The sequence below is a fragment of the Cladophialophora bantiana genome, assembly GCF_000835475.1.
Source record: "Cladophialophora bantiana CBS 173.52 unplaced genomic scaffold supercont1.15, whole genome shotgun sequence".
Classification (NCBI taxonomy): domain Eukaryota; kingdom Fungi; phylum Ascomycota; class Eurotiomycetes; order Chaetothyriales; family Herpotrichiellaceae; genus Cladophialophora; species Cladophialophora bantiana.
The window spans coordinates 78,443-130,294 of NW_015971589.1; the positions used below are offsets into that span (position 1 = coordinate 78,443).

General features: G+C 44.6%; 10 protein-coding genes across 10 annotated transcripts; 5 read left to right on the forward strand and 5 right to left on the reverse strand.

The window, feature by feature from the left end:
* Window positions 1-12,345: 12,345 nt before the first annotated feature.
* Z519_09237 (uncharacterized protein) lies at window positions 12,346-13,236 on the reverse strand (the record flags this gene model as incomplete). Its single annotated transcript, XM_016766961.1, has 1 exon — window positions 12,346-13,236. The coding sequence occupies one exon, from the start codon at window positions 13,234-13,236 to the stop codon at window positions 12,346-12,348; it is 891 nt and encodes a 296-aa protein (XP_016616477.1).
* A 929-nt stretch (window positions 13,237-14,165) lies between these two features.
* On the forward strand, window positions 14,166-16,362 carry Z519_09238 (uncharacterized protein; the record flags this gene model as incomplete). The annotated part of the gene is made up of 4 exons (XM_016766962.1): window positions 14,166-14,566; window positions 14,613-15,066; window positions 15,123-15,202; window positions 15,255-16,362. 4 exons carry the CDS (start codon window positions 14,166-14,168, stop codon window positions 16,360-16,362), a joined length of 2,043 nt encoding a protein of 680 aa, XP_016616478.1.
* Window positions 16,363-17,760: 1,398 nt separating this feature from the next.
* On the forward strand, window positions 17,761-18,228 carry Z519_09239 (uncharacterized protein; the record flags this gene model as incomplete). Its single annotated transcript, XM_016766963.1, has 2 exons — window positions 17,761-17,811; window positions 18,037-18,228. 2 exons carry the CDS (start codon window positions 17,761-17,763, stop codon window positions 18,226-18,228), a joined length of 243 nt encoding a protein of 80 aa, XP_016616479.1.
* Window positions 18,229-23,366: 5,138 nt separating this feature from the next.
* On the forward strand, window positions 23,367-23,762 carry Z519_09240 (uncharacterized protein; the record flags this gene model as incomplete). The annotated part of the gene is made up of 3 exons (XM_016766964.1): window positions 23,367-23,487; window positions 23,543-23,655; window positions 23,715-23,762. 3 exons carry the CDS (start codon window positions 23,367-23,369, stop codon window positions 23,760-23,762), a joined length of 282 nt encoding a protein of 93 aa, XP_016616480.1.
* Window positions 23,763-26,967: 3,205 nt separating this feature from the next.
* Z519_09241 (uncharacterized protein) lies at window positions 26,968-27,333 on the reverse strand (the record flags this gene model as incomplete). Its single annotated transcript, XM_016766965.1, has 2 exons — window positions 26,968-27,230; window positions 27,288-27,333. The coding sequence occupies 2 exons, from the start codon at window positions 27,331-27,333 to the stop codon at window positions 26,968-26,970; spliced, it is 309 nt and encodes a 102-aa protein (XP_016616481.1).
* A 5,070-nt stretch (window positions 27,334-32,403) lies between these two features.
* Window positions 32,404-33,001, reverse strand: Z519_09242 (uncharacterized protein; the record flags this gene model as incomplete). Its single annotated transcript, XM_016766966.1, has 5 exons — window positions 32,404-32,450; window positions 32,499-32,585; window positions 32,635-32,718; window positions 32,767-32,777; window positions 32,850-33,001. 5 exons carry the CDS (start codon window positions 32,999-33,001, stop codon window positions 32,404-32,406), a joined length of 381 nt encoding a protein of 126 aa, XP_016616482.1.
* Window positions 33,002-41,076: 8,075 nt separating this feature from the next.
* On the reverse strand, window positions 41,077-41,842 carry Z519_09243 (uncharacterized protein; the record flags this gene model as incomplete). Its single annotated transcript, XM_016766967.1, has 2 exons — window positions 41,077-41,300; window positions 41,467-41,842. 2 exons carry the CDS (start codon window positions 41,840-41,842, stop codon window positions 41,077-41,079), a joined length of 600 nt encoding a protein of 199 aa, XP_016616483.1.
* Window positions 41,843-42,494: 652 nt separating this feature from the next.
* On the reverse strand, window positions 42,495-43,263 carry Z519_09244 (uncharacterized protein; the record flags this gene model as incomplete). Its single annotated transcript, XM_016766968.1, has 2 exons — window positions 42,495-43,081; window positions 43,134-43,263. 2 exons carry the CDS (start codon window positions 43,261-43,263, stop codon window positions 42,495-42,497), a joined length of 717 nt encoding a protein of 238 aa, XP_016616484.1.
* Window positions 43,264-48,104: 4,841 nt separating this feature from the next.
* Z519_09245 (uncharacterized protein) lies at window positions 48,105-49,916 on the forward strand (the record flags this gene model as incomplete). The annotated part of the gene is made up of 4 exons (XM_016766969.1): window positions 48,105-48,147; window positions 48,211-48,370; window positions 48,433-48,713; window positions 48,811-49,916. 4 exons carry the CDS (start codon window positions 48,105-48,107, stop codon window positions 49,914-49,916), a joined length of 1,590 nt encoding a protein of 529 aa, XP_016616485.1.
* A 15-nt stretch (window positions 49,917-49,931) lies between these two features.
* Window positions 49,932-50,300, forward strand: Z519_09246 (uncharacterized protein; the record flags this gene model as incomplete). Its single annotated transcript, XM_016766970.1, has 2 exons — window positions 49,932-50,061; window positions 50,098-50,300. The coding sequence occupies 2 exons, from the start codon at window positions 49,932-49,934 to the stop codon at window positions 50,298-50,300; spliced, it is 333 nt and encodes a 110-aa protein (XP_016616486.1).
* Between the last annotated feature and the right edge of the window lie 1,552 nt (window positions 50,301-51,852).

The window sequence follows — 51,852 nt, forward strand, 5'->3', positions numbered from 1 at the left end:
CTAAAAATCGAATCCTTAAAGGGGTGTCATAACCTACATACCATTACGAATATATCGCGTCTACGCAAAGTTCACAGCCGTTCCCCACCGAATCAACCCCCTACGCTGAGTCCGATGGACGCGTTGATCGACAACAACCAAGGCTCATCCGTAGCTCTCGAAGCATCTAGGTCTCGACTGAAGGCCTCCAAACGCGCCACACGTCCTACTCCATTATAGAGAATCGAGCAACTCACCGGGGAGAAGACAGCACTACAAAAAGAGCTCGCGAAATATTAGAGGTAGGAGAGCGCTAATCGGGCCTTTAAAGAAGAAATGAGACGGGTTTTAGACTGACTTTAGCAGACGATATTCGAGTGAAGAAGAGCCTAGAAGGAGATTGGTGACGATTTCGACACGACTTTAGAGCAACGCGCGGATACGGTTAGTATTAAGGTTAGCTTCTAGAGCCGTGACGTTTAACCTTGGATAATGGTTAATACTTACTATGAAGATAAAAATTTACTTAGCGCGGAGTAGCTCTTAGTCTCTAAAGATTCCTTAATTAATTCCCATTATAGGGCCTACTATCTATCTAGCGGTCTTATTCTGTCTTTCTCGTAAAGGTATCTTAACTTACGTCCATTTAAGACTCCTCTTCTACTGTAACGCAGTAAAACATAATTTATTTTCCTTCGCAGCATGATAGATTATAGTACATAGTGAATGCGTAAAACGTTGAAATCCTTGAAGGGAGGATGCCATCGGCATCATCAGGCCCACAAAGTACACCGGCAGCACCCGCGGAGACCCTCAGGCAATCCATTCGGGCTGCAAACACTGCGGGAAAAAGCATAAAGGCTTCGTGATCGTTCAGGAGCCAAGTGGGTGTCGAGTAGTCCCACACTCTCAACCGATGTGTGGTCGCGGTTGCATCGTCCCTCCCATCAAGGGAGCCGAACTTAGATCTCGCGTCGAAAGTTATGGCACCCCAGGACCATTTTCGGCTCATGGACTGAAGGGGGCGGCCAACAAGTCCCCAAACTATGTGTAAATGAGCAACAGCCGAGACGTGCTAGAGAAGCCTAATTCGAACACTTCCAAGGCTGCATTCTATATAGTATCCCTGCCTAGGGACTTACACTTCTAAATGTCTTTTTAGACGTCGGTCCGTCCAGAGTCTCAAATATCAGCGTTCGAGTGGTACACGGCGAATCGGTCCTAATTCGTTTTCTCTTAGAGACATCTGCGTTTATACAATCCCAGTCGTGGCCTAAGTTTATATCAAAACATGGCGACAGCGAACGACTCTCCCTCTAAGCCTATGGTTAGTGACAAGAATCCCGCGGCGGAATAAGCCCATGGCCTACCAACGCTAGAATCGACCCCGGAGCCCGACGCTACCCGGTTAAAGAAAGACGAGAAGAGACGATAGGCCAACCTTTAACCTACTGTGAAAGATAACACAGCGAGCCCGAAGTCTTCCGAAGAAGAGGGGAATAATGAGGTGACCCAGGAGTAGATTAATGCCGTAGAGATAGTGATGAAATGCCCGGGTATCGATTATCGATAGATTCTAGGCCTCGGAGACGAAAAGTTAGATAGAGAAGAGGAGTCGAGAGAGGTAATGGCGGCCTTCACGAAGCTTAAGTGCTTAATCCATAAAAAATATAATAAGGCGAATTAAGCTGCGGAGGTATTTCTTAGTAAGTATAAACTCTTAAATCTCGGGGACGTAGAAAACTGTAAACTGACAATAGTATACCTACCTAGGATGTAGGAGTTAACGATGCGGCAAAGTATCTCGGGATTAACGAAGCTACTATAGCGACGATGAGAGATTAGGATGGCGTAGAGAGCAATCTCATCCTATCAGCAAATGATATAAGCTACGTGAGCTCCGGCGAGGTGTACTCGACCGGACAAAACACGGACATAAAAGACTCTAACCAGCCCACGATCCCACCACTGACCGATGATCACCGCAAAGCGTTTACTGTCGCGGGGGGACTGCTATAAGTCCTCTCGGATAGTCCCGATGACGAGAGAGCGATCAACGGCCTATAAGAGATGAACCGAAAGATAGTGGAGATTAACACGGTCAATGGCTTTCCTAACTTAACTCGATTCGTAGTCGATTTCGAAGTCTATTAAGGGGTGTCTAAGAAGGCGCGCCCTCTCTTAGCTTAATGGAAGTAAAACTCTAATAAAAAAGCTAAGGAGGAGCTCGAAGCGATGAACCAGTGGCTTAATAACTTTATTTAGGAGCGCGGTTACCCTTTAGATTAGAAGATCGACATACTATAGCCGTCTACGCACTTCATTCTACGAAGGCCTAGGCAGTTAACTACCTTAACTATAGCCCGTCCAACTACCCTAATAGTAGCCCACTAAACTACTTCAATAGAAGCTTAAGCTCGATTAGGGAAGTTATCGAAGTCCCTAGCTTTTAATGAAAGAGATAAATACGTCCTCGAAGAAGGGGCCGAGAAGGAATTATACGGTTATATAAGGGCGAAATATAGTCATCGAGTCTTACTTCGACGAGACGGTCGCAACGGGTACGATATCTTCGAGTTCGTCCGGGCTAGTAAATTCGGAAAGAGCTTTATTAAGAGGAACCAGCATATATTAAGTAGGAGAGATATCGCGGCCGGGAATAAGGCTAAATTACGGGGAATGAGCTAAAATAAAGTGGAGATTTTTGGCGTCGCTCCCGTTAGAACCGACTTCGATAATGAGGCGATGTTAATGACTTAGGTGACATTTCCTAAGACGGAATCGACCTAGTACTAACGGTCGTATCTAGGGGAAGAATTTAGAATAGATACGGTGAACGAAAAACTAAATACCTTTAGGAGGAAGGCAGAGTAGCTCCCTCGAGCCGTCATCGCGGAGAATAAAGCGGAAGAAAGTGAGACTAATAAGGAAGGAGAAGACTAAGAAGCCCGATTACAATATCTGAGGAAGGAAATGAAAAGGTTGGAATAGAGAATAGAGCGAAGCCGACGTTCGTCGAACGCGAAAAGATTAAAATCGCGGCGAAGAGCCCGATAGGGAGGACGAAGGAAGGAAAGCTTAGACGAACCTAAAGAATCTATGAAAATGGACCACCTTCATCGAAATTTCGACTGGCGGATGGCCACTTCCAATCCCCGGGCCACCTAGAGAGTGAGTGATGGTTTGTCACACTAAGCGTCGACGATCACATCGCTCTTTTCACCGCCAATACGTCTTCTAGATAATTCATCTTCCGATTATCTATTTTTTAGCTTACTTATCAGTGCCCGGCGGACATCGACGACTATGGGTAGGGCCAACGATAATAGGCTCTAATTCGTAAGTACGCGCTCTTTTAGTCTATAGTTGAATTCACTCTCTTAATGAGTCCCTTTATTAAAGACAGCTAATATTTATTATTCTTTCGCCTTCATAGACTTCTAATAGTTATAGATAGTGATGAATAGATTCCGTTCGCTCCGAGTCGTTTACGCGTACATTAAACGTAAAAAGACGGTTACGATAGGGCTTAGTGGGCGGATCTACCGCACGAAATTAAGATCTTAGGTAGTATCGTAGTTATAGGCCGGTAGAGAAGAAAATTTCGACGGCGGAATCTTAAAGCCCCTACTAGAGCGATAGGCTAAAAGCACTCACTTAGTGAACAGAATATAGCGAGTAAATATTAAAGTGAGCACGGCTTGCTCTTCGCACGGGGGGGCTGTGCGCTGGGGCTGCCCACGCCCTTACATGGCTCATCAGCCGCCCGGGTAACGAAAAAGAAATAGTGCCGGCGGCGTAGAAAACCCCCGTGGTTGGGCTCATGCAATGCATAACTCAACATCGACCTTCGTTAACTCTTAGCGATCGATCGCTTCTACTCTCGCGCTCAGTGCGGTATAGCACCAAAATGAGATCCTAATTATACTATAAATAGTAGATCCTAGAAGGGCCATTTCGGAATAAGACCTCACTAAGGGTCGGGTTTAGAGGGGGCCCGTTGTGGAAGCCTTCCCTTTATACATTAACTTCATCGAAGTTAATAAGGCCGGTTCGCAGTCATACGCTATTCGGGGAATAATGAAGGCCCCAACCCTGCGCTGCGTTCTTTATCGCTCTCTTCTATTGTGCGAGTAGACGCCTCACTTCGGTCTCATCGCGGCCGAGCCGAAACCGCCTCTCTGCTGATCTACGAGGCGAACGAAGTCGCTTATACGCCGTGAACGCCGCGTTGTCTCCTAACTCCACGACCCTTAAGCTAGTTAACGTTCTAGAGTTTAATAGCCCTAAAAATCTAAATCGGCTCTCTACCGTAGGCTAACCACCCTTAGTTAGATCTATTCTTTAGCCTTAATGATGTAAGTCTACTTATCGCTATATTAGTCCTTTACGCTAACCCGTAGATATTAACTAGTTCCATTCATACCTTCGCCTATGGATGGAATCTAACCCCGGCCATCATAATGCGATACTATCCGTGCTATAAAGTGTGCTCACCTAAGATAAGGCCCCTAATGACGGCTACGATTAACTACGGAATGACGACGCGGATGAACATTTCAGCACTGAACCTCACGGTTAATTCGCCCATGGACTTCCCACCTCTCTAACGAGCGTGCGAGCGCTACGACTAGAGAGTTCGGGGGTGATAGAGTTGACGGCTATCGAAGGCGGTAGTAAAATTAGTGAAGTAAACGAATGTAAGATAGTGCCGAAAGAGGCCCAGCGACGGTTAGATTAAGATCATCTACCGGTACTTTTAAGCTGGGGATCACCGACGGATATAATGGCTATAGGCTCGAACTTTAAACGCCCGGGGAAAATATCGTTCCAGAAAACGTCGCACCCGCGTTAAGGAGCTAAAATCGAGATAAGTGGCGAGATACGACGGCCTTCTCACTGCCGCTATACTATAGACTATCGACCGTATAGGGGAAGTGCAGGCGCTAGAAGAGCTAAGGGGCACGATCGCCGAGCTAGAAGCTCGGGCGTGGCAGGATAGAGATACCTTCAACGAACGTAGTGGTTAAATCATCCCGAAATATCTAACGGATTAATCTAACTCGATGCGGAAATTATGGCTCCTAAAAGAAGAACTTATTCTCACCGAGGCGAACGAGTAAATATATCGACTCCGGAAAAGATTAACTTTGGCGGAGTTCTCTTATATTTACGACGCGTGCGCCTTACGATATATAGACATAGAGGGCAGCGCTCAGCGCCCGCGGTCGAGACTAGAGCAACGGGTACCTAAGACAGTAATTGGTCGCGAAGCTCGCAATTCGCAATATAAACGAGCGGCCATAGATTATTTCATAAACCTTCTATTCCCCGGCGTATTACTAACTAGTAAGACGAAGAGAACGGCGCGGAAAGTAGAGACGGTGACTAGATACGCCGTCGCTAGAAAGATTTAAAACTAGAGGGCGGTAGGATAGCCGTGGGTAAACATCATTACGCGCTTTAGTAAAGAAATGCTACTATTAATATTAGACGAAGTGTCGGACGTATAGTAAGTTCTCTCGCTTAAAGATAACCCCTCTTAATTAGGCGTACTATACTAACGTAAAACGAATAGTATACGAACTATGTTAAAAGCTACTCTATTAGCTTTTCTAGATCGTATCGAGCGGCGAGTAGCGGGCTAGGAAAACTAGTTGCCGATATTAACGCCTTTAGTCGACTCCATTTACATTAATTATGCCCTACCTCGTAACTAGCTCTCGGAAGAATGCCCTTCGTAGCTTAACGAGGGTGGAAGGACCGATACACAAGTATAGAAGACCGATCTAGATTCGCCGTCCGCTCTTAGCGAGGGAGGCACGGCACCTTAGAGTTCTCTAAGATAATTAGGCGGTATTGACCAGTAATGAACTGAACCTAGGTTAGTTTTCGACCCCCCCATGGATGCGAATGAGTTAGGCCTATACATGGCTAAGTTATCCTCGTAATTCGCTCTAGCTCCCTATGAAATCGTTTAGGAGGCCCCTTACACCACCTTCCTAGTATGTTTTGCCGAAGAGATAAATTTAGCTCCTAACCTCTATTCGGCCTTTACATCCATGCATGATGGCTTCCCGCTACCACCGAATGAAGTGACGGACGGTCTGGGCGTTGACATCGACGCGTTCCTGGCGAAATCTCCCATATTACCATCCCCGACCGTAGATACACCCCGTAATGACGCATTAGATTAAGTATTCACGTCGGTGCATCGTTCATATTGCGACTATTACGATAGCCCCGCGACCTACGCTAATATGGAGTCCCGTAATGTTAACTACGAGGACGAGTTTTTCTTTTTTAACTTTCCAGAGGATAGCGAGTGAGTCCCCTTTTATAAAATTTCTAGTCTAAAGGTGGGACATTTCGGTATAAACGGAATCCAGTATTCTAGTTCAAAGAGATGAGAATGATTATTTATTTTTCTAAGCCTTCCTTCTAACTTATTACTTTTTAGAATATACTCTCTTACTTAGAAAAGTCTATTTAAAGCTTTTTTAATAGCTCTAATATATCTTACGGTCCTCGTTAAGATTCTTCGAGAATATTACTTAGCTACTAAATATCTATCATTCACCGATATCTCCGCGACTTACTACTCGCTTAATGAGTCTTTCAATGCCTTCTACGTATCTACATTTTAGCTAGAGTTTAATGTACGGAATGTGTAACCGTAATACTCCACTTTAACTTAGCGTATGAATAAATATAACTACCTTCAGAGACATAGTACACCCGAGTCGACTTAAACGAGTCTAAAAGAACTACTAAATCTTAGGTAGTAGATTCGGGAAAGACGAAAGTAAGGGGAGCTTAAATGAGTCTCACGATTCGAGGAAGTCTATATTCATCGAATATAAGTTTATAGCGCTCGGGCTGCACCTAGCTACTTATATACTTACTATGCGACTATACCTCGACGCTGGAAAAATCTATCTAAGTGGTAAAAGTAGAATAAGTATATTCGGTCTAGTTATAGAAAATCATCTTACTCCTACTATAGGTCGACGAGAGATATGGCCAGATGGTATAACGAGACCGTTAATATCTAGTCACATCTATCTACAGCTATTATCTTCTTATGGTTACTCATCCGATTCCTTACCTAATCTGGAGCTTTGACTCTGAATGTGGTGGTAGTCGTTATATTCTTTCTTAGGGCCATTGTTAGCTTTGCTCTATTATTCGTTCATCACCTCCTCTTTAATTACAGCCGAAAAGTTATGATTTAAACATAGTAACTAGATCGCGTCGGCACGGTGATTTTCATCTAGAGCACAATGGTTTCCTTTCTCTATTTCGTCTTCTATTGCGACCGTCAATTACAGGCATACCACTTCGATATTGTAACGGTAGTAGCCCTGGTCACGGCGTTATGTGTATCTCAGCCAATATTCAGGGGTCCTGAAAGCCATCACACGCGCACATTAACCTTCCTCGCGCTCGGGCTCTCGGTAACTCTACCGACGATGTCGCTTAATGTTCGTTCCTAGGAAAGGAGTGCCTATCACCCCGTCCTCCTGGCATCCTATAGGAATCTAATCATTCTAAATATCATTAGAGACTTTTTTTTCTATATACGAATTTTAGAAAGGTTCTGCTAGAATGCTTTTAATATCGTGGGCTCTAGCCACTAGATTATATATATAATGGTCGTGGCGGGGGCACTACTATATCGGGTAGAATTACTCTCTACCGGACGAGCCTAGTAAGGAGAGGGTGCCACTGGATTACTATATCCTACGGGGTGATAATTTAGCGTTTTAAGGAACGTAGTTCACTCTGTTTCTAATAGATGGCAATATAGTCTAGGTAAATGTAGCTTATAATCGTTAATTATACTGGGTGATATAATCGGATGGTAACTCTACCTCCTATCTTAAATAGGTGTAAAAGGGGTATAATGGCTTTCCGTCGAGCTTAGGGTACGGTAGCTTAGGGGACGGTAGGGAAGGTAACTATAATTAAGCGTCTATGTTTTCTATGCCTATTAAGACCTTATAGTCGAATAAATCTTAATCTAATAAGGGCTGTAGATGACCGAGTAGCTAATTAGAGGCCTCCTTTTACGGAGCCTCGTTCGAGCCAGTATAGCCATATTTATTGCCCTATTTTTAGCTACTCCTTTTACTAGCTACTTTGCGCCACTAATATAATCATTAGACCCGTATTCTAAGAGTCTCTACGGATACTTTGTTCTCTTAATTTATTCTATTCTTATTGAAGTATATATCCGGTTTAGCACTTTATATCTAAAGAGAAAGCTAGAATAGAGGAGGACTCCCTCTATCACTTCTCACTACGCTAATTTTGAGCCGGAACTCGACTTTTTTCTCTATCTTCTTTGAAAGTAATGATAATATACTTCGTAGCGACCTTTCTTCTTAATTATTAGTATACTACACTAGACCTCACCACTATTCTTAGAATTATCTAAAGCTATAAGAGATGTAAGATAAGAATAGCATCTAGGGAATAAGAATTAGTCTCTTCGGAACTAAGGATCGCACTTATTTAACCTAACACCATTTAATTTATATTTTATGAAGCTCGGAAGCTGGAAGGATGTGATTAATCTTAATATCTTAAGTAATTTATAATTTTCGACATTAAAGAGCGGTTATATCGTTATCTCCGCGTTCCATAATTTTCTACTTCGTTCTACTCGTCTTAATAAGAATGGCGACTACGGTAGCCGCACCACTCTATTTAGACACTATAAACACGGTAGGAGGCGGGATTCCAGATAGTAATGAGCCTTTCATGGTGTCAGCGGAAGCGATTAAAGAATTTTAACTAACTCTCTTTCTCGAAAATCTAGAATTATTCTATCTTTAAAGCGAACTTTAAAATATTTCTATCTAGGGAATAGTGGGCTACCTAAATGATACGACCGACGTTCTTAGTATAATCGCGGCGATAAGTTAATCATCTCGGTTCTATGTTAGTCTAATATTTTATACCTTCTATAGTAGGAGAAAGTATACGTTGTAATAATTACGAATCTACTTAACGGCTATCGAGCCCCGGTAATTACTCCTTATTAGTATTTCTTCCCGGTGGCGTTCATTAATGAGTTCATCGCCCTTAGTAACATCATCATCTTAGTGGGCATTAGCGCACTTATCGGGCTGATCGATCGAGTCTCGTACACTGACCCTAGAATTATTAATACGGCGTCGTCGATCGTAATAGTCGAGTCCCGCTATAACGTCTTCTTCCGCTATATGGGTGGTAGGGTTTCTAATCTAGCTCCATTTAACACCGGGATTAGTAGTATTGTAATGGGAGAAGTTGGAAGTGGTGGACAGAGTTATGATTGGCTGGGGCGCCGACCCTAGACTATGGTTCTTCTTATATAGTTCTGGGGGACTATCTTTCATAGACAACACAAGCAACCAAGTTACCAATAGAGAGGACTTCCTCTAGTTGAGCGTACGCGTTGAGAAGAGACCATACCCACCGCCGTACGAGTTGATGCCCATGGCTAGTAGCCTCGCCCCAGTTCAGTATCTAAGTATATAATTTAGCTCTTTCATTTATCGTACCTAGATCGTGTCTAACCGAACTCTCACTATTAATTCTGCCTACGTTAACGGTGTTAGCCCCGATCACGGCTAACAATAGATTCTCAGCGGCCACGGAAATAGCGTCGAGCATAGCACTATATTAAAATATCACTACGAGCCTCACTACCGCTGCGAATACCACCGTGGTTCCGTTAGAAATGATATTCTCGTAGGATCCGATGTAGATGCCATTCGTTTTCGAAGAGGGAAAATAGTTATTTATTGGCTGGACTAATTAGCTAAATGTGCCGGTGTATACGGTATTATCGATCATTGGTCAAGGCAAGGGGGTTGCGGATGTACTACAAGGACTTAGTGGAGCGGTTTTTGCAGCGGTCATAAGTTAATTGCCTAACAATGACTATGACCTAGCCCTTGCAACCTTAGCGGGGCCCGTTGCATTGTCCCTCTCATAGCTTCCTATTAAGTGATTAATCATGGATATTATAGATATATAGATAATGGGGGATTTCTACTAGTTTTCTTTCCACTAGATACGAATATAGATTATAAGCATAGATACCGTAATTTTCGAAGGCCGCTTCCATTTTGTAGATGTGTTCTAATCTCCTGGGCGCCTAAGATTTGACAGCCATTTTAGGCTCCGTTGTCGATGACCCGTTAGAAGTGGTCGCGCATTTATAGAAGGGAGAGAGGACACTAACACCGTATCTAGAAGAGGCTGGACTTCTGGCGGATAGAGTAGGAAGGAAGTACTGTAGAAGGCCATTCGCCCGAGTTTTTAGAGGTTCCTTACATAGTCGAACTAAGAGAACCCTCACCATCTACACTATATGTGTACTTAAGTGCGACCTTTTGTGATGCGGTGTATAAATGGAATTTACGACTCGAGAAGAAAAAAGAATCTAAGTACGCGCGAATTGCAGAAAGTGAAACTCTAAAAATGCTAAGTAGGAGCCTCTTTAGGCTGCCTTCTTCACCATCTAATTAGGGAGCCAATTCCTATACCTGCCCATTTAGGTCTTAGGATGCCCTTTTGGGCTACCAATGCGCTCACTTAGGCCCTAAGAGACACGTAGACTTTGGAGGATGGGACTGACAGTCGCTGTGCACTGTGCATTCTCTGCAGCAACGGTTGAGCGCCTCGATCGGTATGCTGAGCTCACTTGCACGACATTGTTCTCATTCTCGGACCAGATGGTTTAGCTACGTTTTTAGCACCGAAAGTTAATAAAGACGTATTTATTACCATTTATCTATGTCTTTTCACCTAGGCTATCCCGTGTATGATAAATCCTCCTCAACCCCCGGTCTTGACGTCTGTACCTAATAGGAAAAGAGATCCCCTAACGCCGAGAACTCTGGGTTAACTTCTGGGAGAACTTAGATAATAAAAATGAAGTATAAAGAGTGTGATGAAACTTTTCTAGAAATGCTGCTGAATATTTCGAAGTGAGCTAATTGCGCGAGTCGATAGTTAGAATTGGTCTATCTGGAGACTGCATCTCGTATTAAAATGCCGGCAGATAGACTTAGAAGTAGAAGAACTTAAACTGTACATCCTTTTAAAGAAGCTAATATCAGTAACCGTACTTAAATTCTCGTCCATAGTCGGTTAAAAATAAATAAGACTTACCGCACTCTGGACGCATGCGCTACCAGCAGGGCAGCAGATAAATGTGTCGTCATTACCGTTCGGAACGCAAACATTGTCTCCTTCAACATTGGGTGAATTTATGGCACAGCTTTGAGTAGGCTCCCCAGAGAAAAAGCCATCTCCTGCTGCTGGGGTGCTTTGTCCCTATGGGTGTGGAAACGCGAACGCGAGTGCTGCACTTGCAATGGCGAAGAATAATGTATTAGAGTATATTATCGATTCTGGGAAAAGAATGAGAGGTTAAAATAGAGGGTAAGTGAGTAGTATTCGTCGGTGAAAAGATCGAATGGAGATAGATAAGCAAAGGAAGATGTTTCGGTGGAACTTAATATAGTGACAGTAGTAGAGAAGTGACCATGATGAAGGAAGGTGTTACAGTATAGATTTTGTATTTAATCGAGCTAGAATGTAACAGATCGACATTTTAGGGACCAATTTTGGACCCCGCTGGGATCCCAAAAGAGACCCCAAGGAGCCAGAAAGAGAGGGATGCCATTATTGACTGGGTGGATAGTGTGGCTGTGGTGAAGTTACCATTTACAAGTTTTGCACTTTCAACCCAAAGCTGCATACAGTGGTTCCCGAAACCGCCCTCCCCTTTACGGACACATTACAACTATTTCTTACTGACGCTAAGGAATAAGCGGGTTGCGCTGTACTTAATATGTGATAGCGCACTCTAAAATACTGTCTAATTATTGACTTGCGAATTTCCCCGTTGTATTTTTAATACGGTATAGCTTCATGTCAGTCAAGGACTTGTTTATTGGTACGTTCATTAAGTTACAAGGCTTTAGTAGTATTGTCATTAGGCAGCCATCATGACGTCGCGACACTGACGTCATACCGCAGAAGGCAGGCCGAGTTAAGGGACCAATTTGGCATACTTGCACAGAGCATGTCATGGGTGTACATTATATCCCTCCCGTACAGAAGCTTGCAGTTCCTTTCATAGTTAACTCCACTACCAGATATCGATTTCAAGATTCTATGACAATTATTTACTATCGTCTCGATGACTCTCTATCACCCCGCACGGCCACCCCCCGTGGTGCTTTGCGCTCTATATTACCCATACAGGATTAAAGTTCGACTACAATTGATTCTTCATCGGAGCGATTGATGAACTGGGCACTTTACATTGTTGGATTATTGAGTCAAATTGTGCTTAGAGACCTAGAATTGGATAATACTGCCTAGATGCTCATAAGCTTGTCTAACTGACATTGAATAGTCAGGCCTTAGATCTTCGCCACCTATCATAAAGCTTGTTATCCCAGCCAGTCCAAATATTTTATCCCTTGGATCGGTTGACGAGCGATGTCGCATATCATACGCGATGTCAAGAATATCAGGGGCACGACGATTTGTGCTTCCCCAAGATTTATCAAGTTGTTGCCCGATTTGCAGATCCAGAAGCTCCAGCAGAGGTCGGAAATCAATTTTCTCAAGGCCAGCTTCCTCCCAATCAGGAGATAGTTCCGCATATTTAATCATTCTTGCAAATCGGCGAACAAGGATGCAATCATGTGAAGTCCAGGAGAAAGAGTATGGACCACAAACGATGGTCGCGATTCGAGAAAGGGCTGCTTCCTGCACAACCCAGATTCGCCGGAACCAGTCCCTGTTCATTATATTCTCGAGTCCTCTGTACACCAGTTGCGGAGGTTCAGTCATCCACGGCGGGCTTTCAGATGGCTCTTGACTTGATGCAAAGTATTTGAGTATTTGGATCCCGACCACACTATCATGGGTTGCCTCACCCAGCCAGATCACGACATTGCTCGCTTTTTCGTAGATCAAAGGCATCAGCTGAACTTGACTATTCTTTTCCAAAATGTCGGCTTGATTGATGCAAATCGAGTCAATCCATATAACTCTAGGCGCATCTGCTAAGCGCAGATGGCGCAGGGCTTTTGCAAGTGATGGTGTGACACTGACTATCATATCCTTGACTGATATTGTCTCCCGCTCGGTCATGCTGCCCCATACATAAGACAACGCCTCGTATTTTGTATTGTCGCAGACTTTGGCGGTCACCAATTGGCCTTGGATAACATCGGACATTTTTCCAGGTGAAAGGACAAACAGTCGAATATCGTGGCCCTCCAAAGGTGAATACACCATGCGGCGCTCTCTATGCTCTATCAAGCTGGTAGATGTGATTTCGTCTGCCGAGAGACGAATCCAGAAGCCGAATGACAGTTTATGCCATTTTGCAATCGGAAATATCCAATTCATCCCGCAAGACGGTAAGCAGACCGTGAAACATTTTTGGTACAATTTCCAATAGTTTGTTAAATTCATTTTTAAGAGGCAAATTAGGAGCGAAGTTTTCAAAACGGTGTAGAAATACAGGCACTACAGGGCTAAATACATAGCAGGTGATGAGGCTCTAGAGGGGGTCAAAGGTTTGTCAAAGGTCGCCAAGATGAGGAATATTCGCGTGCGCCCCACCCCGCTTCCGGTGTACTGTAGGGTGATGCCGCTCTTGATCGATCACGTCTCACCAGTTGTGGGGGCCAAAAGGTCTCGCCTTGGCACGGATGATGGGACCGCTGACAACGGCGATAATTGGCTCTAAGTCTACCCACCGTGGTGACCCTCCAAGGCCCTGGGCTTTTCCAAAAACAGTGTCGCTGAGTCTAATTTACGCTTTCAGGGCTGGCGAGGCGCAATTCTCCCATTCAAGAGGGAGGGGTCAGCAGCGATGAAACTCTCTCGCTGCCTTCGCCCTGCAGAGCCTGATGGGCCTCAGCCACTACATCGCGACCATGCCTCACGCAAGTTGCTGCAAGCTGCTCAGCCTCGCTGCATGGCCACGCTGAACAGCAAAAACTGTGTTGCCTAAAGCTGCCTTGTGCTCAGCCTAATATCGACAATACTCCCCTTATCATGATGATTGTTCCCATGCGACCCGTTCGAGCGGTGATCTTACCATCTATTATCAATCTTACCATCTAGGATCGTCTTCTACACTATTGCTTTGGTCATCCATGGCTGAGACTCTCGGGGTTATTGCAGCGGCTCTGGAGTTGGGCAAGGTCGCCTTGGAACTAAAGCAGGTCTGCTCATCGGTGAAACATGCTCCAGAGAATGTGCAGCAACTCCTGGAAGAGCTGGAGGCCCTTGAAGAGGTGTTACAAGCCATCGCCGAACAAGAAGCTATCGCCTCCACGTATACTTCTACGGCCGTGACCCAAAAATGCCGACGGCGATGCGAGAAGGCACTGAAGAACCTCATACCCGTCTGCAAAAATCTGTTAAACAATATCAAACAGTCTAAAATCCGAGGTTCAATCAAGTCGGTCTTTCAGAAAGATTTTCTGGAGAGAGCCAAACAGGATATCGAGGGGGCCAAAACCAACCTCTTACTCGCCCAGCTGAATTTAATGAAGTACGTTATTAGGCTGTATAACGCTCCCAATACTAAATCTGTATAGCGTCGTCAATTCCTTGAACATTCAACAGCACTCCAGCACTCAGACCTTGATAGTCTCCACCTCGGCGCACGTATCTTCGCTCCTGGAGGATATCCGCCAATCACCTCAATCGCAGTCAGCCCAGGCGTTATTAATAACTGGTATGGACACGTCTACCGGGCTTAACCCTATTATTCCTGCTGCCCGCCGAAATACAAAGCACCGGGTCCCTAAGGAATATACCCGACGCTTATTACTCCTTCACAGCCGATTACTCGGGAAACGTATTGAACTTCTCTACCAGCAGGCCTATAGCGGGTGGAATTTACTATTCAGAACGTATAATATTCGGCCAGATTCCTGGTTAGCTTTCCAATATGTAAAGGGCGGCGATGTCGCTTCCCTCCGGCAATTGTTCGACTCAAGGCAGGCTTCGATCTTTGACCGAGGCACAGACGGGCAGACTTTGCTACATGTCCGTTCACCTCATGTTGGCTATAATAGAAGACTATTCGCTAATTATCTAGACAGTACGCGATGTCATCCCATCAGGGAGCAATGATCGAGTTCCTCAAGCGGGAAGGTGCTGATCCGGATGAACGGGATTTCATGTATGTGTCCCCTGGCGTGGCATCTTCGACAGATCTACTAACATGAGTGCAGAGGGTTCTCCTCTCTAATGATGTTGCTGGCATCTTCTAGGCAGGATCCGGTCGTCCAAGAGGACGCTTTGAGCAAGTTCACGGTAGACTTCTTGCCCAGCGACTGTTACGAAAATCCTGAGTTTCCCATGGGCTTAGCATTATTTAACTCGGTGAGCATATTACGCAGGATTATGCACATGATATCTCCCCCCTGGAACACTTTCGACTTTGAAAGTCGTCGTAACCTCGCCTTCTACACATGCTTGCAACCTGTTGAAGCACAGCAATTCTGGCTTTGCCTATCTCAAACTCAACTTGACTCTGTTTGTCTAGTCATGAGAACGGAGAATTTGGAGAGACATGAAAGTCTTGTAGGGCGCTTGTCTTATCAGATGTCGCAATTCTGGGATAATAATAACACAGATTCGCGGGATTTCTCGGGGTGGTGCTCGATATTACACGCTGCTGTTCGTGCAGGAGGCTTACGTACCGCTTTCGAACACGGATGCAGGTCGCCAATGCTCGTCTACCTTGGAGGAGATATCTACGATCACTTTGGATACTACCGTGCTTCGAGATCACGGGCTAGTCTCAATTCTCAGCGCTTAACGTACAAGCTCCGTCACTGGGCGCAGGAGGTACTCAATGCTGGTCAAGATCTAACAGAATATGGTCGCTGGGAGTCCCAATATCTCTTGAGTGGAGAACCATTCGCATTGAGGGAGGGTTCTCTCAGCATCCATATTGTCAACTTTGTCTACGGCAAGAGGCCGGAAGACTGGCAAATATGGATTTCTACATCGGCGGATGAGTATACAGCAGAATTCTGGGAGTCCCTAAATGCTCTTGACGAAGAACCCGTACTCGAACTTCCCGGGGCCTGGCCTGCGATTGAAGAAAGCGCACGAGATATCAGGCGGTACTGGGAGGGACGCAATCGACATGAATATTCCAGGAGGAAGAGACGCCGATGGCTGCGATACATGAATTTGACTATGAAGGACGAAGAAGACGAGTTTGTAGAAGGTTGGAGGATGAGAATTGCGGAAACCATGGAGAGAGGAAAGCGCGGCAAAGCGCGGAGAGCACAATTCTTCAAGGAGGCCGGGATCACATCACCGTACTGAGAGGACAATCGCGGAGGACGGTCATTATCAAGTTCCCTCGGGCAAACCTACAAGCCAGGATGAAATGAATATGTTTATCTCGGCCACGAACTTCGTCGGCCTCTCTGTGTGCTCCTCTCTGGTAGCCGTTGGCTTCGGCGTGAGCAAGCAGCAGTTCGTCCGCCGAGAGCTCCTGCTGGGCCATGGTGGTGGTGGGAGTGACAGGACGCCAGGAGATTGTCGTCGAAGGGTCGTAATTGTTGCACTCTCTGCCAAGGCTGGTCACCTGCGTACGTCCACCACGCACCTTTTCTGCAGTTGCATAACGCGCTCTTTCATAGTTCCAACCCAATCAACCAAAATTCAACAAATGACTCCCCAGTTGGTTCTACAGTAATGATGGTAATGGTAGGATGACCGTTCACGGAGGGTCGTATTCTAGAGGAGGAGGAGGGCTCGCAGCCCGAGAGGGCAGGAAGGGGACTTTTGTACTTCATTGGCAGAAGGGAGGGTCTGTCCGAACGAGGGACAGAAAAGTGGTCGAAAACCGAAAAGGCGTCAAAGACGGAACGGGTTGGCACGCTGCCGATTTTGGGCTCTCGTTGGCGCCACACGCGGTGGAGCAGGTCAGGATCGAATGGCGAGTGCCAAAGGTGAGCAGGGTGAGGGCGAGGGTGAGTGGTTATAAAAGCGGCACGGCCGGGGTGACTCGCACATGAGCTCCGAGTAGTTTTTACTCATCTTTCCGCGCCAAAGGAGAACATCGCAGTAGGCTGTAATATACACTATGTAATAAAACGTAGACGCGGTTGTATCCAGAAATGCTCATAAAATGGTATAAAGCTATACCGTATTAAAAATACAACGGGGAAATTCGCAAGTCAATAATTGGACAGTATTTTAGAGTGCGCTATCACATATTAAGTACAGCGCAACCCGCTTATTCCTTAGCGTCAGTAAGAAATAGTTGTAATGTGTCCGTAAAGGGGAGGGCGGTTTCGGGAACCACTGTATATCCCGAAGTCTATTGTAGAGAGTGTTATTTCAGCAACCCAGAAGCGGCGATAGTTTTGTCATTTCCTTGCCCGTATATTACAGCCTCTTGCGTGAGTTGCTTCCGCTGTATATATACAACAACACGCCATCGTTGGGCAAAGGGGATGTGGAATATTAGTCAATGCCGGCTTCTAACGACCATTCTGCTCCTTGCGAGCATATTTATTCCCGTCGAAGAAGCTCAATCGCCCTCCTCGCCGACTTAAAAACTCCAGGCATTCGACTCTTCCAGTACTTCAATCAACAACTGAGTTCGCAACCAAATCCTTCAGATCACAAAATAATTTGCTCACGGTATCGGGCCGGAGTTCTCATCGGCGTCTTCATAATTGTCTTCTTCGGCGTGATACCAAAATTTTCACCATGGCGCGCGGCGGTGATAGTATTCAATTCACCCTCGAGACTGACCCTAAGGTAGGCTTCCGCAAATACGACTCTTAGAGTGAGTTACCTCTTTAAATGACTTCGAATTAACCTTTTCGGGGGTGATATATATACTTTCGTATTCATCGTTATTTCTAACTCTTATATCTCTAGTTTCAGAAGTTATTAGTTCTTTTAATAGGACCGAGCTAACGTACTCGAGGACTCAAAGCCGCCGCCGACCTCACAGGGCTAGAATTTACCATCCTACCCTAGCCGCATAATCCTGAAAACCTAATTAAGGCTTTCGAAGAAATCGGCGTAGATACGGACGCAACGACACCGGTACATGGCTCAGCCACGGCATGGTTTGCTCATCTCGACCTACTTAAATACGTCATTACCTTAAACCTAGAAACCGCATTTATTGTGGAAGACGACGTTAACTGGGATATGAGAATTAAATAGCAGACTAAATTAATTTCCGATAATATCCGCAGCTATACCAACGTTCCAGCTATCGACCGGACGCCCTATGGAACTAATTGAGATATTCTATGGCTAGGCCATTGCGGTTCGGCTATTGAAGACGACATACCTACACCCAGAATTTTTACCGATGACACACGTTGTAAAACAGACCTATATTCAGGGTGGTCGAAACATTTTCTCAGAGACAAACTGGTAGAAGACTTTCGCGCAGTGTAGGTCTCGACGATAACGGTATGCACCTTCGGCTATGGCGTCACGAAATAAAGTGCGCAAAAGGTATTAAATGCCATAGCTAGTGGCGCGGATGAAGTATTTAATGTGTCACTATTAAATGCCTGTCGTTCGGAAGCACTAAGGTATCTCGTCGTGAACCCTTAAGTGATGAACCACTACGAGCCACCTAAAGAATATGAATACCTAAGTTCGGTACGTATTAGAGACGAATAGGGCGACGAAGGCAGAGAGTCCGAATTTAAGTCCATTAAAGGAACTATAGGCAACATCATAAAGAGCGCTCGGTGTTAAGCATTGTTCAACGATATATGTATACGACCCCCGTTAGAAATTTAAAAGAAGGAATGTGATCGTATGTTCCTACCCGAAGAAACTGTATAGGCATCGCCGAATGCATATAGATTTCGAAATACACCGAGGAGGTATTTCTAGGCGACGATATGCGTAAGAAAGAGGACTCAGTCAATTAAAGACGAGCAAAATTTCACAATAAATAGCGAGTTTTAGCACGAAAAGATGGAGAAGAAGAAGAAGAGAAAAGGACCATTCACACACAAAAAAGGCGAAGCCCTAAAGTGACTTATGGCAACTTTATTACCAGCAAGTTCGACGATATCGACGTTACCTAACAATACTAAGAGCTACGTCGTCCGCTTAAATTATTTGGAGACCTCGATATGACTAAGTAGGTTTATAGAACTGCTTGTTATTTTTTATATATGGCCTTAAGGAAACCGAACTATACTTCGAGTACCAGTAGGCTGCTAGAATTAAAAGTAAAGCGGCTTTTCTCCCTTTCGCTCGTTGCGTCTTAGCGTAGGTAGATCTATGTCCTAATAATGTATCGCCTTCTATACTCTATCTAATAATACCTACCTTACCACCTAATTATATCATCTAAGTTCCATAATCGTAGTGTATGATATGGCGTCGAGAACGCTAACCTTAACCGAAGCCTAGGGAAATTAGCGACTTTGCGTCGCGCGAAATTAGCCGAAGACGTGTACAAATGTCGTCATTACCGTTATCAGTAAAGCCGAAAAGAGAGTGCCCCAGCAATAGCCGCCGATAGGGCTATGATCAGCCTTAATATCGGAAGAGAGTTCTTTCGACTTCGAGTAGAGAAGGTAAAGAACGACCGTTGGGAGAAGATAATAGATGTAATAAAAGAGCCTAAGTATTAATCTCGGCATTAACAGTAATGTTAGTCCCTACAAGAGAGCCTCAGCGCTAAATAGCTAGCTAAACATAGAGGTAAAAAAGACGATAGTAACCACTAACGTAGTCGCCATACCGATAATAAAAGGATCCCGGATTCATCTAGGGGTAGCTTTTGCTAAGACGCTGCGTAGGTGATCTAAATCTCCCGTCTCGTTACTTAGAATGTTTGAAATAAGCTGGGGTACGATGCTCGAAATGTTCACCGGTAATGGCTAATATTCAATATAATTACTGAACTCTACGCAGTATTGTTTTATATCGATGGAAAGATTTTAGGAGATCTCCGTGCTCTCCCTATTAATAGTTGTCGCGGCGGCGCTGGCGATACTATTGGCTTAGCTAATAGCCTCGGAGGCGGCTATTACCGCATCGCTTACGACGCTCCTAACCTCGCTCACGGCCGTCGGGATAAGGCCCCTTACGAGGAGTGATAGCTGTGCGCGGGTTGTCCTAAACTATGGAAGAATATATTAGCGATCTACTTTACCTAAAATATTGAACAGTGAAACGCCCTTATAGTAAACGTAATGATACTAGCCTTTATATCGTCCTTATTGTAAAGCACTTCAAAGCTCAAAACCGTGCAGTAGATTAATGTAGCCGCGAATGCGAGCGACACACCTACTTTAAGCTAAAGCTTTTCTTTGAGTATAGTGATGTAAGTATAAATAATTTAACCTATGAGACGATGGACACTTTCCCACCGGGGGGCTGCGGATATCATTTAATGAAGCTACGTACCTCTCCATCGAGCTCTGCAGTATTCTTGAGTGACAACGCTATTCATCATTCGGATCCAGAACGGGCCTCATTCCGTTGAGCGTAGCATGAAGACTGAATTAGGCCCCGAGGACCAAAATGAGCCTGGGGAGGAAAGCGTGCGATTGCTGCACATACCGACTCTGGCCGCTTCGTTCCTCACCTACTTCGTAGTCTAGATCGAACGTCATCTCCCGTCTCTTAGGATTAACCACTACCCCTGCCTCAATTTCACACACCTTACTTAAGAGATTATACCGTTTACTCTGGTCTTCTCTTTAGTCATTTATATTGTTAAGATGTCATCCTAATCTTTAAATCGCCGGACACGCATCGACTTTAATGTAATTAGAGGGTTTAGAGGGGCTTCTTAGAGCGTGACCCGCTAGGATGATCACCTCACGGATGGTGAAACTCTCAGTCGCCGCAGGACTAGATTTAATTCGGTAGCAGGATTCCCGAGGGCCCTCTCGTCCGGAACCTATCGTACTACCTCAGTAACTAGTTCGAAGCCCCTAAACCCCCCAGCAGCACTCGGACATAGGACGGAGAATACCTTGATCGTAAAGCACTAATCCCCGTGGGAAAAGTATAGAAAAAGCCATTGCATACGGCTTAGCGAGGAAGACGACGACATGATAGATGTGGCCGATGTTAGACGCCCGTAGTTCGCCGACTTTATTATCCCTCCTCAAAAGGAGGGTCCGACGCCGTACGTCGTCGCTGTAAGGAGTTTCTCTATATATAACGGTGAAGAAAAATATCGTATATTGCAGCAGGTTAAACATAAGAATATCGTGTCCGTGAGAGATATCTTTCTCTATGACGAGTTATTCTACGTTACCTTCGAGTATATATCGATATCTCTAAGTCTATTCACTAGGTTTCCGAAATATCTCGACGAGGATTAACTAACGTTCATTTTAGAATAGGGGGGTTTTAAATTTCACCTCTTTTAAGTGAACCGACTAACTATAATAGATCCTTAATGGGCTTATGTACCTCGCGAAAAAAGAACTAGAACACGGCTCTCTAATTACCTTAAGTATTCTTATTAATATCGCTAACGAGGTAAAGATAGGTACGTAATTACTTTATAAACTTCTACGTTAAGCTAATATTTTAGATTATAGTACATTAGGAACTCTATCGACTATGTCTTCTAAGTAATCCTAGATTAAGAGATCTTAAGGCTCTAAGCTTTATTATAATGGAGCTAATATAAAAGTATACTAAAGCTAATGGTACTATCGGAGTAGATGACCTACGCCGGTGGCCCTCCGATTCTCTAACGGTCGAATTCCTTTCTAAGACGATATCTATAACTTCGGTAGAGAAGTTATTAAAGGTAAGTAACGGATCTTAGATTTCCTTCTTAGTTTAATTCTAATCTAGCTAGAATTCATTATTTAGTAGGCCCTAGGGAACGAGAAATCTCTAAGGGCTAATAGATATAACTTCGATTACTTCTTTCAGGGGCTATAGATTGTCGCTAAGTTAGAGGAGAATAGATTTAGTCGGGTAGAGGATCTCATTCTGGCTTTAATTACTTTATTCTAAAGTTAGCCGTAACTACTTAGAGACTTATTCTATTCTCGGCTTCCTCTCTAAGGGTTTAGCGTCTTAATACTATACTATAGTTCATTATATTTTAACTTCACTCTCTTTTTCTATTTAGCGAGCTTCTTAACGCCTATAAAACTACCTTTCTATTCGTGGGTTATTATTATTTTATTTCCATCGTTTCTAATCTTTAATATGGATATTACACTAGCCTACGTTATTAGTTTAGGCGGCTTATTATTTCTTCTTATTCTTATAAACTTTCGCTAGTGACTTCTACTTAGTTAGAAGAAGATCGTTCCTCTCTTCCTTAAATATTTCGTATATTCATAGATTCGTTACCGATTAACTAGGGCGTAGTACCCGGCTAATATCATTATAGGGCTTCTATATAGTGAGGTTAACGTCTTTTATATCTACTTTAAAGTGCGCTCTATCTAGGTGGCCGATCTACGGGCGGCTAATCTCTCGCTCATTAATCTAATCTCTCTTATAGCGGGTTCTCATCTAAGCTTTTTAGCTAATCTCTTAGACGTTATATTATGTATCTACCGGCGATTTCATCGCTCCTTAGAGCTTATATTATCGGTTCTATTAGGTTTCTACGTTCTCGCTATACTCGTAGAGAAGAAACTATTTTCTCTATAGATCTCGGAAAACCTCTTTAGACTAATCGTATACTTTCTAAAAGGTTTCTATAGCCGGTTAATAGAATTAATAAAGATTAGGGAATAATATTATTAGATATTCTTGTGTCTCTCTTACACCCATTACTTCGCCGTCCGTTCTACGAGTTCTTCCTTCGCCTATATTAGACTTTAGCTATTACGGCGACCGATAGTATATAGAGCCACTTAAAGAAGAGTTATTCTCTTTCATAGAAGTATATTTACGTTATCATTAATATATTCTTACTAGCCGTTCTCGTTCAATGTGAACTCATCGTATACTAAACCGAAGTAGTCGGGAACGGGTTCGCTAGAGTTAAGATCACTAATATTAAAGAAATACTAAATAGAGAGTATATCATTATATAGCAGGAAGTAATGACGCTTTAAGTACGCCTCACCTCGTTAGTTCTAGTGAAGTCGGGGCAATACATCTACCTATGAATTCCCTAGTTTGGCCTTCTATAGAGCCATTCTTTCGTAATAACATCCTGGTCGGATGAAAGTCTAGAATTTATGGACATTTTCGTAGAACTACGTGATGACCTAACTAGAAAGCTTTTACGATATTCGGACTCTAGTCGCGGGAGCGGCACTTTACATAAAGCCTTATTCAGTGGGTCTCACGGTACTACTATCCTAGCTAGAACTTATGAGACGGTCTTAATGATGGCGGATGGCTTTGAGATCGTCTCGCACCTTTCTTACCTAAAGCAGCTCATTCATAGATATAATGCCTATAAGATTCGTACTCGTCGAATCCATTTGGTGTGGCAGTTAGAGACCAAAGGTACGTAGACCATCGAATTGCCCGTCTTTTCACGCAGGACAACGCTTAACTATAGTAGATTTAGGATATATCGCCGTAGACTTGTTGAATGATGCGCTCGTCGGTGACACACTTAGTGTCGATAACGGTACTAACGATATAAGCGACGAAAAGTCGGCTAAGGGGAAGGTAAGTTACACGAAACTATATCATGAAGCGTCGGTTTAACTTAGCGTATAGATTCTCAGTATTTCGGTCTACATCCGCTGGGCAAGCTAGGATCGAGTGCCATTTGATAGTGGTAGGCGCGCGATCGCGTACAGTGGCCTAGCTGATGTAGAAGCGATTTTTAGAGAGGAGGCGGTAGGAAAATACATTAAAAGGGTGCAGGAGGAATTAGGCGAGAGAGGAGAAATGTTAGTGATGAGTAAGCTTACCTAACTCACTTCGGATCTCTACTAATTAATTTAGTGTCTGGAAGTAACGACCTTCGAGATCGGTTACGACGACTAGTCCGTCCCTTAGTAGATAAGAAAGTTAGGCTGGAGAAACTAGAATATTAGCCCGGTGACTAGACGGTTAACGACTTTCATTTGAGATTATGCCTATATATGGGAGGCCGCGTTGCTTATCGGTCGCCTATACCTACCTCGTCGGTTAGACTATTCTTCGTAATCTTCTTTATCGAAGATATTTAATAAATAGAACTATCATCCTAGGTATTAACAAGATTTATTTAGTGAGGAATGAGTCGAAAAATGAAGATGAGCTAGAGACTAATGTTAGAATTACGTTTCTATATACTTAAGATCGAATTCTTTTATCGGTAGGAGAATTAGAATAAAGATGAGTGTCGATAATCCCTTCTCGAGTTATATATAAGGTGCTGTTTCCGTCTTTAATGATGTCTTTAAACTTCGTTAATGAGGTTATTATATAGAACCCGGCAAACACATTCTACGGATTTTCGGTGTCCTTTCTGGTGTATTTCCTTAAGAATCGTATAAAGTCTACCGGCTTAGAGGGATTAACGTCGTGTGAGGATAGACTTTTCTAGTCCTCACCACTAAGCCTTCCGTCGGAGATCTTTAGATAGATTCGAATCTTCTAAGGACCGGGTCTTTCCGTGGTTAATTTCCGAGGATCTACTAGTTATTAATTAGTCGTCGCGATAATATTAGAATTAAGTACGATAACTTCGGCTAGTCCGTCCCCGGTGTTCTTTTTTGTGATTGGGCGCCGACTGGTGCTCTCTTTAGGCTTGGGTTGCCCATGAATAGCGTCTCCGAGCCTTCTAAAGTCGATCTATGTGGTTCGTTTTCGGCGTATGCCTTCGTCTTTCTTTACTTACCTCTCTTATTGATCTCTTACTCGCTCTCTAGTCATCTTTTGCTTCGACATTAACTCGGGTTTCTTATTCTTAAGTTGACGTACTCTCTCTTATCTTCGCCTCTTAACTTCTTTTATCGCCGCCTTCTTCCGCGCTCTCGCGGTCGTTTCTTCATTTTCCCGCTCCCGTAGCCGGTCGTCGATAATCCGTTCGGTGTTCTTCACTACTACTCGGTTAGCCTCGCTAGGGAGCGGCTCGTACCGCGCTTGGCCATCGCCTCTTAACTCTTCCTATACGTCGGGAACAATCTTATCTTCTCGAGCTATGAGTTCTCCCTTATCGCGAACTTCATCCCGATTATATTCGGGAGATAACATTTCGTGCGCTCGCTTTAGGCTCTCCAATTTCTCTAGTCTACTAAAGTTGATCTAAGTGACACGTTTTCGGTTCGGCTCTCGTATTTTAGGTGGGGACTTTAGATCCTATAACTAGCTAGAGCCTTTAATAGCTAGGCCTAAATTTAGATTCAGTATCTTTCGTTTTCTCTACTTTAGTTCGATCTCGTCGTAATGTTTCTAGTCCTGGCTCATACGTTCACCTAGCTCTTCGAGCTTCTTCTGCCCTCTCCTAAGTATCTCGGATTGTGGAAGGGTTGGAATCGCTTCCCGTTCTGCCGAGTTCTTTATTTCGGCCGTGGAGATGTGTTCTACCTCCTCTATTACGGCGTTTACCTATTGGGCCGGCGAGAGCTTATGCTACTGATCTATAATTAACATTGGTGAAGTCCCTTCGATACCGTTCACCGACCCATTTATCTCTTGCTGTGGCGCCGTTTCGATTCTTCTTTGTGGCGCTGTCTCTACGTTCGTCGATTCATCCATTGACGACATTGATTCGGGACTAAATAGAGACTCTTCTCGATCGCGCCTTATCTAATTATCGATTAATTTCTATTCCGCTTCATCTAAAAGGACCTGATCTCTAGGGGATGAATCCTCGGTCTAGGCGATCTCTCGCGGCGAGGTTATCTACGCCTCATTAATTCTCTTCTATATAGCATATTGTTCTCGCTCTCTCTCAGTGATCTTCTACTTTCCTTAGTTGACTTACTACTCTTCGTTTCCATCTTTTCTATCTTAGGTTCTTTCCGTCATCTGTCGCTCATCTAGTTCCCCGTCGATTTACTTCACTATTTATTACTCTTACGCTTCGCGACGACCCTCTACTTCTACTAGAGACACCTCTCTATTAAGGGTTAGAATCTCTGATGTCGCGACTTCGTGAACAACGCTCTCTATCACTATATCTTGATCCTCGTCTTGTGGCTATGTCGCTGTGAACTAGTTCATCTCTAAGATTTTCTCTAGAGAATTAATCTAGCTGGCGGTCGGGGCTTAAACTTAGATCGGCGCTTAAGTATTCGTTTCTTCTACTTTATCTAGGTTTATCTAAGTGACTCGCTTTTATCTTATTTATTCGTCCTAATTCGTCTATCTATCTAGAGTGCTGTTCTATTCTTCGCTCATTAGTTCTGTACTTACTTTAAGAAGCAGCTCGTATCTTCGTTGTGTACTTCTATTTTCGCTCTTTCTTATAGTCTTATTTTATTCCCTCTTCCGTCGTCTCTTTATCTTTTACGCTAATTTCTTTCTTAAAGACTCTCGCTTTATTCGGTCTAGGACCGCTAGCTCTTCTCCGTTAAGTATCTCCTAATTAGATTTCTAATCTATATTAGCTTCCTTCATCGTAATCTCTTCTCGGCCGAAGCTATCTCTAAGAGAGATTCTTATGTCTTCTATTTAGTTTAACTATCCCGAGTTTAGTGAGGAAGGATCTATAATCGGCTAAGTATTAGGATGATGTTGAGATTTTTTCTATTCTAGTCGTGGTGGCACCAGTGATAAAGATCTCTCCTAGTTATTTTCTGCGACCGGTGCTTAGTTCTGTCTCTATTCGACCCTTGCAGTACTATGCCGAGCCTCGCTCTTGCGCCTTTCTATAATAATTTGCGACTGTGGGACCTCATGTATTGTACTGACATTTGCACTAATCGATGTGGGTTTTCCGAAAAACGTAAAGTACACCGACCGACGCACGAAAAAAGACGTTATCTCCTAGTTGTTTTTCACGGAGTCTTCGTGGAGGTAACGCAGAAATAGTTACTACTTAGCTTAATTATACTCTTGCTTTCGCGGGATCTCACATCTTTTAACAGGCTTATCGGAATCATTAGCTACGAGGGCTCTCCTAGGCGGCTCGTCTATTACCGGACGCGCGGAGTCGAACATCTTTAACATTTGTTCTACGTAACCCTCGAATGTCGCCTTATCATATCGGTACTGGTCGGGCTTCCGGACTTTCAACAAAGCGTCGCGAGTAATCTCCCTTTTAGGAGACCGCTGCGTTAGGCGTCGAATCTCCTTCGTGTTGAAACCTAACCGCGAAGTAAGGGACGTAAATCTATATAGAACTACCTCATTAGCTTTCTTACGTCCTGGCTTCGCTAATGAGTTCGCTTTCTTAGGGCCTATAGACATCTCGAGGTAATCTCGTATAGCTGCTATCTATATTTACCGAATTCCTAGGTGAATACGGTCCGTCGAGGATCCTAGTGCGATAGTAAATATGAACTCGGTCATCTGGATTATATATTAATCTGCCACCTACCTCGCGTTAGAGAAGGAGTTCTTAAAGATAGAGAAAATAGTATCCCGAGGGGAAAGGTGAAGAAGGTGCTTTACGCTATTAGCTAGGTTCTATAGATATTTAAGATCCTTAAAAAGAGTGAAGAGTGAAGGAATTAGCCGATCTCGGAAGTAGAATAATACTTCTTTTTAAATCGACTCACGCTCTAGCTCGCTGAAAGCCCCGAAAATACGTCCGCTCTTAAACTGACTATATAAAGTTTTAGTATCTCTCGTATAGGCACCCGGCGCGGTAAGCTCGAGTGCTTTTACTATCGCCTAGTCAACTTTCCTAATCGATACTATATCTTTTCGAAGAATTTTATACTAAGTCTCCTTAATATACTTTAGATACTAAAGGATTTCCTTATTTAACGTAGTTAGTAAACGGACTTAGTCGTAAATACGGAACTTACCTTATCACAGTGTATCGCGATCATTTTGTAAAGTGTGCCTATTCTCATCTCACCCTATAACCCCGGAATATCTAATAGAGCGTTAAATACTAAGATAAAATCATTATGGCGGAAGAGCTATTCGAGGCGCTCTCTTCGGAGGGAGAATATTCTGAAGAGGCGAGCTCATCAGCGTTTCTTAAAGTACGAATTTCCTTCTAATTGGTGTCCGCGAATTTTTCGATAGATTTCTCCATCGTGAGGTCTCATCTCTTCGGAATATTTCTCGATTAGCACGGTCTTTAGATTCGGTGTTAGATCTGCTAATAATACGTTAGCGAGACGCGCCTTAGCGAGTAGAAAGGCGAGTTATCCTGCCTATAAGATATAAATTTACCGTCTAACGTCTCTCCCCTAATGGTAGGACCTATGCTACAGTCTAAATCTAAGATTATCTATGTAGGTATTCTAGTTAATAACCGGTTAGTAAATCGAGCTACGGATAGTTATTCGCTAATAGTAGTGCCGGCGATATCCTAGACATAGTGATTACGGTATCTAGTTAGGATTGGCTAATTATGCCTAGAATGTGATCTTAAAGCTTTATACATTAGTAATCTTTATCTTAGAAAACATAGTTTTCAATCTGTTTACGTTGCTTTCGTGGTTATCATTCTCATTCTTATTATATATAAATCGTAATACGTCGACCCTTATGCTAGCCGTTCCTCTATACTTAAGACTTAGTTCTGTCGTAAGCCTTCGCTCTTAATCTAGAGGTAAGGCCTGCATTTCGACTTAATTGGAAGGAATTATATCTATAACTTTGGGGAACTCGTATTTATGCTTATAGCTTCTTAAATTAACTATATCTACGGTAGGGGTGTGCCTAAACTGGTCTCTATAATAAAGGGATCCGTTTTTAGCTCTCTGTAAAACCTAACTAGTCTTCTAAAGACTGCTGTAGGACTACTTCCTAAACTGGTTCCTTGGTCTATAGGAAGAGAAATATAGGTAAGGATATATGGGTACGAGAACGTAGGTGGGAGGACCTGGGTAAGTTTCATAGGGGCGTTTACTGGCCTCTAGGGAGCCGGAAATTTCATATATCTAGGTTCGCCTATCTATATTTCTCTTTCTATAAGTTTCGACCTAAGTCACCCGAAGCTACACTTTTAGACTCCTAAGCCGATTTAGGCCCTCGGTAATACGGAATGTACCCAGGTTTACCTATCTATATTCGCTTACCTAGATATACTTATCTATACTTCTCTTTCCATAGGTCTTAACCTAAGTAACTCGAAAGGCCCCACTCTATAAAATTATCTTCGAGCTCTAGAGTCGATTTAAGCTCTCGGCATTACTTTAGTTACGTGGAAATATACCTAGGTCTGCCTATCTATATCTCCGTATTTATATATCCTTATCTGTATAATATCTCGAAGCTTTTTCGGCTTTAATAGTGAACTCTCTATAGAATCTACCCAGGTCTTCCTATCTATATTCGCTTACCTAAGTGCCCTTACCTATATTTCTCTTTCCATAAGCCTTAACATAAGTAATTCGAGTATGGCCGAGAGCCTAAATCGAATTAGGAGCCCAAAAGTGCCTAGACGACGGGAGGGCTTATATGGGACGCTATCTAGTCTAATAGAGAAAGGAATATAAAACGCATAGGAGTTTAGTATTACAGTATTGTATAATAGATTATGTCTCTTACTAGTACTCTAACCCATAAAACGGTCCTGATTAGGATATTAAGAGACAATGGACGGAGCGAATATTGAGATCGAAATATTATATTTTCGATCTAATAAGTTAGGGGATTCTGCTCACGAGAGTAACGTGGAAAGACTAGTCACAATATTCCGTAATAAAGGCTGCTAGATTACGAAGCTCCAGAATTATATCTCTATATATATTAATTAACGACTACTTAATAGAGCACTGTAGAACTCTAGGATTCCCGCCGAGTGGCTAGTTATAGATACGCTCGGTAACTATCCGAAGCTAGAGTTTCCTTCTGGTTCTCGCTTAGAATGTCTACATAGCTAAGTAAGGGTGCGTACCGTTATAGAAGTCTTATCTCTAGGAGAGAGACGTTAGACGATGGACTTCTATATTATTAATATACTTTAGTTCTTATAACTCTTTATATAAATAACTTCTTAGGATTATAAAATCTAGGTCCGGGGCTAGTGGCGACATTAGTCGAGAAGTACGCTAATAACGAGTGGCATCCTGGTGAGATCTATTATAGAATGCGGCGGTGTCATCGGTAAAAGAACTAAGGTATCGATAACTTATGATTCGAGAAGCGGTGGCGGGCGCACCTATTCTACTACGAGCAACGAAATGTCGTAGCGCTCTTACACTATAACGATATTATGTCTACGTACGACGATCTTCTAGACGCCCCTAGACTTCGGAAAGATTAGAGGTTAACCACGTAATATAAAATACTTTCTATAAGAATCGAAGAGGTAAGCTATACTCTCGATCGTACGCTTATTCTAATTAGTTAAAGTATATTCTTAATTATCTTATCTCTATAAAGAATTTCTAGTATGAAATTATCTAGGGAGATAGCGAGGCTCTATAGAAAGTAGACGAAGCCACCGTTAAAGCCTTAGAGCTCATGGCTTCTAGGGCTTATAGAGCGGATACTCGGACTCTACGCTATTAACTAAATAGTGGTTAGATTTTCGGCGCATTTAATGGCCGTGAGCGCGAGGAGATCTAGGTTAGAGTGCTGAATTTTATATCTAATCGCTTAGTCCCTACTTTCTTAAGCTTCTTTGAGGATTTAAACTAGTTCGAATATTCTATCGACTGCGTTAAGCGGTTGATATATTTAGAGCGTCGCGAGACCATCGTTTCCGCCCTAGGACGAATGTTTTCCGATCTAAACTAATAAGCCGGCTACTACGTTATTTAGAGATCTGAACATACGTTTATTTCAGCGCTAGAGAATTAAGCTAACCGACTAGACTGGGGGATTAGATAGATCTTCATTTCTATAATACGTAACTACCCCGACATAGCTTTACGCCCGAAGAAGAGAGATTTACTGGTAAAACCGAAAATAAAAGAAGTAGATACGACCGGTTTATTTAAGTTTACGGTTCTTATTCATCGGCTAAACTTTAAGTCTCCCGAGATTCATGAGCTAATGGATTCCCTACCTCCTCTATCGGTATTAAAGAAGTACGTCACTTTTATCGACGATATTAATTCTAACACTAAGATAAAGAGATATGGAACTCTATATAGTAAATATCATTAGAAAGATAGATCTTTACTCTTTCTAGAAAACCTACACGACGTAAGCATTTAAGAACTGGGAGAGATGTCGTTTTGGTTCGTACGTCGTTCCTCGTATCTTACCTTTTTCGGTAAGCTAGCTAGAATCCTTCCGCTTAGAGTTATAACTGGAATAGCGAACTCTAAGTAGACTAGAGAGATAGTTCAGAAAGAGGATCGGAGATAAGCAGTATTATTAGAGAGAGAGAGACTTAAACAACATCGTACTATTCGCAAGACTAGGAAATCTCGACCGTCGGCTCCGAGTAAATCTTACTCGTCAAATCTTACTTAGAATTTTAGATATCTCGAGCTAAATTTAATTCGGAAGTGTATGCGGCGGCTAAAGAGAATTAAATCCCTCGTTAGGAGGTGCTCTAAGAAGTGGAATAAGAGGACGCCTTACCGGGTAAGGAAGAGAGAAATGCCCAAATTAAATACTATAGTATAAGGGAAAGAGCGGCGTCTTAAGGAGAAAAGATAGCTTATCGAGAAGATAGAAATCGAGGCGGAGAGGAGGAAGTAGAAGTAGAACCACTATTACGGCCACGGTTATCATAGTTAAATAACTTCGAATTATAAGGTTGACGTCCTCTCGTAGATTAGAACACCCAACTCCGGCCCTATTTATTGCGTAATCTTAGATGTACTGCGATTCCTATCTCGTTCAAGATTATAAAGAATCATTTTTAGTAATAAGGCTGAACAATCTAAACTCCTTTCATCGATATCTAGAGAATTGTTTAAGACCGTACTTTAATTTAACCGGCGTAGAACGAATATGTAATGATCGCCGCCCTCCCTACACGATTTATAATGTATAGCTTAGCGACGACTATTATCGTTCTTCCTCTTAATTATCTTAGTATACTTATAACCCTCATCTAGGTTCTTTAAATCTACGCAGAATCTTCATTTAATGCTGTTTAAAGACTGTATATTCTTTAATAGGTTAGATCAACTAACAACTATTCTCCGTAGACTAAATACAACGAAACGAGTGTACATTGGTTGCTCCGCTCGTTCCCTCTTTCTTTTCGCTCTTTTTATTCTTACCTTCTATTTCCCCCTTCCCCTTAGACCTCCAGGACTGGCGTTTCCTTCCTAAACTTTTTCTCTATAGTATTCTATCTCACTAGCTCTAGAATCGACCCTACTTTGGTCCTTTAACGGTTATCTTTAATAGCGTATCGAGTTCTTTAAATACTTTGGTAGCTTCTACCTTCTATCCACCTAAACGAGCTTTCTTAGAAGCACTCTCTATTTGTCCGTCTAGAAATAGTTAGCGTAGCGCTTTGAGCGATCCAGCCGTAAACTTACCGTCACTAGAGTCTTTCATTATATTTCGAGTGCGCTTTTTAGTCGTGTTCATTCGCACCTTTTTCGAAGGCTTTAAATAATCCTCGCCTAGAGCGAAGTTAGTTTTAAGAATGTAGGCTCACTAAACTATCCATACCTTCACTGTCGGTGTCATTCCTTCGAACACGTTTCTTACTAACCGCCATATCTAGGATTTTCGAGGTTAGGGCTGCATCGCCGCCTAAGAGTAATTAGCTTCCAAGTATAGATGATGGCGGTAAGCACTTACTATCGCTGTCACTGTCGCTGATAGTAACCACCTCATCACGGAGACGCTTCGAAGTATACTTACTTTAAAGTTCTTTGCAGTACAGTATAAAGGCTAATCCATAGTCCATAGCTTCAAAGAGTATATCTTCACAGTCTTCGGGGCTGAAATCCTTGCTAAGCCTCCGGCTGAGTTTCCTAAACTCTCGACGACAATTCTCGAAGTCCTCCGCTATTAAGATTTCAATATTGCCCATAGCTCGTAGTTAATTAACCCAAAGCACAGAAGTGAAGAAACCGAATCTTCTAAGAGAGTTCTAGGGAGATTGGTTTAAGTTACAATCTAACGAGTGACCAAGATTCTACATGGTTTATTCGCACTCTTATATTCTCATAGTCCCTATGTAGGTATCACTTTAGAGCCAGAAGAGATATTCAGTAGAAGCCTAATTAGAATCCGCATTAGACTATTAAGATGGTCTCGTAGAGAAGAAGAATAGGAGGGGAGAGTTATTAATGACAATTGCACTTCGAGGCTTTCTAATTTACTATCATTCTCTTTACTATTATATCGTATTGTATAGTGATAGACTCTCGCTCTTTATTCGCCAGTTTCTATATCTTTTAGCCTACATTAGACGATCGATACCGGAATTTATAATACGATATAGCCAGCACCTTTCCTATTTCGCCTTAGGAAGCTCATATAGACATAGAATTTAATCACTTCGTCATTAACTAAATCCTAAATATATTTCTACACTCCGCTTCGTAGAAAGATTACAGCATATAAAGACTCGCTGAAGGATGTGCGAAGAGTGGCCGAAGCCGACATTTAGAGTGGCTATAGGCATCTCTTCCTCCCTCCGCCTATATAGCTTTTTAAAGGAATTAGATTAGGTGTAAACGAGATTATATTATTAGAAATCTACCTAACGTCTCGTCGTAAGTATTGGTACGTTCAGTCTCCTCTAACCGCCTACGAACTCGAATCACCCTTCTACCATAAGCTTTTCCTCCTCTGCATTTAACCACAAGAACCATAGACGATATTTTACGGGGGAGTAACCTCTATGTACCCCTTATCATTAGCCGTAATTATGATTTAGAACCCATCGATACTCATGAATGTACATGGTGCTGTTCCTAACGTAACACTAATCTAAGAGACACTAATATCGTTGCAGTCGCCGATGGAGTACGAAGGAAGTGCGAGACATTCGATAGAGCCTAAGTGGTGCATCTGTCCATCTCGTGGGAGCTCAAAGCCAAGCGTCTGCGTGCCAGCGGTAAATGCGACATTCACTGGCCAGTCTTCACTCCTCCGCTAAGGCTTAAGACCTATTGCGGTATTGTTCGATGCTAACTCGTAGTTATCGGGTGAGGCTGGAATAGCTCGTCCAATAGACATTCGTTATAACTAAAGAAGAACCACGACAGTCTTACCAATAGAGCTGGAGAACATTATGTTAAAAGAAGAAGGAATTTTCAAAGAAAAGCGACCCGTAGGGGCAGAGCTTAGACGAGATACGAGGGACTTCGGTTTAGATGACACTCTTGCTAATAGAAGATGAATAATAATTCACCTTAAATTAGATATTAGAGGTGAGATGCTTATATTTAAGATAACTAGTTAAATAGAGCGTAAAAGGACTCTGGGAGCTCAATTCGGTCCCAGTAGTCTAAAAGGGACCAAAAAGATTAATGTCACACGAGCGAGCTAGATTAGGACCCTTTGATGACGATTAAATAAATCCTCATCCGGCAAATTACTTTAAGGTTCAACATCGAGTGTCCTCTCATGGCGAGGACGAAATAAACCGCATATAAGATTGTCCTTAATTATTATCCCTAATTTATGTTGAGGATGATATATAGGAAAGAGCACTGGGGGTGTCGCCCTAAGAAGAAACTTAAGAAGCCTTGCGAAAGATTAGCTCTTAGGGAAGCGCCTCCCTAACAGCACGGGCCGTGTAAAGAAACCGCATCGATATAAGCTAGGTAGGGTTGTCCTTTACTCTTCTATTATCTTATATTTAAGTAAGTGAAATTATGATTAACGGTGACTAGGAACGGTTACTCTAAGAGAGATTCGTCGCTATTAGAAATCTATAGAGTTACTTATTCGCAAACGTCCATTTTAACGGCTTATCCGTGAAATTATAGACGATCTAAGAACCCCCCAGATGAAATGGTAAGGGGATGGTTTTCGATTTCAGTCGACGGTAATCGAAGCTCTGTAAGAAGCTCTCGAGTTATATCTTGCGAGTCTATTCGAAGATTCTAATCTCTGCGCTATCCACGTAAAACGAGTTACTATTCGTGAGCTAATTTCTGCTTCCTACGAGAGGATATTCTTAGTTAACGTCTTTAGAATCAAAAGATATACAGCTCGCACGACGTTTACGTGGAGAAAGAAACCCCGTCTAAGGAAAGACATAAGAGCTTTGGTGACTTCATATGTAAATAGTCGTCCATAAAATATCTTCCTTGATTTTAGAGGTATCTTCAGTGTATATTTAACGGCAGCTGAAGTACGATATATGAGCTAATGGAATGAGTTTTCTAGAACCTTATAAAAGATTTTATACTTGGGTAGACTGTTGTATTTAAGACTGTGAAGAATGATTTTTAATCTATTTATTCGGAGCTTAGTATCTGAAGGCTATTCTTCCCTAAATAATTAAGATGCCACGAGTAGTTCGACCACCTATACGCCAGATACGTTTTAAATTTTCGAAGAAATATGCTATAGTTTAAAAGTAGTCTCCGTTCTTCACCGTGTTGCATCGCTTTTAGATAATGAAGATTCCGAGCCCATTATCCCAGTCGTAATGACGCCTCTGTTCCGCGCTCATTGCCGATCTGAGTATCGTGGTCCTTTTTGACTTAATATAATAACTAATTATTGTAGACCAGGAATAAAATTAAGCTAATCCCTATACACGCACTCGTTATTATAACCGTGATGGTCGCAGTCACGGACTAGTTCCCGTCCTTAGCGGTGTACACATTAATTAGTGTATTAACTAGATCGAGAATGGCATTAAGCAAAGTTAGTCTAATATTATAAGGTCAGCGTCTGCTTTCAGCTGCCGGCTGAGTAGTCATTATAAGAATATTCGATTTACTAACTAAATATAGTTTCTCTTCCATCTTTTCTAGAGTAGAGCGATGCTAACGACCCTAAAGAGATAGTAAGCTCCTACTATCTAGAGGAGCGAGACATTCTAAACGGTGTCTAGAATAATTTTTTCTATAGAAGTCTTACTTACCGCTACTTACATCGAATTAGAGCTTTTAAGAGAGGTAAACGTGCCCGGGAATATAATGTATTTAGCTAGGATTAACTACGTAAATAAGCTAGTATAGAAGTTGTAGCGACGTGGAATCTTATTAAGCTCTAAGAGCATCGCTATATATCGAGATTGTGAGCGTAGCGGGTTCGTCGAAAGTGGCCTAGGGAGACGAGCCTCATTTCTCTGAAACGAAGGCAGTGGTAGAGGAGCCTATGGAAACTTGGACTCCGAATGAGACGGCTGTTCCCTTAACTTTGGAGGGAGAATGGTCATATATCGTTTTTTAGAATATGTTGCTTGCTGTATATGCGTTTCGGGTACTGGAGTCCGTTTCGTCTCAGTAGCGGGTGCGGAAGACGGAGAGTTCTTAGGAAATTTCATCAGCGGTAGGGATCGTGACGAGGAGCTCATTGTTTCCTTAACATTATCTTCCTTAGATAGATATTGAAGTTGTGTACTGTAAAGTACTGTACTATATACTTGCAGTTTCTCTAAGGCTTAATATGAAAAGAGGGTCTATATGCGGCTCCTAAAGGGTGCCGAATCTAGTTCTCACAACTTATTAAGAGCCGTTTATAGACCCCATTCTCAATTTATTCGGGTGACAAAATGGGCCCTAACAATGGTCGGATCTAAAATTTTAGGCCGTAGAGAGCTGCTGTAGTATACTAAAAGTTAAGTTGTAAATGAACTCTACTCTATTCTCTTCTTTGCCTGTGTCATCTATCGAGGCGACACTATTTATGGCGAAGTGTTAAGCTTCACGGTTTCTGCCATAAATAGAGGCGCCAAGAATGGTTGAAAAAGTAATGCGAACTAGCTAATATTTACTGTATAGCTACTAGTAAAGACTCTATGTATGCAGAACGTAAGAGGTTCGTACCCGTTCAGTAGCTATATCCCCAGAGCAGCGCCGCCCACCCCCATCGACCTCGTTGCCTTCAAATTTGTGAATGTTCCTAGTTTCGCGCTGTGTGTTCCGCTAATGATAGATGATAATCTTTAGATAATATACTTAAATTCTCATTAATCCAGGGTAGTAACTGCAATTACTGTGGTGAGTGTGGTCAGCGAAAGTTGACCAGCAGCGTCCGTCGTCTCTGAGGCTCTTAGTATGGTTTCTGAACTAATAGTGATTATACTCGTAGTGGCCGGGTCCGTAGTGATAATTTCTAATGCTGTATCCTGAGAGGTGACCACCGGCCCGACCGATGTAATGGTCGTCGTTAGGGTGGTTAAGGTAGGATCGCCGGCGGTGTCTATTGTCATTAAAGTCACGATAATAGGCTCTAGGTTTGTCGTCGTCGCGGTCGTGGAAGAGCTTTCTAAGTTCACGGTAATAGTTTCGGGTAGTGTGCCTTAAGATGTAGTTACGGGTTTAACCGAAGTAATGGTCGTCGCGAGAGTAGTTAGGATGCCATCGCCCCCGGAGTCGATCGTCGTCACAGTTACTGTGGCCGCCTCTAATGATGTGGTTTAAGGAGGACATAAAGTTAGAGTTAAGTTGGTCGATACGTCATAGAATTTAACGGTAAAGTCATTATGTGGCTGATTATAAATATCTGGGTAAAGCGCCACGCTAGGGTCGTAGGTGATGCTCGAGCAGTCGCCGAAAGACGGTGAGAGGTAGAGGCCCTAGTTTTCGAACGGATACTCATTAATATTCGAGATGTTATACGCTAGTATCGGATTGTTAGGGTAATAGGTGTACTCGAACTACGTAATGAACGAATCGTCGGTAACCGTGGTAATCTTCAACGAGATGCCTCCATCGTTGGGGTTAACTCGATATATCTCGTTGTAGCTACCGATATTTAGCTCCAGATAATTCGTTGTGTCGTTGGGGACATTTGCAACACTTTAGATATAGACCTCGACATCACACTAATTCTCGATAATAGCGATTCCGAGGTAGGAAACGGAAGAGATATCGGATAATACTACGATAAGAACGAGTCGTCTTAAGCTAGTTATATTAAAGCTATGAGTTCCCTAAGAATCTATTAGAAAAGGCCGAGTCTAGTTAAGTGAGATGCGGTGCTATACGGTGTCTCTTTAAAATAGCAGAGTTAGTATCTAGTTAGTCACCAGTCTTTAGTGATCTAGCGAGATCATTGAGGGTGATAGCGTCCTAAAACGGCCTTAAGTAATGGAAGTATATAGAAGATTAAGGGAGCTAAATTAAGCCGCGAGCCTAAAATGGTCCCTTTTTCTAGTCGCTAAGCTCGCGGAGATTAATCGCTATATAGATGATCACTTAGAACGCAACGAGGTTCCCTAACCCATAGGTTTTTAGATTCGAAATAGTGTAAAGTATCTAAAGTTACTAAATTCCTATATTCGAGGACTCAGTTTGAGGCCGAAGGACTCCTCCTAAATACTCGAACCGAAGTCCTTAAGTAATGTAAGGATTATATCTATAACTTTCCTAAACTTAGTAGCATCGTCACTAGATTTCTTTACCTCGATTTTCCATCTCTGGATATACCCTTCGAGCTTTCAACCATTCTCTCGGGCCTCCCGAAGGGCGATCTTCATTCGAGACGCCTTCTCTTCTATCTTCTGTCTCTCTTCTAACTCTAGGCTGGCTTATGCCTTCCACTCGTTCAGCTCGCGGGCTAAACTCTCCGCGGTCTTCTTAAGCTCGCTAATCCTTGCCGTGAAACTCACATCCGATTTCTCGAAATGGCTCTGCTTTTATATATTTAGTTAGCTCGATAGTCTAGGTGAGAAGCGTCCTCAATAGGTATATTTATCTGTATATTTCCTAGGCGGGTCGTTCGAGACGCCTTACTGGAAGGCTTCTAAGTTGCGGCGACATAGTTATCGTCGATACATTTACACAGTTTTTGGAGAGATTTAATGGAGAATTCACTTAGGTTCTTTGTGAAGAGATGGTATATCGCTGCGGTTTTTTCCTACGTATATAGGTCGTCGTCGTTTATTTTAAGCCGTATCTAGGAGGGTTCGACCGTAATTCTAAGTCTACTGTCTAGAAAGTCGTCATCAAAATGTATCGAATAGATGCTGGTGGATCTTACGGATGTTCGCCGCTAGCTTTTCTCGACATTTCCGATTCCACTCCGTTCGCTTTTGGTTCTTGGACGGATAATTTGCCATTCGCGGAACACAATCCCTACTTATGTCTTCCTGCCCGTTGGTGAGATTTGTGGTCCTAGTGCGTGAATTTAGGAAGGTCTACAGGATAATAGAAAATTAGAAGCCAGTTGTGCGAGCAGTAAATATTAACACTACTTCAGGATGAAGATAGGATCTTTTCGGGTTCCCTTTTTAATTATCTATCCATTTCAGACCCCCAGCTCAAGGGTAAACCCTAAAACGCACACAAGGGTGTCTAAAACGCACACATCCCCATTCGGTTAGCGCAACTCGGGTAACATTCCTTATCAGGAATAATTCTCCCTTGCACGCCCCCCCAGGCGCGCCTATTCACGGCGTTCTAGGCTTGCGTTCTAGGCGCCCTAGGCCTGCAAAATATGATGATGCTAGGAACGATGCAAGGAATGCAAGGAATGATGTAAGGATCGATACAAGTGGTGCTGTCTCAGTGCTAGAGGCGACTCCACCTAAATATTTTCTATGGGAGTTCCTTTCGCCGCGTATTGCGCTCCACACCTAGTCTAGTCGAAAAGTCATGGTTCCTGGGATATGAGTTGACTGTCCTCGACCTCGTCCTCCTCCTCCGCGGCCTCTTCTTGCGCCTCTTCCTGCGCCTCCGCGGCCTCTGTTTGACTCATTTAGACGTCTCCTTGCCTCCTGATTGGCCTGTTCTATTGCGGCATCAGTCCGCTCAGGCTCTGTCAACATCCGCCTGTTATTCACATCATATCGATGCCGCGGGATGATATCTGGTGGTTGCGCAACCTCAGCATAGTTGAATGTGATCTCTCGGCATCGATCGAGACGCCAGTGAACGTCGAAATCCTCAACCTGGAGAGGCTCCGTTGATTCAATGCGTGCTCGGATGATATGAGGACATGGAAGGCCCCATCGACGCTCGAACGAGCCTGTGCAAGGTCTCCATGTTGTTGGAGGGGCCCGCAAGGTTGCTGGTGTTGCATTTATATAAATATTGTGAGACTTACACACTTCTTCTACTTTGAGAAGCGCATAAATCGATATATAAGTGACCACAAAGACCCATAGTTGGCTGTTAAACTGAGGTCTTCTAGATTGACTATTGTTAGCAAGTCTTGCCATGATCTCTATACCCATATCTCTGTGAATATATTCGAACTGTCAAACGATAGTTGAGATGTCGCTTTGAGTGCTAGATAGATGACTTTTTAGCACTCGATGCATTCCTTCTAGACGTGAGGTTGTGATATTGCCAAAATGACGATGATTGTCGGTGAAACAGCGCCAAATTCCTTCCTTTCTAGCCCACCAGGTATAGGCTAGATAGTCGACAATCTGAATCTCACCTCGATGCTCGTATTTCAACTCATCCCAGGCTAAATTAGCACCCTCCTCGGTGATAGCATCCACGCATTTCCACCAGCTATTCATAAGACGCTTTAGTTGGACTTGAATCCTTGCTGCGTCCTCATCGATATCCTCCTGTGTTGCAAACCCAAGGTCTCGTTGAGTGAGAGGCCTCCATATCTTCTTGATCTTACTCACAATCGCCTTGTTAATATGCCAGAGACAAAGTAAATGCGAGGCAAGTGGAAAGACACCTTGATAGCATTGGCAAGGGAATAGGCGGCGTCTGTGATGAGAACCCGCGGAGTTGAGATCTCACAATGTTCAACGATTTCAGAGAGACTACTCAACACCCACTGGTAAGTGATTTCATCCTCCCATTTAATAAATGCCGATCCAAGGAAGAAGGATTCATTGTTTGCCGTCACACCAACCATATTGACCAATGGCATGTTGAAACGATTAGTTTTATATGTGGTATCCACCAACAGAATATCAGGATAAAGTCGAAAGAGATCAAGACCCTTGTGGTGAAAGAATGCGAGGCCCTCGACTTTTAAATTCTTGGTGTTGTACAGAGTTCGATGTTACCATTGCTCTGCGATTGCTAGAAGAAGTGCTTGAATGGGTGTTCTACCATTCAAGTCGATCTTTTCATGCCTTTTACGCTCATTCTCGGCGGCCTTCAGTGTGATTGGAACATCATATAGTGAGCGAATTCGAGAGACAGTTAACTGCGCTCCAAGGCCTTCATGGAGTTGCTCCTTGATGAATTGAGAGATCTCACCTTTGACGTCCACGTCGACGGAGACTAGGATGCGTTGAAGGGCCCCATGAAGGCTCATGAGAGTGCTCAGAATGAGTATAAATAAGTCGCCAGGGAGAGCCATCCATAAAGCGTTTCAAGGTGATTCGAAAGTAACAATTCCGACTCATAGTGCCCTTAAATCGATGGACAGCGCTTCTTTTCCTGTTACGCGGGTCAGCGCGATCACAGACTAGATAGATTGAATTGATATCGCCGCTAAGATTGGGACGACCTTGTCGATGCATGCGAAGGCCATATCCGCGAGGCCCTGTCCACCTATCAAGGAACTCCCAGGCCTCCTCAAGTGAGTGAAATATAGTGTCACTAGGCGGGAGCGCAAATGGAATCACAGGGCCCTGTTCCTGCGCCTCCGCGGCCTCTTCACTAGGTTGCGCGTCGTCGAGAGCCTCCGGGGCATCTTCCTGCGCCGCCACGCCCTCCGCGACCTCCGGGTCGGAGTTGCATTCATAGAACTCATCATTTGAGGATGTTTCATAGGCCAATAGGGCCTCCATTTCCGCGGCTAGGTGGGCGGGAGTCGACATGGCTATGCGGCGCAGTAATAGGCGCAATGATAGGTTGTTGCGGGCCAGGAATATGTTGTTGAGAGGGTTGTGATCGAGGAGAGGTAGGCAGAGATAGAATGGAAAGGGGTTACCTGGGTTATGCCAAGACAGGAGCTAACCGAATCGGATTGTGCTAACCTAATTGGGATGTGTGCGTAATAGGCACCCTTGTGTGCGTTTTAGGGTTTACCGAAGATGATTGCGTTGAATTGATAAACAAAAGGCTCGAAGAACCCGAATTCCGGTTTTTGGCATCGGTCTACCCTGCACTAGGCCCAGACCCCGCCCATCAACCCTCAATTTATCTCGAACCCTGGCCGTCTCTCACAAGGTGACAATTCCAGCAAGCTAAGGTCCCGTCCCGCGAGCATGACACTTAGAGTCCAGGCCCAACTTCGACACAACATGGTCACCATATCTGCTCGGGTTACACCAGGCTCGTCCGCCTCGGAAAACATCTTCTAATTGATACAGCACCACGACATTATATAGCGTTCGCTATTACGAGAAGCTATGTATAGCTTGTAAGAGTCGTGTAATAGACCATAGGAGCCTACGGTAGTGAGGGAGGCCGGGTGGCAATTCTACACTCATTAACTTGATCATCCTGACCAATTTCTCTGCGGGAGGACTACACTTGTACACCTCCTTTGCCCTCTATGTGCTCGAAGCGCTTCGCCGACTTAACCTTTTCAAACTTCCAATTGATGACAACAAGAACCACCAACACTAGCAATATCGTGATCCCACCCACTAACGGTCCCATAATGGCAAGTACACTGAATCCATACGACGCTGTCATAAACTGATCGTTCGCTTTTAACTGATCCGTTGCGAGCCCGACCTGCATCGCAGTCAACACAAGGGCGATGTAGATGGTCGTCGCCGCGAGCCAGCCCAGCTGGTCTCGGAGGAAGCTGGCGTAGTTCGGCCACTGATTCATATAGTATCCAAACCTGTAGAACACATAAATGGCGTTAAGCCGCCCGAGGCGCAGCTCACCGTAATAAAATCGCCTGTGAATGTCCTTGTACACCGTCGGAGCGAGGATCTCTTTCACGAATTTCCGCCAGTCGGCCCACTTGGGAAGATCGCCTTCCTTCGGCAGCAATCCTTTGTCCTTGGCGATGACGAAATCGCTTTCGTGCGAAAGGAGGGCTGCATAGGTTAGCAGGAACCCTAGGGCTATACGCCTGAGTGTCTTGGTTGTGCATTGTTCTGCCATTGTGTTAGTCCTCTTTTTGCCATGATGCCGTTTCTTGCCCCTTACTTTGGCCTTTGGAGCAGTCACAACCATCCTGACACCGCAAGTGGGCTCTCCAGAAATCGGGGGAGAGGATAAATCGTGGGATCGGCTTGAGGAAGATACGCCCGCTGCCCCAGACCAGGTACATATCCATCTTCTCGCTAATGATTATCTCTCTCTGGAGTACCAATTAATATGTTAAGGATCCCTACTGATCCTAACTGGGTTAGGGTTCTCAGTAACAATCCTAAGATAGCATGAGCTGGTTGGGGAAGACACAAGATATGAGCAGGGTTCTCTGTTACTAAGAACTGTATAGTCCAGTAGATAACATGAGTTGGCTACGAAGAGAGTGTAACTACCTAGGGTGATGAGGGTGTATATATAATGCTTGTGCTCTGCTACGCTCTGTGCGCTCTGTGCGCTCTGTGCCAATAGGGCCAACAGGGCCAACAGGGCCAACAGGGCATATCACGTGACCTAGCCTTGTTCCTCCGTGGATCCTTCCAAGTGTCCAATGAGCGTGGTGAGTCGTGCTCGTGCGACTCGTAGTCGGTCTTCCGCAAGGCTGTGTCTAACATGGTAGTGCAACGGGCGAGGCGGCATCGGAAGCCCAGCAAACCAAAGGTACTTGTAGACATCGTTCAGCCTGTCGACAGAGAACTCAGATGAGAGGAAGTCTTCGTCATTAGGTTTTACAAGAGCGATATCGTCGTCGGTTCGATATGTGACCGGGAAAAGGGATCCTATTGAAGACTCTGATTCGCTTGAGTCTAAAGAGACCAGCAAGTTAACCGTGAAGGGAGACAGCTCTTCAGTCTGCCAATGCTGTCAGAGCAGTGTTTCTTGATCGGGAAGTATTCCTGGTACCTCGTCCATGTCCACAGCGGGCCGATCTGCGTATAGCCCACCCTTTTGTCCTTGGGCGACTGCTAGGAATGCTATGATACTCGAGCTTGTCTCTCCATCACTTAATCTTGTCGATTTGTGAAAAGTCTGCTCTTAAAGTTGGTCTTGATCTAGAAATAGCGAAATGCACAATGGCTGCGTCGAGATAGTCGCTCGTTGCCTTTTAGAGAGGTCCCGCCTGAGTTGGATCGAGCGAGCAGGCAAGCCATGCTGCATCTTGCCGCATTTCCACCCAATCATTTCCAACTTCCACGGCCGGCGAGAACAGTGCCCAACCTAGGCGTTGACAACACAGCAGTAGAATAGCGCTTAGCCTAATGTAGTATAGTAACCTGTGATTCGCCAAAACAGCTGGGCAGAAAATTCAGCCCCCACGAATGGGCCAAGAAAAAGGAAGGGCTAATGGTTGGTCCACGTGGTTGGGCTGGTGAACATTGGAATTGTTGTCGTCTGCAACCTCTAGGAGTCGAATAGTACATGGGACTGGCTGCCCAAAATCCTGTTAGCATGGCAGGCGCAATAAACAGCACGACAGACTTGATTTTGTTGTCCCGGCAGCTGGTTGTCTCCTTGTATCAACGCGACGGGGCTGCCAGAACAAAAAAGCTTTTGAAGTCTAAGTCCACCACCCAGGCAATGTAACACCCTAGCGTTGCAACACGCGATTTTACAACTGTTGCAACAGAACAAGTCTCAATTACTCAACTAGCACTATCGTTGACATGGAACACGTTCATAAACGCCGCAATTGGGTCGTTTGAGGTGCTATTCCTGTTGTTTGTAGACTGCCTAGTCCTCCTAGTCGCTGTCGTCGTCGCCGCCAACGTGGCCAATGCCTCTTTGGCCGCCTGTATACTCTCGATGCTAGCAAAGGTCTCGTTGGCATCAATTGCCTTACCCTTTTGCCTCTGGGCCTTCGATCGCTCTAGTTGAGCCTTTAGACTAGCGATTTGCCGATCCTTCTGTTGATTATTCCACCGTAAACGATCGAGTTCTTTGCCGGTCTTACCCAGGAACCTGCGGAGTGGTCTTAAGATCGTTTCCTCTTGTCTAGCCCTGTTCATTGAATCGTCATAAATTCGTCTATTGACTGGCGTAGAATAGACATTATCCTCGAAGGCTTTTCGCTTGCGAGAAGGCGGTGTTCGTGGCGTAATCTGAGCGATTGCGGCGTCCTTAAGGACTAGGCTAGATCGAATAGCATTCCGTGGATTCCATGGATAGATACCACTGACCTTCCAGCCAGACTTAATATTGGCGACACTGAGACCTTCCTAGCTAGCCTTCTAATAGATCTGTAAGAACCTGGTCTTCTTAACTAGGCTTGCATCGTCGAATCTAGCTAGATCAGCGATCTGCGCTCGATAACGGGACTTAACAGGCGAAAAATAGGTAAGATCAAGTGGTTAAAGGACGTGGCTTGAGTGCGGTAGAAGATAATACACAACGATGTTATTCTGGTGGCATTTCCACATAAATTCATGCGTAACGTGACTCTTATGGCCATCCAGTAGTAGTAGTCGATACTCGCCGCGAGCAGTGCCTTCTGTCGTCGTTTGAGGAATGAATATCTAGTCTAGCCAGCGCAGACCGATCTCGTTTAATGTCCAGCCATTTAGCGAGGTTGTGTATAGATAGTTAGGACTAGAATCGTCAAACCAAGTGGTCTGTAGCGCTTTACCTTTGAAGATAACTAGCGCCCTAATCCGCTTGTCAGTGGCTGAGACCCCCTCGACCAGCGTTACCCATTCACGCGTCTCAGGCGATTTTTGCGTACTACTAGTAGTAGCCGATGTTCCAATAACGATTTGATTACTGCAAACGCCTAGGGCCAGTCCAGATTCGTCCATGTTGAAGGTGTTCTATGGTAGGATCGAATATCGTACTTTAATCGATTGTAGACCGCGAAACCACCCCTCAAGTAGCTCAGGAAGTGTACAATTGACGCGCTTAACAGAGATCTTTCGGCCTACCTTTGAACGGATATCAGGATGTCGCTGGATAAACCGTGGTAGCCAGTTATATCCGACCTAACTAGGGCCGCCAGACGACTCGCTAACTATCCCTGCGAGAACTCGCACAGCAGAATAGCTAGGCGCGTGTCCTTGAGCCTCTAGATCAAGTATCCATCTCTTTAACAGTTCCTCCTGTATATTCGACAATAACTGCTGTGGTTCGTGGGCGAGCGTGGCCGATTGAGTGCCTCTTAGTCTGCGACTTAACGTGGCGTAGTTGACGTCGTTTGCGGCCGCAGCCGCGCGAATTGAGGGATATTTGCGTGTTTCGAAGTCTTGGATAGCCTGTTGGATTCTGATCTCTCGATTTGAGGCCATTTACGCGTAATTAATGGTGAATTGGTTGAGTGGCAGTTGGATTGATTGAGATGGTCTGGTGGTGGGGTGGAATAAAACGCGTGTTGCAACGCTAGGGTGTTACATTGCCTGGGTGGTGGACTTATGTCTTGAATATGCATTTCCGCAAGCATCACCTGGTGTGCCCGTTATATCAAAAACAGTGAGCAAGTTCACTCTCTGCTGGTTGCCAGGCCCACGCCGCTCAAGCTGTCGGAAAGGGACCCACCGGCCGGCATCAAGTAACTCCGTAAGTCCTCATCGGAACAGCCATCACAATGCATCACACCCCTGATCGCATGGATGGCACAAAGTGTGTGCTCCAATTGCCTATCAGCAAGCATTCAATCAAGTTTGGTCGGTAGGATCGTCATCTTGCGCGCGAATTGACTGCGCATGCAAAATGCCACGTCAATGATTGTGCTAGAAGCATCCTGCTACAGCATTCTGACGTTGCAACTCGCATTTGACACCCATTCCCGGCAGCGCCACAACTTGTGTGAATCTGCACGCGGACTTCCCAAGAAGGCCCCATCAACGGCACACATTTTGACGAATAGTCATCCTCATCCAGACGGGCTGGCACTTGTTGAAATGCTGCTTCGCTTTACTTATACGCAGCAGGCTACACAAAGAGTCAGAGCACATCCCGCGCCGTTCAGTACTGGACGCACTTCAGCTGAATGAAACGCGAAAACCGCGATAAGAAGGCGACCGTTGAGGGGTCGCCCCCAGCCAAGGCCGGGCTGAACATTTGGTATTGGAAACGAGACCCCCGGCCCGAATCAGAGTAGGTATCCACCAGTTCATTTTCCCATCTCGAATTCTAACTTTTTCGCGGTATCATTGCCGTCCAAGGACTCGGTAGTGAGCCATGGCACACTTGGGTAAAACACACCCCTGCTGGCTGCTGGCGCAAGCCTATCGAGGGCCCAATGCTGCTCAAAGAGCTCCTGCCGAAACAGCTGTCCTGTAATGCGTTAGTTGCTTCGTTCAGTTACGATTCGGCCAAGTTGGGCGGCGACTTGCGGCAATACGCAGAGTCCTTGTTAAATTACATACTTCAACACCAAGACGCTGTACGTGCGCAGCCTTCACAATGGACAATATCTTCTCCCCCAGCAGATATTGTTCGATGCTGAAATCGGTATTAGCATGGCAGACGGCCCATTGTTTTTATTGGACACAGTCTGGGAGGGATTGTCATCCAAAAGGTACCCTGCTAAAGTCGGCCATCGTACTGGTGAATCTCCTTTGACTTGAATATACGCAGGCACTTATACTAGCCAGTGATTATCGGGACTATCGAGACATACATCTCAATGTCAGCGGCTTGATCTTTCTAGGCACACCTTTCAAAGGAACTAGACTAGCGAAACTCGGCGGATGGGTGAATGGGATCCGCAGGCGCAACGCAGAATTGGTACAGTCGTTGGTGATACATAGCAGCAACCTCGATGAAATTTCAAGGGATTTTTGGAATAGGTGCCAAGATCTTGACATGGTGTGCATTTATGAGCAATGGCGTCAGAAGTTTGGAATATGGAGCGTGCTGGCGAGTCTCGACGATGCTTTGTTTGTTTTCCTCCGCTAACAGAACTAGGTTGTCGATCGAATGTCAGCCAGCCTTGATGGGAAAAGAAGAATAGGTTTTGCAGCTAACCACTCCGGTCTCAACAAGTTTACGGGCGCAACTGACAAAAACTTCCAATTACTCCTGAGGGAGGTTGACAGAATGGTCAGGAATGCTCCCGCGGTCGTGGTTAGTCGGAAGTTGGGTATGCCTATGGATGTATGCGATCCTTAGACGGAGTTTGATCTAACTGAGCTGTCTTTTGCAGATGCCACAGTCGCCATTGAAACTGAACCATATTTTACGGTTCCTTTCCAAGACACAGGGTGTTTGGGGCGACGGCGCTGCCTCCGAAAGTTAGAAAAGCGCCTCCGTCCGTATTCAGGTGAACATCGTCGAGTGGCCCTGGTCGGGAAGGCCGGATACGGGTCTGCGTTCTCTATGTCTAACATCCATAGCGTGCTTCTTCTACGGGCTAATACATATCTAGGAAAACTAAAATAGCGGCCGAATTTGCATTCCAATTTCGCCTAAGGTATCCGAATATATCGGTGTTCTGGGTGCAAGGTGCCTCCAGGGCCAGCTTCGAGCGTTCATATCAGAAGATCGCCGAAAGGGCAAAGGTCCCACAACAACCTGCGGACGAAAACATTCTGGATTCGGTGAAGAGATGGTTGGAGGATGAGACCAAATACCCTTGGCTCATGATTGTCGATCATGTAGATAACTGGAGCCAATTGGCAGGACCCGATCAAACAGCTGCAAATCCAAGTTTGTATCCTACTTTCCTACCCAATCCTCAATAAATTATCAGCTGCAAATTGCCAGTTGAAGTTGACCCTTGTTTGATCTTCCTAACTATCTGAAGACAGAGAAGGTCCGGCCCGATACATACCCAAAGGAACGAACAACTGTGTTCTTATTACAACAAGACTCGATGGGTTTATTGGCAACCTCGGTTGCACGAGGTCTATCGATGTTGACGGAATGACACCAAAACAGGCGGCGAGACTGCTCCGAAAACACGTACAACCTCGGGAAAAGAACGCGAGCAAGGAGATTTCGGAGCTTATGAAGGAGTTGGAGCTCTCGCCACTAGAGATAACGCGAGCAGCAGTGGCAATATCGAACGGCTGCCTAAGCATCCAAGAGTACACAGAACGCTTCAAGCGTGACAATGACGACAAGACCGTATCCACAAGGACAACGCAGATATTGTTCAAACTCATAGAAAGCCGGGAGGAAGAGTTAGTGAAACGCGAGAAGCGGAGACAGGGCGAGCTAACTGGAGAGTCTCGGAAAGCGAGAGCATCGGAGCAGGATGCGCCATCTACATTCACCATGGACATCTTGTCTCTCATGTGTTTCCTTGACCCTCACGAACTTCCGCGGCGGCTCTTGCTGGGTCAAGATCCCCTAAATTTTACCATGGCTATGTCGATTCTGAAATCCTTCCGCTTGGTCGAGATGCAAAGGTCTGGCGAGTTCTCGCTAGCGTCGCAGGTCAGAGACGCTGCACGGGCGAGGCTCCAACTGCAAGATACAGAAGCCGAATTCCGCAAGCAGGCTCTGGCGCTAGTGGCTGGGGCACTCAACCGCGAGTACAGGGACTACGAGGAGTTGGAGTACTATCACTCACTTCTGCCACACGCGGACGCCGTCCTTGACGCCTACAAGGAGAGGGAGCCCGATGAGGACGACTCACACTCCCTCAATATAGTCAGGTGTTATCAACACGCAGCCTCTATACAAAATCCGCCAGGTAGCCCAGACGAAGTTGAGCGACGTATACAGAGATTGAAGGGGTTAATGCGGCGCCGTCTCGCTGACCTTGATGGTGATAGCAAGGAAGAGTACGGAAAACTCAGACGGGATGTCAAGAAACTCGAAAAGGAAGTTCAAAGGCATGCCTATAATCATGGCCTGCAGTTCGATTCCCTTAGGCAGAGTCTCACAGCTCGACAAGGAACTTAAAAATCGGCATGCATCATGACCTCTGAAGACGAGCTGGCTCACGATGAGGTGGAACCGGTCGAGCGCCCTGAGACCCAGTACGGCGTCATCCCCAAGCTACGATTCTGCAACTGGACGAGACGGTCGCACTGCCTCCAAAATCCCAGTGGGTATTAACAGAGCACCATTGACTTCTCCACAGAATACCACGTCGACATCCGGACACAGAGGACAGCCGTCTGTGGAAGGAAGCATATCGAGGCGTTCAACTACCTACACATGGAATGGGACGGACGGATCTTCAACGGACAGACCTTCCGGTCAATCTCAAATCGTGCAGGGCTCGTGACAACATGGTCAAACACGTCCAATGGATGGACTTACTTTAGAGCGGATGCGCTATGAAGATGAGTCGGGTTGGTGCGTCGAGCTGTAAGTATAATACCTTAACTTTAAAATTGAAAAAGTTGCAATGTGTTTATGAGGGTAAGCCGGTTTCGAGACGGATTGTACCCTTGGTAAGTTGATATGAAAGAGGATGGCTTCCTTAACGGGCTCAAATCTCCTTCACCCTGAACGACTGAGAATCGCTCGTCGCGACCTTGCGTTGAGCTCACGAGATCTAGCGGACGACGAGGATCACAACGGGAATAGCAAGGAGACAGACGATCACGACAAAGATTACGTATATCACAAGTGCGACTCCTTTCCAGATAAACTTCCACCATCGCTGCGGCCGCCGCGGATTGATCGAGCGGGCAAAGTACTCCTGAACGAAGTAACAATCATTCCGACAGTTGTTCGCAAAATAGCCTTCCCAATCTCGAGAAGTTGGAGTTGCAGTCGCATGATCAGCACTTACTTAAAGCGGCTGAGAATGCAGTTCAATATTCTGGTGTCCATTGTAAAGTTGGTTGGATACCAGAACTATTGCTGTAATTGCGATGCCGAGACTCCTCAACGGACGTGCAAGTATGGTTGTGGCACGGTTACGGAAGAATCTCTGTTGATTCTCAAAGAGTTCGAGCGAGAATCGTAGTTATGGGAAAGCCTATTCTCAACTACCTAATTTTAAGAAGTTGCCCGTTCAAGTCTAATAATTAGACCGCTATGCTCAACGGATCTGTCTCAGTTACCTCCTTTCCCTTTCCTCCCTTCTCTCTGAGTCCCTGGGTTCACCCTTTCCCTGATCGACCCCATTCCTTTTTTCTTTCTGGATTGGCGCCCTCTATCCGGGAGTTTAAGGCGGAGCGTGATTTTCGGCTGGCTGACTCGCAGACGGATGCAAGGCCCATTCGCGGAGTGGCAGGAGTGATCTTCATCTCGAGCTATCTCACTCTCTGGCGACATTTCCGGAGCCGGGCTCTTCGATGTCCTCGTATATAACTCCGAGTAACTACGGGACGGATCACGTCTGGCATCGCACAACGTTGCTCCGCTCAATTCGCTGGTCATGCCGTCCGGTGAAGAAGTGGGCGGGGGTGAGGGTGAAGGCGAGCATAAATACTGATTAAAAACGGCGTCGATATCGACGTCGTCCGGCTCGAGGGAGCCGATCGCGTCATGGGGGGTTGTGCAACGGGATGGGAATAAATTAGAATCGAGGTCGGCAGATTTATCGCCATCGCCAGTGAGCGCCAGAGCATCCCTTACTGTCCGGTCGTCTTCTTTATTTGCTTCGATGGGCGGAAGATTTCTAACCCTGCGGTCTAGCCACTAGCTTATTACGGAGCGGGTCTCTAGAGAAGGGTCGCCCGAGAATTCTTGAGCCATTCCAGTGTAAAGGTTAGAGTGTGGTGTCCAACTCTTAATCTTAGGCGATGTGAGTGTTCGCAGCGTAACTACGTCAAACTCTTCATAGGAATCTCGAGTGACTTCGGTGTCCTTCGAATGCGGGAGGGTCGGCGAGCTAGACACGGGTCTTATCGGCTTAATGGGAGCTAACTCTATAGAAGTT